The 60,948-nt window shown below is 31.7% G+C and overlaps 4 protein-coding genes and 1 long non-coding RNA gene across 5 annotated transcripts; 2 read left to right on the plus strand and 3 right to left on the minus strand.

The window, feature by feature from the left end:
- Window positions 1-35,038: 35,038 nt before the first annotated feature.
- Window positions 35,039-41,116, minus strand: LOC131802126 (pyridoxal phosphate homeostasis protein). The gene is made up of 6 exons (XM_059121523.1): window positions 40,993-41,116; window positions 40,751-40,860; window positions 40,475-40,687; window positions 35,897-36,044; window positions 35,581-35,822; window positions 35,039-35,441 (listed from the first exon to the last, which is right to left on the minus strand). Exons 2-6 carry the CDS (start codon window positions 40,841-40,843, stop codon window positions 35,367-35,369), a joined length of 771 nt encoding a protein of 256 aa, XP_058977506.1. The 5' UTR covers window positions 40,844-40,860; window positions 40,993-41,116; the 3' UTR covers window positions 35,039-35,366.
- A 2,556-nt stretch (window positions 41,117-43,672) lies between these two features.
- On the plus strand, window positions 43,673-44,447 carry LOC131804061 (uncharacterized). The gene is made up of 2 exons (XR_009342886.1): window positions 43,673-43,925; window positions 43,989-44,447. It is a non-coding gene; the product is annotated as an uncharacterized LOC131804061 (long non-coding RNA).
- A 6,146-nt stretch (window positions 44,448-50,593) lies between these two features.
- Window positions 50,594-51,361, minus strand: LOC131804070 (protein TsetseEP-like). Its single transcript, XM_059126395.1, has 2 exons — window positions 50,935-51,361; window positions 50,594-50,851 (listed from the first exon to the last, which is right to left on the minus strand). Exons 1-2 carry the CDS (start codon window positions 51,316-51,318, stop codon window positions 50,657-50,659), a joined length of 579 nt encoding a protein of 192 aa, XP_058982378.1. The 5' UTR covers window positions 51,319-51,361; the 3' UTR covers window positions 50,594-50,656.
- A 4,158-nt stretch (window positions 51,362-55,519) lies between these two features.
- Window positions 55,520-56,459, plus strand: LOC101888061 (uncharacterized). Its single transcript, XM_005179651.4, has 2 exons — window positions 55,520-55,967; window positions 56,061-56,459. The coding sequence occupies exons 1-2, from the start codon at window positions 55,596-55,598 to the stop codon at window positions 56,367-56,369; spliced, it is 681 nt and encodes a 226-aa protein (XP_005179708.2). The 5' UTR covers window positions 55,520-55,595; the 3' UTR covers window positions 56,370-56,459.
- Window positions 56,460-58,504: 2,045 nt separating this feature from the next.
- On the minus strand, window positions 58,505-59,734 carry LOC101890305 (uncharacterized). Its single transcript, XM_005179664.4, has 2 exons — window positions 59,329-59,734; window positions 58,505-59,266 (listed from the first exon to the last, which is right to left on the minus strand). Exons 1-2 carry the CDS (start codon window positions 59,674-59,676, stop codon window positions 58,775-58,777), a joined length of 840 nt encoding a protein of 279 aa, XP_005179721.2. The 5' UTR covers window positions 59,677-59,734; the 3' UTR covers window positions 58,505-58,774.
- Between the last annotated feature and the right edge of the window lie 1,214 nt (window positions 59,735-60,948).

Genomic DNA, 60,948 nt, shown 5'->3' on the forward strand with positions numbered 1-60,948 from the left:
AACCACCATAGTCCGAGCCTGGCATGTCGCAATATTTATATCACATTTATTTAGGTTCGATACGTAATGGACAATATAGGCCTATTCCTTCGGAACCTACTCCATAGAGGATCAACAATTTGAATAATCATAACAGAAGTCAAAATAAATTTAAATAATCGAACATTCACGCATTTATTTATCAAATGTTCATTTAAATAAGATATTTTTAAATCTGTGTTGTACATTGTATTGGACAAGAAAATATTTCATTATTTCGCCTATGACGCATTTTCGAAGGTTTATTTTTTTAATGAGGCTTCTTTTTTTATCATTGAAAATTACATGGCAGTCATGGCAGACGTTTCCCATACAAAACCAATTCTTTCACTACATATATATTTATAAGTGTACATTTATAGGTGTGCATGTTTTTATACCCTACACCACAAGGTGGTCAGGGTATTATGTCTTTGTGCATTTGTTTGTAACAGGCAGAAGGAAACGAGATAGACCCATAGTTCCTTTTGATGATCTGCATGGAATCACATTCTGAGTCGATTTATGCATGTCCGTCCGTCCATCTGTCCGTCCTATTGAAATTGGAAATAATCGGTCAAAATTTAGATATAGCTCCCATATATATCTTCGTCCGATTTGCCTTTTATTGCGCACCAAACGTGTAATATCGGCTTGAATTGTATGGAATTTTGCATATACACCCAAATTAGGCCTGAATATGAATATGTATGTCGAATTTGATCGAAATCGGTTCAGATATAGCTATAGCTCCCATATATATTGATCATCCGATTTGTTATATTTGTCCACCACCGCCGTAATATGCACTCTGCAACAACAATATTTGGGGAAATATATCAAATATAGCTCAGAAATACATTTGCTAAATTTTATCGAGATCGGTTCAGATTTGGATATAGCTCCATTATATAACTTCGTCCGATTTACTTTTATTGTGCACCAAACGTCTAATATTTGTCCAAATGGTATTGAATTTGGCACTTACGACCGAATTGATTCTAGAAGCTAGTATGCTAAATTTGATGGAAATCGGTTCAGATATAGCTATAGCTCCCATATATATTGTTCATCCGATTTGTTATTTTTGTCCACCGCCGCCGTAATGTGCACTCCGTAACAACGATATTCAGGGAAATATATCAAATACAGCTCAGAAATATCTTTGCCAAATTTTATCGAGATCGGTTCAGATTTGGATATAGCTCCCATATATATCTTTATCCAAATGGGCAATACAATTCCGAATTTTAAAGATACAAAGGCTTCGGCATATTTAGTCCTTTGAACTTTAAGTTATAATTATAATCATAGCGTGTATGATTGAATTCTCCCATAAAAACTTTTAATTGTTATGTGTAGCTCTACTAAATTAGCAAAGTGGTGTAGGGTATCATAAAGTCGGCCCCGCCCGACTTTAAGACTTTCTTTACTGGTTATTTATTTGAATTATGAATCTTGAAAACATATTTATTTTTTTCAATTATTTTGGTTTGTTCGTCTTGACGGTGTTAATTTTATTAATAAAACATTCTAATCAACAGATACCAATCGATGAGACACTATAGAATATTTTTTTTCTTACAGAGCATTGCAAATATTTCGAATGTTTCTAGTAGTTGTTGTTTGTATTGCAATGATTATTAATCGTATTTCGTTGGCATCGGGCCAAATTACAAAACATCGATGATTCTGTGCTAACACAGCAACGTCTTTTAAAATATTTATGTGAGGATATAATGAAAAGATGTGGTTTCATTTTGAACAACAAATATTTTTCATTTCAACCTAAGAAATTAACTGATGCAAATTGAAATAATTTTCGTCAAATGAATTTTAGAACAAAAAAAAAAAAAAAAAAAAACAAAAAAATGATAAATTATGCGACATCAGATGATTTATTTCGTCTATGAAGAAGTTATATGCGAAGGAACAAAATATGTTACTATAAGAGCATTAAAACTTCTATTGTGCACACATCAGTTATTCACTATTATATTCTATGGAAAGTTAAACATGTTACTAAATTAAAAATGTGTTTTATAAAATTGTATTTATTTTTTTTTTTTTAAATATACTCTTCGTTTCCAAGCAAAACCTAATATTCAAAAATTATAATTTTTATCAATTATAGTAAACAAATTATTATACCCTTAGCCATATGGCTAAAGAGGGTATATATCACTTGATACGGCCAAAACGTGGCTTATCGAAATAACGGTTTTAGATACTAGGTCTCATTGGACCAAATCCGTTTCAGAACATTTGGAGTAGATCTAGCGATGTCCGTCCGTCTGTTTGTCTTTCTGGTTGGGACGCACGATAACTCTCGAAGTACATTGTAATATTATTGTTAAACTTAGATCGAGTTCGGATATGGGCAATCTCAGTCCACATTTTCTGGTACTTCCCCCACAAAATGTCAACATTTTCAAAGAAAATAATTTACTGCACAGAAAGAAAAAAGGATAATCCGATTTTGCTCCAACTTTGCAAATCCCAATATTTGGTCAGATGCCAAAATGGACAATATCGGTCCACTCCATCCAGAACGTCGCCCACAAGGGGTCAACATTTTTGAATAATTATAACTCTTATAAAATGTGATGAAAGTGTCCGATTGTCTTCAAATTACACACATCACAATATTTTTATTAACCCAAGGTCTGTTGCGAAGAAAGAATATATCGGTCCTCTGCTTATGGTAACCCCCCTACACAAAGGGTCAACATTTTTAATATCCATGAAACTCATAAAAAGGGAAGTTAACATCATATTCCATTGAGACTTGGTATATCTCAATATTTCCATCAACACAAGATCTGTTATAAAGATGGTAGAGATCGGACCATTTCTTATGGTACACTCCCTCCCCCCCTCACATAGGCTTTAAAACTTTGAAAAACAAACCGCTCAAAGAGAGCGAAATAAGCATTTAACTAAGAAGATGATATATATCTGCGAACCTCTTATTGTACCTCACCCACGGGTCACAATTTTCAATACTTTTACTTGTCATAAATAGACAATATCGGTCCATTCCTCTGGAGCCTATTTCATAGAGGTCAACAATTTAAATAATCATAACAGAAATCAAAATATATTTAAAAATTCGAACATTGACTGAGGGTATACATCTGTCGGCAAAATCGAAAACTATGGAGAGTATATTAATTATGTCATTCCGTATATATACTCTCGATCAGCGTAAAATTCTAAGCCGATTTAGATATGTCTGTCTACAGGGGTAGATAAAAAACTGCAACAAAGTTAAACGCCATAATTTTTACATTTTTTTTTAATTTTATTGAATGAAATCAAAAAATATCGGAAATAGCATCAAATTTTAGAATAAGTTTAGATTTGTTCGAATTGGTCACTTTTGGCACGAATTATGGCCTTCATACGGCCAATGAAACCGTCACACGCTTCTCGAATGTTGCTCTGCGGTATTTTGGCCCATTTCCGGCGAAGCGTTTGCTTGAGGTGATCGACACTTTGGTATTTTTTAGTGCCAACCTTGCTTTCCAAAATACTCCACAATAGTCCAAAGGATTGGTATCCGGAGATTTTGGTTACCATTGTGGGCTGGAAATGCCACGGTCAATTAATACGACCGGAGAGCGACCAACGGCTGTTATGGCGGCCCACACCATCACCATGGCACATTTTCAGCTGACTCCTTTGGCAAGTAAGCACGATCATTCTGTTGGTTTACAAACTCCTGGACAACGAATGTTTTCTCATCGGAGAAAACACAATTCGGCAGTTCACCACTTTCGGTCAAGCGAAGCAGCTCTTTAACTTTTTATACTCTACACCACAAGGTTGTCAGGGTATTATGTTTTTGTGCATTTCTTTGTAACAGGCAAAAGGAAACGAGATAGACCCATAGTTCCTTTTGATGATCTGCATAGAATCACATTCTGAGTCGATTTATGCATGTCCGTCCGTCCGTCCGTCTGTCCATGTATTTTTGTAAACAAAGTACAGTTCGCATTTATTGCCCTATCCAGATGAAATTTTGCACGAATCATTTGTTTGGCCCAAGGACGAACGCTATTGAAATTGAAGATAATCGGTCAAAATTTATATATAGCTCCCATATATATCTTCGTCCGATTTGCCTATTATTGTGCACCAAACGTGTAATATCAGCCCGAATAGTTTGGAATTTTACACATACCACATAACCAAAATAGGCCTGAAAATAATACCACATAACCAAAATAGGCCTGAAAATAAGTATGCCAAATTTGATCGAAATCGGTTCAGATATAGCTATAGCTCCCATATATATTGTTCAACCGATTTGTTATTTTTGTCCTTCGCAGCCGTAATATGCACTCTGTAACAACAGTATTTGGGGAAATATATCAAATACAGGTCAGAAAGACATTTGATAAATTTTATCGAGGTCGGTTCAGATTTGGATATAGCTCCCATATATTACTTCGTCCGATTTACCTTTAATTGTGCACCAAACGCATAATATTTGTCCAAATGGGATGGAATTTGGCACTTATGACCGAATTGAGTCTAGAAGGCAGTATGCCAAATTTGTTGAAGATCGGTTCAGATATAGCTATAGCTCCCATATATACTGTTCATCCGATTTATTGTATTTGTTACCCACAGCCGTAATATGCACTCCGTAACAACGATATTCAGGGAAATATATGAAATACAGCTCAGAAATATCTTTGCCAAATTTTATCAAGATCGGTTCCGATTTGGATATAGCTCCCATATATATCTTTATCCGATTTCAAATTAATTGTGCACCAAATGAGCAATACAAGTCCGAATTTAAAAGATACAAATGCTTCGGCATATTTAGTCCATTGAACTTTAAATTATAATTATAATCATAGCGTGTATGATTGAATTCTCCCATAAAAACTTTTAATTGTTTTGCGGAGCTCTACTAAAGCGCGACCCCGCCCGACTTTAAGACTTTCTTTACTGGTTTGAGTCTATTTTCATCCTGTTGCGGTGTAAGTTCTTGCACTTTTGGAATTTCAATGCCCTTACCCCGAGTTCATTTTTCAATATTTGCCTAATTGAATATTGCTATATGTGCAGCTCACGAGCCATTTTTCGGCCACTGCGATGCGGGTTCCGATCAAGTCGCTTCTTTACTTTTCTAACCAGTTCTGCTGATGTTGCTGTTTTCTTCCGTCCATTTCCTTGAAGTCAGGCTACGCCACTATCACGGCGAGCGATGGTAAGAGACACAAAAGATTTATTCACATTTAAATGTGGATTGCTCTAACGATAGCCACTTGTGGTTTTCCAGTCAAATATAAAGAAATCACACTATCTCACCAAAATGTTCACCCATCTCACCCTGTACATATTTAAAAATATGCAAATCTGTATCCATGTTTACTAATTGTAGTTCGGCTTCTGTATATTGTACAAAATCATAATCATCGTCGTCAAATAATTGTCTTTACTTTGGGTCGTTCAAATAGGTTTCTAATAATTGACCGTTTTCTAATGTTACATCGAAAAAATTCTTTCAAATTTTAAGAAATATCTCTTGAATGTACTATAAAAAGTTTTTCCTAGGACTGATGCATGCCATAGCTTTTATATATTGTTTGTTTTTTCCATTGACAATATTTTATTTTTTTTTTACCATTTTCACGACTTATTCCGAACAACAATCTTATTGCGGCATTTGTTTACCTATATTACCAATGCCCAGTATATCGTCAGGCATGACCAAATTTCAATCTATCTTCTATATATGTATGTTTGTTTTTACCAAATCTATTTTCAATTTTATTGTTATATCCGCTTAGTACACTGCTGCTATATTTCTTAAAAGAAAACATTCCTTGTTTTTTTATACATTTCAGGGAAAAGATACAAAATACTTTATGGCATTTACCATCATTGAAGTCAAATGAAACATCACACACACATGAAATGAGAAACAGAGAAATTAGTTGAGAGAAATTGAATTTTTTCAAGAAATGATTTTAAAGGTACGTTTGGCATAGTGCCAGAATTTTCGCTTAATATGACCTCGTCGAAAATGTTTTGTTTGTTAAACGAACGAATGGGCGAACGGGCGAATGAAAAATAAAATAAATTTCAAAATTAGAAAATATCTGTGAGCTTCCTAATACAATTTGGTTAGGCATGCAGTCAGTTGTTGTTAGCCAAGACCCAGTGAATTTTTAAAAGAAAAAATAAAACACTATTTTTGAAAAACAAAGAATAGAGAACAATTAATTTGATCTTATAATCTGATATTTTAAATTACGCATTGCATGCAGACCGCATTTATTTCTTATCGAAGGGATAAATACCAGCACAAATGTTCAAAAAGAAAACAAATTTTGTCAATATATAACCCTGCAGCATTACGAAAACAATTTCTTGGCAGTCAATTTAAAAGTGATGTTGGAAGTGACTTTGGAACTCAAAGTTTATGATCCAAATTTATTTTTTTTTAGAATTAGAACGATTCGAATGATCTCCTCGGAAAATATGAATAATATTTGGGTAGAGTCGAGAAACAATTTTACATTTTATGCAATTTAATCATAACAGTTAAAATTTGTTTTCTTTTTCGTTTGAAAAAGATAGCATATTAAGTACTCCCTTCAATTTTTGGGCCTTGAACTAATATAAACCATTTTTATTATTTTTATACTCTCTCACTTCAATTGATACAATCAGATTGTGGTTCACAAAAAAGTATTAAACGCAAGGTCTCTTTGGAAGAGGCCGAAAAATGGCACGTGAGCTGATCATATTGCAATATTCCATTCGGCAAATATTGAAAAATGAGCTCGGGGTAAAGCCATTAAATTTCAAAAAAGTGCAAGAACTTACGCCGCAACAGATAGAAAATAGACTCAAAAGAGCTGAAGAGTTGTGTCTCTTGTCCGAAAGTGGTGAGCTCATTTCCGACATACGTTGTCCAGCAGTTTGTAAACAAACAAAATGATAGTGTTTACTTGCCAAAGGGGTCAGCTGAAAATGTGCACCTTCAGCTGGCCTCCAGAACTCAAACGCCGGCCATGGTGATGGTGTGGGCCGCCATAACAGCCGATAGTCGCCCTCCGCTCGTATTAATCGACCGTGACATCGAAATAAATGCCAAATATTATCACGAAGATATTCTGGAGGGTGTATTTAAGCCTTGGGCACGCAAACATTTTGGCTGCAGACCTTGGACATTCCAACAGGACTCAGCACTCACCACCCAAGAATGGTTACAAAATGAGGTTCCTCGCTTCATTTCCAGCGCACAATCGCCACCAAAATCTGCGGATACCAATCCCTTGGACTATTGTTTCTGGAGTATTTTGGAAAGCAAGGTTGGCACTAAAAAATCCCAAAGTGTCGCTTCGCCGGGAATGGACCAAAATACCACAGAGCAAGATTCGGGCAGGGTGTGACAATTTCCTTGGTCGTTTGAAGGCCATAGTTTGAGCCAAAGGTGACCAATTCGACCAAATCTAAACTTATTATTAAATTTGATACTATTTCTATTTGATGCTATGGCGTTTGACTTTATTGCAGTTTTTCTTTATCTCACCCTGTATTTCTACCAAATATATATTATTTGAATATGGGACATGTCGGTCCGTTTTCAGGTGGCTCTCCTACAATAGGTCAAAAATACTATTAAAAACCCGAAATAGGGGTTTGCAATTAACATTTTTAAATTTTGACGGATTTTCGTATTCAGCTAGCTGAATTCCAAAATTTTTTCGAAAACTCAAAATTTAACATGCTGAATTGAAATAGAATGTACTGAGTATGAGGAGTTTGCAATTAACATATTTAAATCTTGACAAATTTTCGCATTCAGCTAGCTGAACTACAAAATTTTTTTTTTTCGAAAACTCAAAATTTAATTTTCTGAATTGAAATAGAATGTACAGAGTATGAGGGGTTTGTAATTAACATTTTTAAATTTTGACAAATTTTCGTATTCAGCTAGCTGAATTCAAAATTTTTTTCGAAAACTCAAAATTTACCTTTCTGAATTGAAATAGAATGTACTGAGCAATAGGGTTTTGCAATTAACATTTTTAAATTTTGACAAAATTTCTTATTAAACTAGCTGAATTCCAAAATTTTTTCGAAAACTCAAAATTTAACTTGCTGAATTGAAATAGAATGTACTGAGTATAAGGGGTATGCAATTAACATTTTTAAATTTTGACAAATTTTCGTATTCAGCTAGCTGAATTCCAAAATTTTCTCGAAAACTCAAAATTTAACTTGCTGAATTGAAATAGAATGTACTGAGTATGAGGGGTTTGTAATTAACATTTTTAAATTTTGACAAATTTTCGTATTCATCTAGCTGAATTCAAAATTTTTTTCGAAAACTCAAAATTTTACTTTTCAATTCAACTAGAATTTTCTGAGTAAATTTTGACAAATTATCGTATTCAGCTAGCTGAATTCCAAAATTTTTTCGAAAATTCAAAATTTAACTTGCTGAATTGAAATAGAATGTGCTGACTATGAGGGGTTTGTAATTAACATATTTTAATTATGACAAATTTTCGTATTCAACTAGCTGAATTCCAAAATTTTCCCGAAAACTCAAAATTTAACTTGCTGAATTGAAATAGAATGTACTGAGAATGAGGGGTTTGTAATTAACATTTTTAAATTTTGACAAATTTTCGTATTCACCTAGCTGAATTCCAAAATTTTTTCGAAAACTCAAAATTTAACTTGCTGAATTGAAATAGAATGTACTGAGTAATGGGGTTTTGCAATTAACATTTTTAAATTTTGACAGATTTTCGTATTAAGCTAGCTGAATTCCAAAAATTTTTCGAAAACTCAAAATTTAACTTGCTGTATTGAAATAGAATGTACTGAATATGAGGGGTTTGCAATTAACATATTTAAATTTTGACAAATTTGAGTATTCAGCTAGCTGGATTCAAAATATTTTTCGAAAACTCAAAATTTTACTTTTGAATTCAAATATAATTTTCTGAGTATTAGGGGTTTGCAATTAACATATTTAAATTTTGACAAATTTTCGTATTCAGCTAGCTGAATTCCAAAATTTTTTCGAAAACTCAAAATTTAACTTTCTGAATTGAAATAGAATGTACTGAGTATAAGGGGTTTGCAATTAACATTTTTAATTTTTGACACATTTTCGTATTCAGCTAGCTGAACTCCAAAATTTTTTCGAAAACTCAAAATTTAACTTGCTGAATTGAAATAGAATGTACTGAGTTGAGGGGTTTGCAAATAATATATTTTAATTTTGACAAATTTTCGTATTCAACTAGCTGAATTCCAAAATTTTTTCGAAAACTCAAAATTTAACTTGCTGAATTGAAATAGAATGTGCTGAGTATGAGGGGTTTGTAATTAACATATTTTAATTATGACAAATTTTCGTATTCAACTAGCTGAATTCCAAAATTTTCCCGAAAACTCAAAATTTAACTTGCTGAATTGAAATAGAATGTACTGAGTACAAGGGGGTTGCAGTTAACATTTTTAAATTTTGACAAATTTTCGTATTCACCTAGCTGAATTCCAAAATTTTTTCGAAAACTCAAAATTTAACTTTCTGAATTGAAACAGAATGTACTGAGTATTAGGGGTTTGCAATTGACATTTTTAAATTTTGACAAATTTTCGTATTCAGCTAGCTGAATTCCAAAATTTTTTCGAAAACTCAAAATTTAACTTGCTGTATTGAAATAGAATGTGCTGAGTACGAGGAGTTTGCAATTAATATTTTTAAATTTTGACAGATTTTCGTATTCAGCTAGCTGAATTCCAAAATTTTTTCGAAAACTCAAAATTTACCTTGCTGAATTGAAATAGAATGTACTGAGTATGAGGAGTTTGCAAATAACATATATAAATCTTGACAAATTTTCGTATTCAGCTAGCTGAACTACAAATTTTTTTCGAAAACTCAAAATTTAACTTGCTGAATTGAAATAGAATGTACTGAGTAATAGGGGTTTGTAATTAACATTTTTAAATCCAGTTAAATTTTAGTATTAAGCTAGCTGAATTCCAAAATTTTTTCGAAAACTCAAAATTTAACTTGCTGAATTGAAATAGAATGTACTAAGTATGAGGGGTTTGCAATTAACATTTTTAAATTTAGAAAAATTTTCGTATTCAGCTAGCTGAATTCCAAAATTTTTTCGAAAACTCAAAATTTAACTTGCTGAATTGAAATAGAATGTACTGAGTATAAGAGGTTTGTAATTAACATTTTTAAATTGTGACAAATTTTCGTCTTCAGCTAGCCGAATTCCAATTTTTTTTCGAAAACTCAAAATTTAACTTGCTGAATTGAAATAGAATGTGCTGAGTAATAGGGGTTTGTAATTAACATTTTTAAATTTTGACAAATTTTCGTCTTCAGCTAGCTGAATTCCAAATTTTTTTCGAAAACTCAAAATTTAACTTGCTGAATTGAAATAGAATGTTCTGAGTATTAGGGGTCTGCAATTTATATTTTTAAATTTGACAATTTTTGGTATTCAGCTAGCTGAACTCCAAAATTATTTTGAAAACTCAAAATTTAACTTGCAGAATTGAAATAGAATGTACTGAGTAATAGGGGTTTTTAATTAACATATTTTAATTTTGACAAATTTTCGTACTCAGCTAGCTGAGCTCCAAATTTTTTTCGAAAACACAAAATTTAAATGGCTGAATTGAAATAGAATGTACTGAGTAATAGGGGTGTGTAATTAACATTTTTAAATTTTAACAATTTTTCGTATTCAGCTAACTGAATTCCAAAATTTTTTCGAAAACTTAAAATTTAACTTGCTGAATTGAAATAGAATGTACTGAGTAATAGGGGTTTGTAATTAACATTTTCAAATTTTGACAATTTTTCGTATTCAGCCATCTGAATTCCAAATTTTTTTCGAAAACTCAAAATTTAACTTGCTGAATTGAAATAGAATGTACTGAGTAATAGGAGTTTGTAATTAACATTTTTAAATTTTGACAAATTTTCGTATTCAGCTAGCTGAACTCCAAATTTTTTTCGAAAACTCAAAATTTAACTTGCTGAATTGAAATAGAATGTACTGAGTATAAGGGGTTTGTAATTAACATTTTTAAATTTTGACAAATTTTCGTCTTCAGCTAGCTGAACTCCAAAATTATTTTGAAAACTCAAAATTTAACTTGCTGAATTGAAATAGAATGTACTGAGTATAAGGGGTTTGTAATTAACATTTTTAAATTGTGACAAATTTTCGTCTTCAGCTAGCTGAATTCCAATTTTTTTTTCGAAAACTCAAAATTTAACTTGCTGAATTGAAATAAAATGTACTGAGTAATAGTGGTTTGTAATTAACATTTTTAAATTTTGACAAATTTTCGTATTCAGCTAGCTGAATTCCAAAATTTTTTCGAAAACTTAAAATTTAACTTGCTGAATTGAAATAGAACGTGCTGAGTAATAGGGGTTTGTAATTAACATTTTTAAATTTTGACAATTTTTCGTATTCAGCTAGCTGAATTCCAAAATTTTTTCGAAAACTTAAAATTTAACTTGCTGAATTGAAATAGAATGTACTGAGTATAAGGGGTTTGCAATTAACATTTTTAAATTTTGACAAATTTTCGTCTTCAGCTAGCTGAATTCCAAAATTTTTTCGAAAACTTAAAATTTAACTTGCTGAATTGAAATAGAATGTACTGAGTATAAGGGGTTTGCAATTAATATTTTTAAATTTTGACAAATTTTCGTCTTCAGCTAGCTGAATTCCAAAATTTTTTCGAAAACTCAAAATTTAACTTGCTGAATTGAAATAGAATGTACTGAGTATAAGGGGTTTGTAATTAACATTTTTAAATTTTGACAAATTTTCGTCTTCAGCTAGCTGAATTCCAAAATTTTTTCGAAAACTTAAAATTTAACTTGCTGAATTGAAATAAAATATACTGAGTATAAGGGGTTTGCAATTAACATTTTTAAATTTTGACAAATTTTCGTCTTCAGCCAGCTGAATTCCAATTTTTTTCGAAAACTCAAAATTTAAATTGCTAAATTGAAATAGAGTGTACTGAGTATAAGGGGTTTGTAATTAACATTTTTAAATTTTGACAAATTTTCGTATTCAGCTAGCTGAATTCCAAAATTTTTTCGAAAACTTAAAATTTAACTTGCTGAATTGAAATAGAACGTGCTGAGTAATAGGGGTTTGTAATTAACATTTTCAAATTTTGACAATTTTTCGTATTCAGCTAGCTGAATTCCAAAATTTTTTCGAAAACTTAAAATTTAACTTTCTGAATTGAAATAGAACGTGCTGAGTAATAGGGGTTTGTAATTAACATTTTTAAATTTTGACAATTTTTCGTATTCAGCTTGCTGAATTCCAAAATTTTTTCGAAAACTCAAAATTTAACTGCTGAATTGAAATAGAATGTACTGAGTATAAGGGGTTTGCAATTAACATTTTTAAATTTTGACAAATTTTCGTCTTCAGCTAGTTGAATTCCAAAATTTTTTCGAAAACTCAAAATTTAACTTGCTGAATTGAAATAGAATGTACTGAGTATAAGGGGTTTGCAATTAACATTTTTAAATTTTGACAAATTTTCGTATTCAGCTAGCTGAATTCCAAAATTTTTTCGAAAACTCAAAGTTTAACTTGCTGAATTGAAATAGAATGTATTGAGTATAAGGGGTTTGTAATTAACATTTTTAAATTTTGACAAATTTTCGTCTTCAGCTAGTTGAATTCCAAAATTTTTTCGAAAACTCAAAATTAAACTTGCCGAATTGAAATAGAATGTACTGAGTATAAGGGGTTTGCAATTAACATTTTTAAATTTTGACAAATTTTCGTATTCAGCTAGCTGAATTCCAAAATTTTTCGAAAACTCAAAGTTTAACTTGCTGAATTGAAATAGAATGTATTGAGTATAAGGGGTTTGTAATTAACATTTTTAAATTTTGACAAATTTTCGTCTTCAGCTAGCTGAATTCCAAAATTATTTTGAAAACTCAAAATTTGACTTGCTGAATTGAAATAGAATGTACTGAGTATAAGGGGTTTGTACTTAACATTTTTAAATTTTGACAAATTTTCGTATTCAGCTAGCTGAATTTCAAAATTTTTTCGAAAACTTAAAATTTAACTTGCTGAATTGAAATAGAACGTGCTTAGTAATAGGGGTTTGCAATTAACATGTTTAAATTTTGACAAATTTTCGTATTCAGCTAGCTGAACTCCAAAATTATTTTGAAAACTCAAAATTTAACTTGCTGAATTGAAATAGAATGTACTGAGTAATAGGGGTTTGTAATTAACATTTTTAAATTTTGACAAATTTTCGTCTTCAGCTCGCTGAATTTCAAAATTTTTTCGAAATCTCAAAATTTAACTTTCTGAATTGAAATAGAATGTACTGAGTATAAGGGGTTTGTAATTAACATTTTTAAATTTTAACAAATTTTCGTCTTCAGATAGCTGAATTCCAAAATTTTTTCGAAAACTCAAAATTTAACTTGCTGAATTGAAATAGAATGTACTGAGTAATAGGGGTTTGCAATTAACATATTTAAATTTTGACAAATTTTCGTATTCAGCTAGCTGAATTCCAAAATTATTTTGAAAACTCAAAATTTAACTTGCTGAATTGAAATAGAATGTACTGAGTATAAGGGGTTTGTACTTAACATTTTTAAATTTTGACAAATTTTCGTATTCAGCCAGCTGAATTTCAAATTTTTTTCGAAAACTTAAAATTTAACTTGCTGAATTGAAATAGAACGTGCTGAGTAATAGGGGTTTGTAATTAACATTTTTAAATTTTGACAAAATTTTCGTATTCAGCTAGCTGAACTCAAAAATTATTGAGAAAACTCAAAATTTAACTTGCTGAATTGAAATAGAATGTACTGAGTATAAGGGGTTTGTAATTAACATTTTTAAATTTTGACAAATTTTCGTATTCAGCTAGCTGAATTCCAAAATTTTTTCGAAAACTTAAAATTTAACTTGCTGAATTGAAATAGAATGTACTGAGTATAAGGGGTTTGCAATTAACATTTTTAAATTTTGACAAATTTTCGTCTTCAGCTCGCTGAATTCCAAAATTTTTTCGAAAACTCAAAATTTAACTTGCTGAATTGAAATAGAATGTACTGAGTATAAGGGGTTTGTAATTAACATTTTTAAATTTTAACAAATTTTCGTCTTCAGCTAGCTGAATTCCAAAATGTTTTCGAAAACTCAAAATTTAACTTGCTGAATTGAAATAGAATGTACTGAGTAATAGGGGTTTGCAATTAACATATTTAAATTTTGACAAATTTTCGTATTCAGCTAGCTGAATTCCAAAATTATTTTGAAAACTCAAAATTTAACTTGCTGAATTGAAATAGAATGTACTGAGTATAAGGGGTTTGTACTTAACATTTTTAAATTTTGACAAATTTTCGTACTCAGCTAGCTGAATTTCAAAATTTTTCGAAAACTTAAAATTTAACTTGCTGAATTGAAATAGAACGTGCTGAGTAATAGGGGTTTGTAATTAACATTTTTAAATTTTGACAATTTTTCGTATTCAGCTAGCTGAACTCCAAAATTTTTTCGAAAACTCAAAATTTATCTTGCTGAATTGAAATAGAATGTACTGGGTATGAGGGGTTTGCAATTAACATTTTTAAATTTTGACAAAATTTTCGTATTCAGCTAGCTGAACTCAAAAATTATTGAGAAAACTCAAAATTTAACTTGCTGAATTGAAATAGAATGTACTGAGTATAAGGGGTTTGTAATTAACATTTTTAAATTTTAACAAATTTTCGTCTTCAGCTAGCTGAATTCCAAATTTTTTCGAAAACTCAAAATTTAACTTGCTGAATTGAAATAGAATGTACTGAGTAATAGGGGTTTGCAATTAACATATTTAAATTTTGACAAATTTTCGTATTCAGCTAGCTGAATTCCAAAATTATTTTGAAAACTCAAAATTTGACTTGCTGAATTGAAAAATAATGTACTGAGTATAAGGGGTTTGTACTTAACATTTTTAAATTTTGACAAATTTTCGTATTCAGCTAGCTGAATTTCAAAATTTTTTCGAAAACTTAAAATTTAACTTGCTGAATTGAAATAGAACGTGCTTAGTAATAGGGGTTTGCAATTAACATATTTAAATTTTGACAAATTTTCGTATTCAGCTAGCTGAACTCCAAAATTATTTTGAAAACTCAAAATTTAACTTGCTGAATTGAAATAGAATGTACTGAGTAATAGGGGTTTGCAATTAACATTTTTAAATTTTGACAAATTTTCGTATTCAGCTAGCTGAATTCCAAAATTTTTTCGAAAACTCAAAATTTAACTTGCTGAATTGAAATAGAATGTACTGAGTATAAGGGGTTTGCAATTAACATTTTTAAATTTTGACAAATTTTCGTCTTCAGCTAGCTGAATTCCAAAATTTTTTCGAAAACTCAAAATTTAACTTGCTGAATTGAAATAGAATGTACTGAGTATAAGGGGTTTGTAATTAACATTTTTAAATTTTGACAAATTTTCGTCTTCAGCTAGCTGAATTCCAAAATTTTTTCGAAAACTCAAAATTAAACTTGCTGAATTGAAATAGAATGTACTGAGTATAAGGGGTTTGTAATTAACATTTTTAAATTTTGACAAATTTTCGTCTTCAGCTAGCTGAATTCCAAAATTTTTTCGAAAACTCAAAGTTTAACTTGCTGAATTGAAATAGAATGTACTGAGTATAAGGGGTTTGTAATTAACATTTTTAAATTTTGACAAATTTTCGTCTTCAGCTAGCTGAATTCCAAAATCTTTTCGAAAACTCAAAATTTAACTTGCTGAATTGAAATAGAATGTAATTAACATTTTTAAATTTTGACAATTTTTCGTATTCAGCTAGCTGAACTCCAAAATTTTTTCGAAAACTCAAAATTTATCTTGCTGAATTGAAATAGAATGTACTGGGTAATAGGGGTTTGCAATTAACATTTTTAAATTTTGACAAAATTTTCGTATTCAGCTAGCTGAACTCAAAAATTATTGAGAAAACTCAAAATTTAACTTGCTGAATTGAAATAGAATGTACTGAGTATAAGGGGTTTGTAATTAACATTTTTAAATTTTGACAAATTTTCGTATTCAGCTAGCTAAATTCCAAAATTTTTTCGAAAACTCAAAATTTAACTTGCTGAATTGAAATAGAATGTACTGAATATGAGGGGTTTGCAATCAACATTTTTAAATTTTGACAAATTTTCGAATTCAGCCAGCTGAATTCCAAAATTTTTTCGAAAACTCAAAGTTTAACTTGCTGAATTGAAATAGAATGTACTGAGTATGAGGGGTTTGCAATTAACATTTTTAAATTTTGACAAATTTTCGTATTCAGCTAGCTGAATTCCAAAATTTTTTCGAAAACTCAAAATTTAACTTGCTGAATTGAAATAGAATGTACTGAGTATGAGGGATTTGCAATTAACATTTTTAAATTTTGACAAATTTTCGTATTCAGCCAGCTGAACTCCAAAATGTTTTCGAAAACTCAAAATTTAACTTGCTGAATTGAAATAGAATGTACTGAGTAATAGGGTTTTGCAATTAACATTCTTAAATTTTGACAAATTTTCGTATGAAGCTAGCTAAATTCCAAAATTTTTTCGAAAACTCAAAATTTAACTTGCTGAATTGAAATAGAATGTACTGAATATGAGGGGTTTGCAATTAACATTTTTAAATTTTGACAAATTTTCGAATTCAGCCAACTGAATTCCAAAATTTTTTCGAAAACTCAAAATTTAACTTGCTGAATTGAAATAGAATGTACTGAGTAATAGGGTTTTGCAATTAACATTTTTAAATTTTGACAAATTTTCGTATTAAGCTAGCTAAATTCCAAAATTTTTTCGAAAACTCAAAATTTAACTTGCTGAATTGAAATAGAATGTACTGAATATGAGGGGTTTGCAATCAACATTTTTAAATTTTGACAAATTTTCGAATTCAGCCAGCTGAATTCCAAAATTTTTTCGAAAACTCAAAATTTAACTTGCTGAATTGAAATAGAATGTACTGAGTAATAGGGTTTTGCAATTAACATTTTTAAATTTTGACAAATTTTCGTATTAAGCTAGCTAAATTCCAAAATTTTTTCGAAAACTCAAAATTTAACTTGCTGAATTGAAATAGAATGTACTGAATATGAGGGGTTTGCAATCAACATTTTTAAATTTTGACAAATTTTCGAATTCAGCCAACTGAATTCCAAAATTTTTTCGAAAACTCAAAATTTAACTTGCTGAATTGAAATAGAATGTACTGTGTAATAGGGGTTTGCAATTAACATTTTTAAATTTTGACAAATTTTCGTATTCAGCTAGCTGAATTCCAAACTTTTTTCGAAAACTCAAAATTTAACTTGCTGAATTGAAATAGAATGTACTGAGTATGAGGGGTTTGCAATTAACATTTTTAAATTTTGACAAATTTTCGTATTCAGCTAGCTGAATTCCAAAATTTTTTCGAAAGCTCAAAATTTAACTTGCTGAATTGAAATAGAACATACTGAATATGAGGGGTTTGCAATTAACATTTTTAAATTTTGACAAATTTTCGTATTAAGCTAGCTAAATTCCAAAATTTTTTCGAAAACTCAAAATTTAACTTGCTGAATTGAAAATGAATGTACTGAATATGAGGGGTTTGCAATCAACATTTTTAAATTTTGACAAATTTTCGTATTCCGCTAGCTGAATTCCAAAATTTTTTCGAAAACTCAAAATTTAACTTGCTGAATTGAAATAGAATGTACTGAGTATGAGGGGTTTGCAATTAACATTTTTAAATTTTGACAAATTTTCGTATTAAGCTAGCTAAATTCCAAAATTTTTTCGAAAACTCAAAATTTAACTTGCTGAATTGAAAATGAATGTACTGAATATGAGGGGTTTGCAATCAACATTTTTAAATTTTGACAAATTTTCGTATTCAGCCAGCTGAGTTCCAAATTTTTTTCGAAAACTCAAAATTTAACTTGCTGAATTGAAATAGAATGTACTGAGTATGAGGGGTTCGCAATTAACATTTTTAAATTTTAACAAATTTTCGTATTCAGCCAGCTGAGTTCCAAATTTTTTTCGAAAACTCAAAATTTAACTTGCTGAATTGAAATAGAATGTACTGAATATGAGGGGTTTGCAATCAACATTTTTAAATTTTGACAAATTTTCGAATTCAGCCAGCTGAATTCCAAAATTTTTTCGAAAACTCAAAGTTTAACTTGCTGAATTGAAATAGAATGTACTGAGTATGAGGGGTTTGCAATTAACATTTTTAAATTTTGACAAATTTTCGTATTCAGCTAGCTGAATTCCAAAATTTTTTCGAAAACTCAAAATTTAACTTGCTGAATTGAAATAGAATGTACTGAGTATGAGGGATTTGCAATTAACATTTTTAAATTTTGACAAATTTTCGTATTCAGCTAGCTGAATTCCAAACTTTTTTCGAAAGCTCAAAATTTAATTTGTTGAATTGAAATAGAACGTACTGAATATGAGGGGCTTGCAATTAATATATTTTAATTTTGACAAATTTTCGTATTCAGCCAGCTGAACTCCAAAATGTTTTCGAAAACTCAAAATTTAACTTGCTGAATTGAAATAGAATGTACTGAGTAATAGGGTTTTGCAATTAACATTCTTAAATTTTGACAAATTTTCGTATAAAGCTAGCTGAATTCCAAATTTTTTTCGAAAACTCAAAATTTAACTTACTGAATTGAAATGGAATGTACTGAATATGAGGGGTTTGCAATCAACATTTTTAAATTTTGACAAATTTTCGTATTCAGCCAGCTGAATTCCAAAATTTTTTCGAAAACTCAAAATTTAACTTGCTGAATTGAAATAGAATGTACTGAGTATGAGGGGTTTGCTATTAACATTTTTAATTTTGACAAATTTTCGTATTCAGCTAGCTGAATTCCAAAATTTTTTCGAAAGCTCAAAATTTAACTTGTTGAATTGAAATAGAACGTACTGAATATGAGGGGCTTGCAATTAATATATTTTAATTTTGACAAATTTTCGTATTCAGCCAGCTGAACTCCAAAATGTTTTCGAAAACTCAAAATTTAACTTGCTGAATTGAAATAGAATGTACTGAGTAATAGGGTTTTGCAATTAACATTTTTAAATTTTGACAAATTTTCGTATTCAGCCAGCTGAATTCCAAAATTTTTTCGAAAACTCAAAATTTAACTTGCTGAATGGAAATAGAATGTACTGAATATGAGGGGTTTGCAATCAACATTTTTAAATTTTGACAAATTTTCGAATTCAGCCAGCTGAATTCCAAAATTTTTTCCAAAACTCAAAATTTAACTTGTTGAATTGAAATAGAACGTACTGAATATGAGGGGCTTGCAATTAATATATTTTAATTTTGACAAATTTTCGTATTCAGCCAGCTGAACTCCAAAATGTTTTAGAAAACTCAAAATTTAACTTGCTGAATTGAAATAGAATGTACTGAGTAATAGGGTTTTGCAATTAACATTCTTAAATTTTGACAAATTTTCGTATGAAGCTAGCTAAATTCCAAAATTTTTTCGAAAACTCAAAATTTAACTTGCTGAATTGAAATAGAATGTACTGAATATGAGGGGTTTGCAATCAACATTTTTAAATTTTGACAAATTTTCGAATTCAGCCAACTGAATTCCAAAATTTTTTCGAAAACTCAAAATTTAACTTGCTGAATTGAAATAGAATGTACTGAGTAATAGGGTTTTGCAATTAACATTTTTAAATTTTGACAAATTTTCGTATTCCGCTAGCTGAATTCCAAAATTTTTTCGAAAACTCAAAATTTAACTTGTTGAATTGAAATAGAATGTACTGAGTATGAGGGGTTTGCAATTAACATTTTTAAATTTTGACAAATTTTCGTATTAAGCTAGCCAAATTCCAAAATTTTTTCGAAAACTCAAAATTTAACTTGCTGAATTGAAAATGTATGTACTGAATATGAGGGGTTTGCAATCAATATTTTTAAATTTTGACAAATTTTCGTTTCAGCCAGCTGAATTCCAAAATTTTTTCGAAAACTCAAAATTTAACTTGCTGAATTGAAATAGAATGTACTGAATATGAGGGGCTTGCAATTAATATATTTTAATTTTGACAAATTTTCGTATTGAGCTAGCTGAATTCCAAAATGTTTTCGAAAACTCAACATTTAACTTGCTGAATTGAAATAGAATGTACTGAGTAATAGGGTTTTGCAATTAACATTTTTAAATTTTGACAAATTTTCGTATTAAGCTAGCTAAATTCCAAAATTTTTTCGAAAACTCAAAATTTAACTTGCTGAATTGAAATGGAATGTACTGAATATGAGGGGCTTGCAATTAATATATTTTAATTTTGACAAATTTTCGTATTCAGCTAGCTGAATTCCAAAATTTTTTCGAAAACTTTAAATTTAACTTGCTGAATTGAAATAGAATGTACTGAATATGAGGGGTTTGCAATTAACATTTTTAAATTTTGAAAAATTTTCGTTTTCAGCTAGCTGAATTCCAAACTTTTTTCGAAAACTCAAAATTTAACTTACTGAATTGAAATAGAATGTGCTGAGTAATAGGGGGTTGCAGTTAACATTTTTAAATTTTGACAAATTTTCGTATTCCGCTAGCTGAATTCCAAATTTTTTTCGAAAACTCAAAATTTAACTTGCTGAATTGAAATACAATGTACTGAGTATGAGGGGTTAGCAATTAACATTTTTAAATTTTGACAAATTTTCGTATTAAGCTAGCTAAATTCCAAAATTTTTTCGAAAACTCAAAATTTAACTTGCTGAATTGAAAATGAATGTACTGAATATGAGGGGTTTGCAATCAACATTTTTAAATTTTGACAAATTTTCGTATTCAGCCAGCTGAATTCCAAAATTTTTTCGAAAACTCAAAATTTAACTTGCTGAATTGAAATAGAATGTACTGAGTATGAGGGGTTTGCAATTAACATTTTTAAATTTTGACAAATTTTCGTATTCAACTAGCTGAATTCCAAAATTTTCTCGAAAACTCAAAATTTAACTTGCTGAATTGAAATAGAATGTATTGAATATGAGGGGTTTGCAATCAACATTTTTAAATTTTGACAAATTTTCGTTTTCAGCTAGCTGAATTCCAAAATGTTTTCGAAAACTCAACATTTAACTTGCTGAATTGAAATACAATGTACTGAGTAATAGGGTTTTGCAATTAACATTTTTAAATTTTGACAAATTTTCGTATTAAGCTAGCTAAATTCCAAATTTTTTTCGAAAACTCAAAATTTAACTTGCTGAATTGAAATGGAATGTACTGAATATGAGGGGCTTGCAATTAATATATTTTAATTTTGACAAATTTTCGTATTCAGCTAGCTGAATTCCAAACTTTTTTCGAAAACTCAAAATTTAACTTGCTGAATTGAAATAGAATGTACTGAGTATGAGGGGTTTGCAATTAACATTTTTAAATTTTGACAAATTTTCGTATTCAACTAGCTGAATTCCAAAATTTTCTCGAAAACTTTAAATTTAGCTTGCTGAATTGAAATAGAATGTACTGAATATGAGGGGTTTGCAATTAACATTTTTAAATTTTGAAAAATTTTCGTTTTCAGCTAGCTGAATTCCAAACTTTTTTCGAAAACTCAAAATTTAACTTACTGAATTGAAATAGAATGTGCTGAGTAATAGGGGGTTGCAGTTAACATTTTTAAATTTTGACAAATTTTCGTATTCCGCTAGCTGAATTCCAAAATTTTTTCGAAAACTCAAAATTTAACTTGCTGAATTGAAATAGAATGTACTGAGTATGAGGGGTTTGCAATTAACATTTTTAAATTTTGACAAATTTTCGTATTAAGCTAGCTAAATTCCAAAATTTTTTCGAAAACTCAAAATTTAACTTGCTGAATTGAAAATGAATGTACTGAATATGAGGGGTTTGCAATCAACATTTTTAAATTTTGACAAATTTTCGTATTCAGCCAGCTGAATTCCAAAATTTTTTCGAAAACTCAAAATTTAACTTGCTGAATTGAAATAGAATGTACTGAGTATGAGGGGTTTGCAATTAACATTTTTAAATTTTGACAAATTTTCGTATTCAACTAGCTGAATTCCAAAATTTTCTCGAAAACTCAAAATTTAACTTGCTGAATTGAAATAGAATGTACTGAATATGAGGGGTTTGCAATTAACATTTTTAAATTTTGAAAAATTTTCGTTTTCAGCTAGCTGAATTCCAAACTTTTTTCGAAAACTCAAAATTTAACTTACTGAATTGAAATAGAATGTGCTGAGTAATAGGGGGTTGCAGTTAACATTTTTAAATTTTGACAAATTTTCGTATTCCGCTAGCTGAATCCAAAATTTTTTCGAAAACTCAAAATTTAACTTGCTGAATTGAAATAGAATGTACTGAGTATGAGGGGTTTGCAATTAACATTTTTAAATTTTGACAAATTTTCGTATTAAGCTAGCTAAATTCCAAAATTTTTTCGAAAACTCAAAATTTAACTTGCTGAATTGAAAATGAATGTACTGAATATGAGGGGTTTGCAATCAACATTTTTAAATTTTGACAAATTTTCGTATTCAGCCAGCTGAATTCCAAAATTTTTTCGAAAACTCAAAATTTAACTTGCTGAATTGAAATAGAATGTACTGAGTATGAGGGGTTTGCAATTAACATTTTTAAATTTTGACAAATTTTCGTATTCAACTAGCTGAATTCCAAAATTTTCTCGAAAACTCAAAATTTAACTTGCTGAATTGAAATAGAATGTATTGAATATGAGGGGTTTGCAATCAACATTTTTAAATTTTGACAAATTTTCGTTTTCAGCTAGCTGAATTCCAAAATGTTTTCGAAAACTCAACATTTAACTTGCTGAATTGAAATACAATGTACTGAGTAATAGGGTTTTGGAATTAACATTTTTAAATTTTGACAAATTTTCGTATTAAGCTAGCTAAATTCCAAATTTTTTTCGAAAACTCAAAATTTAACTTGCTGAATTGAAATGGAATGTACTGAATATGAGGGGCTTGCAATTAATATATTTTAATTTTGACAAATTTTCGTATTCAGCTAGCTGAATTCCAAACTTTTTTCGAAAACTCAAAATTTAACTTGCTGAATTGAAATAGAATGTACTGAGTATGAGGGGTTTGCAATTAACATTTTTAAATTTTGACAAATTTTCGTATTCAACTAGCTGAATTCCAAAATTTTCTCGAAAACTTTAAATTTAGCTTGCTGAATTGAAATAGAATGTACTGAATATGAGGGGTTTGCAATTAACATTTTTAAATTTTGAAAAATTTTCGTTTTCAGCTAGCTGAATTCCAAACTTTTTTCGAAAACTCAAAATTTAACTTACTGAATTGAAATAGAATGTGCTGAGTAATAGGGGGTTGCAGTTAACATTTTTAAATTTTGACAAATTTTCGTATTCCGCTAGCTGAATTCCAAAATTTTTTCGAAAACTCAAAATTTAACTTGTTGAATTGAAATAGAATGTACTGAGTATGAGGGGTTTGCAATTAACATTTTTAAATTTTGACAAATTTTCGTATTAAGCTAGCTAAATTCCAAAATTTTTTCGAAAACTCAAAATTTAACTTGCTGAATTGAAAATGAATGTACTGAATATGAGGGGTTTGCAATCAACATTTTTAAATTTTGACAAATTTTCGTATTCAGCCAGCTGAATTCCAAAATTTTTTCGAAAACTCAAAATTTAACTTGCTGAATTGAAATAGAATGTACTGAGTATGATGGGTTTGCAATTAACATTTTTAAATTTTGACAAATTTTCGTATTAAACTATCTAACTTCCAAAATTTTCTCGAAAACTTTAAATTTAACTTGCTGAATTGAAATAGAATGTGCTGAGTAATAGGGGTTTGTAGTTAACATTTTTAAATTTTGACAAATTTTCGTATTCAGCTAGCTGAATTCCAAAATTTTCTCGAAAACTTTAAATTTAACTTGCTGAATTGAAATAGAATGTACTGAATATGAGGGGTTTGCAATCAACATTTTTAAATTTTGACAAATTTCCGTATTCAGCTAGCTGAATTCAAAAATTTTTTCGAAAACTCAAAATTTAACTTGCTGAATTGAAATAGAATGTACTGAGTAATAGGGGTTTGCAATTAACATTTTTAAATTTTGACAAATTTTCGTATTAAACTAGCTAAATTCCAAAATTTTTTTCGAAAGCTCAAAATTTAACTTGCTGAATTGAAATAGAATGTACTGAATATGAGGGGCTTGCAATTAATATATTTTAATTTTGACAAATTTTCGTATTAAGCAAGCTGAATTCCAAATTTTTTTCGAAAGCTCAAAATTTAACTTGCTGAATTGAAATAGAATGTACTGAGTAATAGGGTTTTGCAATTAACATTTCTAAATTTTTACAAATTTTCGTATTCAGCTAGCTGAATTCCAAAATTTTTTCGAAAACTCAAAATTTAACTTGCTGAATTGAAATAGAATGTACTGAGTAATAGGGTTTTGCAATTAACATTTTTAAATTTTGACAAATTTTCGTATTCCGCTAGCTGAATTCCAAAATTTTTTCGAAAACTCAAAATTTAACTTGTTGAATTGAAATAGAATGTACTGAGTATGAGGGGTTTGCAATTAACATTTTTAAATTTTGACAAATTTTCGTATTAAGCTAGCCAAATTCCAAAATTTTTTCGAAAACTCAAAATTTAACTTGCTGAATTGAAAATGTATGTACTGAATATGAGGGGTTTGCAATCAATATTTTTAAATTTTGACAAATTTTCGTTTCAGCCAGCTGAATTCCAAAATTTTTTCGAAAACTCAAAATTTAACTTGCTGAATTGAAATAGAATGTACTGAATATGAGGGGCTTGCAATTAATATATTTTAATTTTGACAAATTTTCGTATTGAGCTAGCTGAATTCCAAAATGTTTTCGAAAACTCAACATTTAACTTGCTGAATTGAAATAGAATGTACTGAGTAATAGGGTTTTTGCAATTAACATTTTTAAATTTTGACAAATTTTCGTATTAAGCTAGCTAAATTCCAAAATTTTTTCGAAAACTCAAAATTTAACTTGCTGAATTGAAATGGAATGTACTGAATATGAGGGGCTTGCAATTAATATATTTTAATTTTGACAAATTTTCGTATTCAGCTAGCTGAATTCCAAAATTTTTTCGAAAACTTTAAATTTAACTTGCTGAATTGAAATAGAATGTACTGAATATGAGGGGTTTGCAATTAACATTTTTAAATTTTGAAAAATTTTCGTTTTCAGCTAGCTGAATTCCAAACTTTTTTCGAAAACTCAAAATTTAACTTACTGAATTGAAATAGAATGTGCTGAGTAATAGGGGGTTGCAGTTAACATTTTTAAATTTTGACAAATTTTCGTATTCCGCTAGCTGAATTCCAAATTTTTTTCGAAAACTCAAAATTTAACTTGCTGAATTGAAATACAATGTACTGAGTATGAGGGGTTAGCAATTAACATTTTTAAATTTTGACAAATTTTCGTATTAAGCTAGCTAAATTCCAAAATTTTTTCGAAAACTCAAAATTTAACTTGCTGAATTGAAAATGAATGTACTGAATATGAGGGGTTTGCAATCAACATTTTTAAATTTTGACAAATTTTCGTATTCAGCCAGCTGAATTCCAAAATTTTTTCGAAAACTCAAAATTTAACTTGCTGAATTGAAATAGAATGTACTGAGTATGAGGGGTTTGCAATTAACATTTTTAAATTTTGACAAATTTTCGTATTCAACTAGCTGAATTCCAAAATTTTCTCGAAAACTCAAAATTTAACTTGCTGAATTGAAATAGAATGTATTGAATATGAGGGGTTTGCAATCAACATTTTTAAATTTTGACAAATTTTCGTTTTCAGCTAGCTGAATTCCAAAATGTTTTCGAAAACTCAACATTTAACTTGCTGAATTGAAATACAATGTACTGAGTAATAGGGTTTTGCAATTAACATTTTTAAATTTTGACAAATTTTCGTATTAAGCTAGCTAAATTCCAAATTTTTTTCGAAAACTCAAAATTTAACTTGCTGAATTGAAATGGAATGTACTGAATATGAGGGGCTTGCAATTAATATATTTTAATTTTGACAAATTTTCGTATTCAGCTAGCTGAATTCCAAACTTTTTTCGAAAACTCAAAATTTAACTTGCTGAATTGAAATAGAATGTACTGAGTATGAGGGGTTTGCAATTAACATTTTTAAATTTTGACAAATTTTCGTATTCAACTAGCTGAATTCCAAAATTTTCTCGAAAACTTTAAATTTAGCTTGCTGAATTGAAATAGAATGTACTGAATATGAGGGGTTTGCAATTAACATTTTTAAATTTTGAAAAATTTTCGTTTTCAGCTAGCTGAATTCCAAACTTTTTTCGAAAACTCAAAATTTAACTTACTGAATTGAAATAGAATGTGCTGAGTAATAGGGGGTTGCAGTTAACATTTTTAAATTTTGACAAATTTTCGTATTCCGCTAGCTGAATTCCAAAATTTTTTCGAAAACTCAAAATTTAACTTGCTGAATTGAAATAGAATGTACTGAGTATGAGGGGTTTGCAATTAACATTTTTAAATTTTGACAAATTTTCGTATTAAGCTAGCTAAATTCCAAAATTTTTTCGAAAACTCAAAATTTAACTTGCTGAATTGAAAATGAATGTACTGAATATGAGGGGTTTGCAATCAACATTTTTAAATTTTGACAAATTTTCGTATTCAGCCAGCTGAATTCCAAAATTTTTTCGAAAACTCAAAATTTAACTTGCTGAATTGAAATAGAATGTACTGAGTATGAGGGGTTTGCAATTAACATTTTTAAATTTTGACAAATTTTCGTATTCAACTAGCTGAATTCCAAAATTTTCTCGAAAACTCAAAATTTAACTTGCTGAATTGAAATAGAATGTACTGAATATGAGGGGTTTGCAATTAACATTTTTAAATTTTGAAAAATTTTCGTTTTCAGCTAGCTGAATTCCAAACTTTTTTCGAAAACTCAAAATTTAACTTACTGAATTGAAATAGAATGTGCTGAGTAATAGGGGGTTGCAGTTAACATTTTTAAATTTTGACAAATTTTCGTATTCCGCTAGCTGAATCCAAAATTTTTTCGAAAACTCAAAATTTAACTTGCTGAATTGAAATAGAATGTACTGAGTATGAGGGGTTTGCAATTAACATTTTTAAATTTTGACAAATTTTCGTATTAAGCTAGCTAAATTCCAAAATTTTTTCGAAAACTCAAAATTTAACTTGCTGAATTGAAAATGAATGTACTGAATATGAGGGGTTTGCAATCAACATTTTTAAATTTTGACAAATTTTCGTATTCAGCCAGCTGAATTCCAAAATTTTTTCGAAAACTCAAAATTTAACTTGCTGAATTGAAATAGAATGTACTGAGTATGAGGGGTTTGCAATTAACATTTTTAAATTTTGACAAATTTTCGTATTCAACTAGCTGAATTCCAAAATTTTCTCGAAAACTCAAAATTTAACTTGCTGAATTGAAATAGAATGTATTGAATATGAGGGGTTTGCAATCAACATTTTTAAATTTTGACAAATTTTCGTTTTCAGCTAGCTGAATTCCAAAATGTTTTCGAAAACTCAACATTTAACTTGCTGAATTGAAATACAATGTACTGAGTAATAGGGTTTTGGAATTAACATTTTTAAATTTTGACAAATTTTCGTATTAAGCTAGCTAAATTCCAAATTTTTTTCGAAAACTCAAAATTTAACTTGCTGAATTGAAATGGAATGTACTGAATATGAGGGGCTTGCAATTAATATATTTTAATTTTGACAAATTTTCGTATTCAGCTAGCTGAATTCCAAACTTTTTTCGAAAACTCAAAATTTAACTTGCTGAATTGAAATAGAATGTACTGAGTATGAGGGGTTTGCAATTAACATTTTTAAATTTTGACAAATTTTCGTATTCAACTAGCTGAATTCCAAAATTTTCTCGAAAACTTTAAATTTAGCTTGCTGAATTGAAATAGAATGTACTGAATATGAGGGGTTTGCAATTAACATTTTTAAATTTTGAAAAATTTTCGTTTTCAGCTAGCTGAATTCCAAACTTTTTTCGAAAACTCAAAATTTAACTTACTGAATTGAAATAGAATGTGCTGAGTAATAGGGGGTTGCAGTTAACATTTTTAAATTTTGACAAATTTTCGTATTCCGCTAGCTGAATTCCAAAATTTTTTCGAAAACTCAAAATTTAACTTGTTGAATTGAAATAGAATGTACTGAGTATGAGGGGTTTGCAATTAACATTTTTAAATTTTGACAAATTTTCGTATTAAGCTAGCTAAATTCCAAAATTTTTTCGAAAACTCAAAATTTAACTTGCTGAATTGAAAATGAATGTACTGAATATGAGGGGTTTGCAATCAACATTTTTAAATTTTGACAAATTTTCGTATTCAGCCAGCTGAATTCCAAAATTTTTTCGAAAACTCAAAATTTAACTTGCTGAATTGAAATAGAATGTACTGAGTATGATGGGTTTGCAATTAACATTTTTAAATTTTGACAAATTTTCGTATTAAACTATCTAACTTCCAAAATTTTCTCGAAAACTTTAAATTTAACTTGCTGAATTGAAATAGAATGTGCTGAGTAATAGGGGTTTGTAGTTAACATTTTTAAATTTTGACAAATTTTCGTATTCAGCTAGCTGAATTCCAAAATTTTCTCGAAAACTTTAAATTTAACTTGCTGAATTGAAATAGAATGTACTGAATATGAGGGGTTTGCAATCAACATTTTTAAATTTTGACAAATTTCCGTATTCAGCTAGCTGAATTCAAAAATTTTTTCGAAAACTCAAAATTTAACTTGCTGAATTGAAATAGAATGTACTGAGTAATAGGGGTTTGCAATTAACATTTTTAAATTTTGACAAATTTTCGTATTAAACTAGCTAAATTCCAAAATTTTTTTCGAAAGCTCAAAATTTAACTTGCTGAATTGAAATAGAATGTACTGAATATGAGGGGCTTGCAATTAATATATTTTAATTTTGACAAATTTTCGTATTAAGCAAGCTGAATTCCAAATTTTTTCGAAAGCTCAAAATTTAACTTGCTGAATTGAAATAGAATGTACTGAGTAATAGGGTTTTGCAATTAACATTTCTAAATTTTTACAAATTTTCGTATTCAGCTAGCTGAATTCCAAATTTTTTTCGAAAACCCAAAATTTAACTTGCTGAATTGAAATAGAATGTACTGAGTATGAGGGGCTTGCAATTAACATATTTAAATTTTTATAAATTTCCGTATTCAACTATCTGAATTCCAAAATTTTTTCGAAAACTTAAAATTAAACTTGCTGAATTGAAATAGAATGTACTGAGTATGAGGGGTTTGCAATTAACATTTTTAAATTTTGACAAATTTTCGTATTCAGCCAGCTGAACTCCAAAATTTTTTCGAAAACTCAAAATTTAACTTGCTGAATTGAAATAGAATGTACTGAGTAATAGGGTTTTGCAATTAACATTTCTAAATTTTTACAAATTTTCGTATTCAGCTAGCTGAATTCCAAACTTTTTTCGAAAACTCAAATTTTAACTTGCTGAATTGAAAATGAATGTACTGAGTATGAGGGGTTTTGTAATTAACATTTTTAAATTTTGACAAATTTTCGTATTAAGCTAGCTAAATTCCAAAATTTTTTCGAAAACTCAAAATTTAACTGGCTGAATTGAAATAGAATGTACTGAGTAATAGGGTTTTGCAATTAACATTTTTAAATTTTGTCAAATTTTCGTATTCAGCTAGCTGAATTCCAAACTTTTTTCGAAAACTCAAAATTTAACTTGCTGAATTGAAATAGAATGTACTGAGTAATAGGGTTTTGCAATTAACATTTTTAAATTTTGACAAATTTTCGTATTCAGCCAGCTGAACTCCAAAATTATTTTGAAAACTCAAAATTTAACTTGCTGAATTGAAATAGAATGTACTGGGTATAAGGGGTTTGTAATTAACATTTTTAAATTTTGACAAATTTTCGTATTAAACTAGCTAAATTCCAAAATTTTTTTCGAAAGCTCAAAATTTAACTTGCTGAATTGAAATAGAATGTACTGAATATGAGGGGCTTGCAATTAATATATTTTAATTTTGACAAATTTTCGTATTAAGCAAGCTGAATTCCAAATTTTTTTCGAAAGCTCAAAATTTAACTTGCTGAATTGAAATAGAATGTACTGAGTAATAGGGTTTTGCAATTAACATTTCTAAATTTTTACAAATTTTCGTATTCAGCTAGCTGAATTCCAAATTTTTTTCGAAAACCCAAAATTTAACTTGCTGAATTGAAATAGAATGTACTGAGTATGAGGGGCTTGCAATTAACATATTTAAATTTTTATAAATTTCCGTATTCAACTATCTGAATTCCAAAATTTTTTCGAAAACTTAAAATTAAACTTGCTGAATTGAAATAGAATGTACTGAGTATGAGGGGTTTGCAATTAACATTTTTAAATTTTGACAAATTTTCGTATTAAACTAGCTAAATTCCAAAATTTTTTTCGAAAGCTCAAAATTTAACTTGCTGAATTGAAATAGAATGTACTGAGTAATAGGGGTTTGCAATTAACATTTTTAAATTTTGACAAATTTTCGTATTAAACTAGCTAAATTCCAAAATTTTTTTCGAAAGCTCAAAATTTAACTTGCTGAATTGAAATAGAATGTACTGAATATGAGGGTTTGCAATTAATATATTTTAATTTTGACAAATTTTCGTATTCAGCTAGCTGAATTCCAAATTTTTTTCGAAAACCCAAAATTTAACTTGCTGAATTGAAATAGAATGTACTGAGTATGAGGGGCTTGCAATTAACATATTTAAATTTTTATAAATTTCCGTATTCAACTATCTGAATTCCAAAATTTTTTCGAAAACTTAAAATTAAACTTGCTGAATTGAAATACAATGTACTGAGTATGAGGGGTTTGCAATTAACATTTTTAAATTTTGACAAATTTTCGTATTCAGCCAGCTGAACTCCAAAATTTTTTCGAAAACTCAAAATTTAACTTGCTGAATTGAAATAGAATGTACTGAGTAATAGGGTTTTGCAATTAACATTTCTAAATTTTTACAAATTTTCGTATTCAGCTAGCTGAATTCCAAACTTTTTTCGAAAACTCAAATTTTAACTTGCTGAATTGAAAATGAATGTACTGAGTATGAGGGGTTTGTAATTAACATTTTTAAATTTTGACAAATTTTCGTATTAAGCTAGCTAAATTCCAAAATTTTTTCGAAAACTCAAAATTTAACTGGCTGAATTGAAATAGAATGTACTGAGTAATAGGGTTTTGCAATTAACATTTTTAAATTTTGACAAATTTTCGTATTCAGCCAGCTGAACTCCAAAATTATTTTGAAAACTCAAAATTTAACTTGCTGAATTGAAATAGAATGTACTGGGTATAAGGGGTTTGTAATTAACATTTTTAAATTTTGACAAATTTTCGTATTCAGCTAGCTGAATTCCAAAATTTTTTCGAAAACTCAAAATTTAACTTGCTGAATTGAAATAGAACGTGTTGAGTAATAGGGGTTTGTAATTAACATTTTTAAATGTTGACAATTTTTCGTATTAAGCTAGCTGAACTCCAAAATTTTTTCGAAAACTCAAAATTTATCTTGCTGAATTGAAATAGAATGTACTGGGTAATAGGGGTTTGCAATTAACATTTTTAAATTTTGACAAATTTTCGTATTCAGCTAGCTGAATTCCAAAATTTTTTTCGAAAACTCAAAATTTACCTTGCTGAATTGAAATAGAATGTACTGAGTGTAAGTGGTTTGCAATTAACATTTTTAAATTTTGACAAATTTTCGTCTTCAGCTAGCTGAATTCCAAAATTTTTTCGAAAACTCAAAATTTAACTTGCTGAATTGAAATAGAATGTACTGAGTATAAGGGGTTTGCAATTAACATTTTTAAATTTTGACAATTTTTCGTATTCAGCTAGCTGAATTCCAAAATTTTTTCGAAAACTCAAAATTTAACTTGCTGAATTGAAATAGAATGTACTGAGTACAAGTGGTTTGCAATTAACATTTTTAAATTTTTGACAAATTTTCGTCTTCATTTTTCTATGAAAATTTGGTCCATATATATATATATATATATATATATATATATATATATATATATATATATATATATATATATATATATATATATATATATATATATATATATATATATATATATATATATATATATATATATATATATATATGGACCAAATTTTCATAGAAAAATGAAGACGAAAATATCCTACATCGTGGTAACATAATGGTACGTGGTAATATAATTTTCAAAGAAAACTATTTATTTTTTAGAAAGAAAAAGGACCATCCATGCTTCAATAAGAAAGGTTGCTCAAATTCAAAGAAACTAGGAAAAATGCAACTCTGTACCGGAGTCTTATAGTGTCAAATGAACCTTAAACATGCAACAATTGGTTTTGTTTATTTTACATTTTTTTGCAAAACTACTATATTGGGAAAACCCCATACTGGAGTTTCACCACAAAACTGAATCCAAGATAGAGAGTCAATATTGTATTATTGCAAAATTATACATTTTGTTATCGTGTTACAGTTATCGTGGAAATTTTGCATTTCTGTTGGCCCCTAATACTAAGCACAATTTTCTCCTATTCGGCAAGTTTTCGAAAATATTTTGCTATTACATTTTTTTTTTAATTTTAATTGCAAAATTTTGGAATTCAGATTGCTGAATACAACAATTTGTATAAATTTTAAAATGTTAATTGCAAACCCCTAATACTCAGTACATTCTATTTCAATTCAGCAAGTTAAATTTTGAGTTTTCAAAACAATTTTGGAACTCAGCTAGCTGAAAACGAAAATTTGTCAAAATTTAAAAATGTTAATTGCAAACCCCTATTACTCAGTACATTCTATTTCAATTCAGCAAGTTAAATTTTGAGTTTTCAAAACAATTTTGGAACACAGCTAGCTGAAAACGAAAATTTATCAAAATTTAAAAATGTTAATTGCAAACCCCTAATACTTAGTACATTCTATTTCAATTCAGCAAGTTAAATTTTGAGTTTTCGAAAAATTTTGGAATTCAGCTAGCTGAATACGAAATGTAGTCAAAATTTCAAAATGTTAATTGCAAAACCCTTAATACTCAGTACATTCTATTTCAATTCAGCAAGTTAAATTTTGAGTTTTCGAAAAAATTTTGGAATTCAGCTAGCTGAATACGAAAATTTGTCAAAATTTAAAAATGTTAACTGCAAACCTGGGTTATCATGAGACAAATTTGGACCTATCAAATTATACATATCCCCTTCAATCAAAATTTTTTACAGAAAAAATGTCTGCCTTAAATGAGTTTTATTTTTATATTTATTAGGCGACTGATATTTCTCAGTCCAATCTATCAGGCCCAAGGCGCTAAGAATTATTTCTTTAATTTGCTTTCAAAGAACACATATTTCAAAGAACAACATATTTTTCTATGAAAAATTGGTCCACTCCATGAGGAACCGCTCTGGGGAAGGTACCAGCAGAAGTATATCTGCTGGTACCTTTCCCAGAGCGGGGAAATATTCACATCTGAATATTTCTATCAACACATTTTTTCTGGTACCTTCCCCACAAAGGGTCAAACTTTTGAATAACTAAAAAGTTTACAAAATCCGAAATAAACATCAGATTCTCCTTATATTTTACACATCCCCTTATTTCCACTAACAAAAGATTTGTTGTGCAGATAGGATATATCGGCCTCGCCCACAAACGCGGAAAATTTTGAATATCCATGAAGCTCATAAAACGTGAAATTAATATCCAATTCCATTCAAGACCTGGTATATCTCAATATTTTCATCAACACAAGATCTGTTATAAATATGGTAGTGATCGGACCATTTACTTTTGCTACCTGCACATAGGGTTCAAGATTATTAAAAAAAACGATCAAAAAAGCGAAATAAGCATTCATGTAATATGAAGGAAGTTACCAATATAGTCCAAACCTGACACGTCGTAATATTTATATCATATTTAGAACAGTGTTGGCTTGTTTGTTCGGGATACCATAGTATTTTGTTGTTGCAAAGTGGTAAACATTACCATCGTTCTCCACTAATAAACAAACGTTGTTTTTTATAAAAACAAGGATATAAATCTGTCGGCAAAACCGACAGATACTTTTTAACTTGTTATAAAAAAATATTTTACTAGAACAGATTATTACTACTACTTTTTATTGTTTGTTGTAATAAAATCGCAGTCCTGAATCGCAGACTTTTTACGATTTTTTAAACATTTAAAAACTTATACCTTTGCCTCATGTTTCATATAAACAATGAACAAATCTATACTTTCCCACAGTTAAGTGACTCAGTCCCATTGCACGGAAATTTTCGCCTAAATTTCTAAGTATGACGCTTTTGCCAAATAAAAGACATTTTTGACTAACTTTCTATTGTAAATTTAAACGGATGGAAATACAAACAAATTAATTTAAAAAAATCCCCTTTTTTATTAAATGTATCATAAACAATTTGAATAAAATTCTATACACATTTTTTGCCGATTTTCCTTCAGTTTTTCATAATAGAATGCATTTTATATAGGAATTTATTTTTGTTTTTGTAACTAAAGATCAATCAATTGGTTACAAGCAAACATACACATATGCTAATATGTTGCTTAACGTTGTCTATGTAGTACTATGAAGTATGTACAGATATTTGTGTGCTCGAATTTTTCCCGTTTCCCACATACTGCGTCATTTAGAAAACGAATTGCCGAGTATTGTCCTAAATTTAAGTTAAATGAAAACTAAACAAAATTCTTTGGCATTCACATGCATATAACACATACATGTATACGGCTATTAGATTTTTTATATCTGTATACGAATATGTACATATATTGGTTTTAGGTCTATTTCAAAATTAAAAAAAAAACAACAACAGCATATAAACTTAACAAATAAAAATTTTGAACAATTAAATATTGTTCTTGTTTTTGTGTTTTTTTATATTCCAATTCCATACAACTTTAGGTGTATGCATGAATGTTTGTGTGTATATTTAAAGCATTTAGAACCAGTGTGTGTAGGTATGTGTGCTTGGAATACGAAACATATTTTTCATTTCCCTGCCGATTTGGCTGACTTAGGCACTCGGCTTTTTAGCCCGATAACCAAAAATAGAACTTCCCACACGAACAATTGTGCTGCCCATTTCAATCTGGAAGATGAAGAAAAGATGAAAAAAATTATAACCAAACAACGCATAGCTGATTAGAAATCATCACCTTATTGTTTACATTTTCTAATATACACAAAAAAAAAAGAAGAACAGAAATAGATTTTTTGTAATGACTTACCGCCTTTTCGAAATCATCCGACATGCCCATAGAAACTTGAACATCTTTTTCATTCAATTGATTTTCTTCACAAATTTGCTTATGAACTTGCATCAGGGATATAAAATCGGGATTGGGACCCTTGGAATAATCATGACCAAACGCACCTATTGTCATAATGCCATTTAGATTGAGTTCTTTAAGATTTTCTTTGATGTATTTGTAAAGTTTTGGTGCATCGCTTGGTGCTACGCCGTTCTTGGCTATTTATGGATAATATAAAGAATTAGAAGTTATTTGATAGTTCTTTTTGTATAAAAGTCTTATGAAATCCTACCTTCTTCACCACTTGTATTGATTTGTATGAGCACATTAAGCGGTTGTTTGTTTTCCTTTTCGAATTTCTGCCATGCTGAGTTTAAATTATTGGCCAATTTTTCACTGTCCACCGTTTGAACCATGTGCATGTTGGGCAATTTTATAATCTGAAAAATACATTTTTTTTATAATAGGTATACCTTTGAAATAATAAGAACTCGTATAATCAACTCAAACTAAATATCTATATTGTTTAATAAAATTGGCGAATAAACCTAATTGGATTGGACACACAAATTGTGGTTAAATACTATTTTGTAGCATTTTGGAAATGATCCCCAAATATTTAGTATAAAATCGAGCAAAAACACAAATTTTCCTGATTGTGAAGTTATTCTACGGGTAGCAAATATAGACTTGCATGGGGTTATAGTTTAGGAAGTTCTTAATAACGTTTCTGACTTTTCATTGACAGTGATATCGTGGACATGTATGGTCAAATACATATGGATACATAACATATTTTACTTTTCAAATATTATTTTTAATTCCCTTAAGAAGGCCAAAGGTGTCAATAAGTCATGAACTTTTGCATGGTCTCGTTTGTCCGGTCAAAACCAAAAATAAATGACTAAAACATTATTACAGAACAAAATGGAGCATATTTATACATATGCATGTAATCTTTTTCTAGAAGCGTAGTATTCTGGAAAATATGGATTTAGACCTATGGAGATTGTGGGGTCAAAAACGGCTAACTATGGTTTGCTCTATACCACACTATGGCGAATATTGCTTGAAAACCTGATTTTTTATAGGTTGGTGTGAGATTCAATACAACTTTAGATATAGCTCCTATTTATCTCTTCCTTCGAGTTCAATTTTATTGTGTGTAATATTAACTCAAATAGGATAGATTTCTGCACATACGGCCGAATTCACCCTAGAAGCAATTACAGGGTGAGATGAAGAAACTGCAACCAAATTGTGACTGCTGTCATTTATTAGCCACTCGTCCGACAGTTATTAAAATTATTCCAGTGACAGCTCTTTATATTGTTTACAAGCGTAAAAAAGCATTTTGGTGAGAATTTTCCAAAAAAAAAGAGTTATTTGTGATGGTAATCAAGCGTGATAATGTGATTTCTATATATTTTGCTGGAAAACCACAAGTTGCTATCGTTAGAGCACTCCAGCATTTAAATGTGAATAAATCTTTTGTGTCTCGTACCATCGCTCGTTACCGTGATACTGGTAGCGTAGCCTGACGTCAAGGACGGAAGAAAACAGCAACATCAGCAGAAATGGTTCGAAAAGTAAAGAAGCGACTTAATTGAAACCCGCGTCATAGTGGCCGAAAAATGGCTCGTGAGCTGATCATATCGCAATATTCCATTCGGCAAATATTGAAAAATGAGCTGGGGGTACAGCCATTGAAATTCCAAAAAGTACAAGAAATTACACCGCAACAGAAAGAAAATGAATCAAAAGAGCTAAAGAGTTGCCTCTCTTGGCCGAAAGAGGTGAACTCATCTCCGACATTCGTTGTCCAGCAGTTAAGCAAAGAAAATTATAGAACTCAAACGCCGGCCATGGTGAGGGTGTGGGTCGCCATATGGTCGCTCTCCGCTCGTATTAATCGACCTTGATACCCCAAATCGGCATCAGAATAAATGCCGAATATTATGGCGAAAATATTCTGGCCGCAGACCTTGGACATTCCAAAAGGACTCAACACCATCGCACTCAGCACGCGCCACCGAAGAATGGTTACAAAATGAGTTTCCTCGCTTCTTTTCCAGCGCAGAATGGCCACCAAATCTCCGGATACCGATTTCGTTGGACTGTTGAGTCTGGAGTATTTTGGAAAGAAAGGTTGACACTAAAAAATACCAAAGCAAGCGCTTCGCCGAGAATGAGCCAAAATACCGCAGAGCAACATTCGGGCAGCGTTTGGCAGTTTCATAGGCCGTTTGAAGGCCATAATTCGTGGCCAGTTCGAACAAGTCTAAACTCATTCTAAAATTTGATGCCATTTCCGACATTTTTTGCTTTCAATTAATAATTTCTCACCCTGTATACGAGGCCATATGAAAACCTGGGACTATAAAGATGGTAGTCATTACGAACTGGAAACCCAAATTTCCAACAGTTCCATAAAACACTGTTGCTAAATTCATCAACATTTCGAGTTTTGGGAGGTTCAGTTCTAAGGGGACTATCAACAGTTACCTGTCGGTGAAAGTCGTACTTATTGCGAACTGTAAAATCATTGATGAAGCCAATATCGGGAGTAACGTTGTACGGTAACAATACGAAAAGGTGGACCTGCATAAGCAATTAAAAACCACAGAAAGGGTAGAAAAAGGTGTGCGAAAACCTCAAAAGAATCGTGGACCTTTATGTCACAGTTGTCAATTCAATGAACCCAAACTTTGTCTATTTACTTAATTCCGTTCGGAAGGCAGAGACGGACTTACATTTGAACGAAAATGGCTAAATCAACATAGAATGTTATGCTTATTATAAATATATATACTTTCTGGGTTATAAAATATGGTTGGATAATAATTGTTATGAATTGTATGGTGGAGGGTATATAAACACCTTATGTAGATTTTTTTGTTACATAAATATTAATCAAATTTTAATTTCATTTCAGGTGTGACACAAGTACAAGGAAACTATAGGCAAAGACCTAAAATGGTAAAGACTAGACAATATGCATTTTGAGCAAATGGTTTGTGTCTACAATACATAGAGTAACAGCTCATGACAGAGACATGTTAATATAAAACCTACAATTACAGAAACGGATAACAAATAAAAATTTGAAAAATCCGAAATATTGGTTTTAAAATTCTATTCCATGGACCTTTCCGAAAATTTGCACATTTCCTTAGCGGTTTAAATTAGTTAACATTGGTAACTATGTTGTTATGATATCGTAACAACAGAGGTATTTTCCCAGGGTTACCATATCTTGACTCTGTCTTGTCCTACCTTTACACTTCTATGTCTTTGCTATAGGTAAACAAAATACAATTTAAATACATCATTCTGTCTTATCTACAACTCATATAAAATCATAAAATTCGTTCACTCAAAATAATAATCACATTTAGGGTAGTTGTTATTACAATAATCACAGAATTTAGTTATTCAGATGTGGAAGCATCAAATCTTTCTTGGCAACAAGCGATAACAGCGCAAAATTCTTTTTAAACCTATTCGTATTACCAAAACTACAAAAAATGACGTTGTGTTGCGCAAAAAATATCTATAGGGCAATTATAAACAGTAGGGAAAGGTCAAAAGTCGGGCGGGGCCGACTATATGATACCCTACACCACTATGTGAATTTAGTAGAGCTCCCGTAATAAAAAAAGTTTATATTGAGAATTTATGTGAAGTAGATCATACCAACTTTGATACAAATATCATTGCCGTAAAGTACACGACATGACTTCGATTATATTTATTGAAGCAACCTGAGTTTCACTAAATGATAAAATTCTGTTGAATATGAAAAGATCTATTCAATTTGGGTTGATATTACATATATGGTGAGCAATAACCGTAAAATCGGATGAAGATACATATATATAGAAGCTATAAAAAAAATCTGAAGCGATCTCAATAGAATTTGGCAGATGTATTTGCGAGCAGTATCTGATGCTCGGTGTCAAATATCATATTACGAGTATGAGGGACTACAATTCCAAATCGGATGAGCCATATATATGAGAGCTATAGCTATACAATCCATAGTTTTTCTTAACATTATAATTTTCGTAGGTAGCCGGCCTTCGGTCCAGGCTTGAGACCCCAAATCGGATAAGCCATATATATGGGAGCTATACCTATACGATCCATAGTTTTTCTAAACATTATAATTTTCGTAGGTAGCCGGCCTTCGGTCAAGGCTTGAGTTTTTTTTTCTGGTGTATGCCCAACACCGGCTACGGGATCCATAGTTTTTCTAAACATTGTAATTTTTGTAAGTAGCCAGCTTTCAGCCAGATCTTGAAGTTTTATCCGCGGGGATATGTCTCACACCGGCTACGCGATCCACAGTTTCTCTAAACCTTATAACTATTGGAAGTAACCGGAATTCGACTTTAAATTCAATATCTTCGGAACTACAAAGCTATAAAGGTTAGATACATTTTAGTGGAGAAAATCTCAATTTCATGATTTGCAATACTACAAGAGATGTCAATACATATGGCACCATTTTGGAAAGGCCTGAGTGTAGGCTACAATGTAGTATGCAGTTTTTAATACCTCATAATTGGCCCATTTTCGATATTTTATGGGTTTTTCAAAAAGTTTCGGTACAAAAAATATCAATTTCCTTGTATTACTAGGGATCCGATTGAAACCAACCACTTGTTAGATAGGTTGTTGTTGTTGTAGCAGCTCATACATCTGTGCTCGTTCGGTTTCCATTTTCTGTCTCCATTCGGATTTCATCCAAACATTATCAGAAAGGTTATCTATTATAGATAAATGTGAATGGCTCGATTGCTGTTCCAAACCCATGCAAACCCTCAATATAAAGTGTTTTTTTTTTCAACTACTAAAATGCACTTGCCTTGTTGATTTTATTGGTCTGAAGATGGCCAATGAAATGCCATTTAATATCAGGACATTGGGCCAAAATATCTGGATGTTGACTTTTCTCCACCAATTCTTGAACATAGTTTTCACCGAAATGACGTTGACCCACCGAATATGCATCGATGATCATTTCAACAGGTTTTGTTTTGCTAACAGCGACCAAAAGGGGCTTATCGCCCTTTAGTTCCTACAAAAAAGTGAAACTGTGAACAACAACAAATGTGTGAATTCCAATTGATTTACGACTAACCTTAGGTCTCTGTTCATAGGCTGCATCCACCCACTTCAAAATCTGTTGTATGCCAGCTTTAACGTCTACGTCCGTCATGATGCGTTTTATCATTGATGTGCAAAAATCTTCTGCGTGTGGGCATGACCGAGCAATGCAATGGATATTTATAAAAACGTAAATAAATATAAATGAATGTTCGTGTGTGTGCCGTTAGCGGACAGACGTCCGTAGTCTTATCTATAGAATTTTTGAATATTTACCAGACAAAATAAAATACAATGTAACAATGTTTACTACTTCGAGTGCAGTCCGTCGTTCCGGAATGGACTGGTTCAAATGAACTATTCATACAATGGAAATATCGGGATTAGATACATGTTTAGTTTCTTTTGCGTAAGGTACGGTCACACTGGGCAAATATTTGATCGAAATTTGTTTTCCCATATTTGACTGAACAAATGTGATATTCATACAGAGTTGATTCGATGTTCACATTACAGTCAAATATTGGACAGATTTTGTTTGTTCAAACAGTTTGTCATGTTTGACACATGTTCACATTCGTAAAATATATTTTCCCAATAAATTGTTTGATCAAACTGTGAGGAAACATAAATTTATTTGGCCGAGAGAAAATTTATTTGACAGAGAGAGTGAAAGAGAGACATAAAGAAAATGGAGTTCCGGGTATAATTTATTTGGAGAAGGGAAGCAAATGACCAGCTGTTGTGGAATAAATTTCTTGTCAGAACATTTTTTTTTTGAATTTTTGTATGTTTGTATCACGGTAGAAGAATACTGGTAGTCGAATCGACATAGCTGCTGGGACAATGAACTGACAAAAATATAATGAATGAAATATTATTGAAATTTGTAAAAATTGTTGAAAAATACATATCATTACGTAAAAGAAAACATAGAAAAATCTTCTTATTTTTGTCAAAACATTTCAAAATGTTTGACATATCAATGTTTCAAGCGTTGATGCATCTACCTATATCCTATTCCTGAACCTGCAAGAATCTACTAGTTTGTCAATTTTCTTCGATATAATAAAGGGAAAATCGGTAATAGTAGTAAAAACTTTTACATCTTGCAGTTCTGGAACAGACCATATATTAAATTTTTACTAAACATTCAAATTCAGTTAATTCAAAAATATCAAATAAACAAAACCACCTATTGTATTCGTTTGCTTTTCTATTCATTAAACATCATGTTACAAATGCTACTGTTCTTAAAGCAAAATGCTGCCCAATGTTTTAAACTGATATTTTTCCTTGTTTGACCTTACAAAACATTTGCACCGTCAAATAAATGTTTGACCAAAAAAGAGGAAAATAATTGATCATAGGTGTTCACATTATGGACACACTGGTCAAATTTTTGTTTTCTGGCAAATAATTTTGTTTTCCCAAAATCGGCTGTTTTTGTATTTACCGTCAAATAATATTGGGTGGTCAGATTGTGGCAAAGAAATATTTGACATTTTTCGTCAAATATTTGCTCAATGTGACCTTACCTTTAGTTCATATCATGGTAAAAGAATACTTGTAGATGCATCAACGCTTGGGAGCATTGATATGTCAAAAAATTGTAAATGTCTTTTCAAATGTAATTAGATTTTTATATGTTTTCTTACACGACGTTATTCGGAATTTATTATAATACATGTTTTTCAACAATTTTTACAAATTTAAATGATTTTTCATTCTAAATTTTTAATTCCAAAATATGGCAGTTCATTGTCTCAGCAGCTGTGTCGATGCGTCTACCTATATTCTTCTACCATGGTTCATATATATATTTTAGTTACACTTCATTCCACTTGAAGAAATTTAGCTATTGATAGGCCTGGGCCTTAATTTTAGTTCTATGAAAGTCTTATGCCAGACAATGTTTTCCCATTTTCATCGACGTCTACACACAATTTTTTTCATATGAAAATTGTTGATATATTCTTTGTTGTTTGTTGAAAAGGAATCAAAGGAATGACGTGAAGCCATCTTGATTTGAGAGTTACGAAATTAAGCACAAAGAATAATTTCAGATTACAGAAGGTTATGTACATAGTTTCACCCCCTTCATACCTCTTGCCAATAAACTCATTTTCACACTAGTGAAAATTTTCATAGTCTAGCATAAGACAAAATGTGAAATAAAAAACTTTTGTAAAGGAAAGAAATGTCACATGAAAATTTTACAGGGGAAATATTTTTCATTTCATATTTTCCTAGAATAAGAATCCAGCCCCTGATCATGGTAGAATTTCAAAAAAAAAAAGCTGTTAAAAATAATGTTATGATTTTAAAAATACCGAATGTACCCCTTATATTAGGGTCTATACGACGACGTGGACAAGCATAGGCAACTTATGTATTTTTCAACAATTTTTACTAATTTCAATAATTTTTCATTAATTATTATGTCTTAAATTTTTAAGACATATCAATGCTCCCAAGCGTTGATGCATCTACCTGTATTCTTCTGCCATGGTACGTATTGCACCAAACCCATCTTATCTTATTAGCAGCGATCCCATATCAACATTTCAACCCTATCCGTTCACGCAAACTCTACCATTTAGAATATATCTAACACTTGCTACACATTTCCAAAACCATCTCCTCATATCAGTCCAAACTTTATTCTTGTACATAATACCAAATATAACCAAATGAAGTGCTTTTCAATACTTCCAGTACACTTATAGTTCAAATTTCCAACGACAATCATAATTCAAAATTTATTAACTCTATTTTGGATTAAAAAATAATTCAATACGCTATTATGCAACAGCGTTTATTGTGTTGGCGGTGGTGGCCAATACTGTACTAATACTAACATGCTATTCTCCACCAGATGTCGCCAACAACTTTTACATTTTTTCAATGGATTTGCCAATATCAGCAAAAAAACTGTCAAAACTGAAATGTTTATCAAATTCATATTCATAATAAATATTTAGTTTTTCAATAAAAATTGTTGTAAATAATATAAAACACAACCTTTACAAAATTATGGACCATTTAAAATGTATATCGTAAAAGAATTCCTTTTGTTTCTTCATGATAGCTTTTGTGCGCTGACTATCTTTCTAATAAACCAAATTTTATTGGTATTTCAAGAAGTTGTAAAATTTTCCCTGATACTATTTATGGTATATTCGATTGGAATGGCGATTTTTGATTTCGTAAGTTTGTTCGCTATATTTTCTACTTTTAAGTAAAAAAAAAAACGATGTGCCTTGCTTCAGTGGGATGCTGTGCTCCATGGAAGATTACCATCTTCAGGTGATATATTTCCACAAATTTCCCGTCCAATACCAATGAATTATGAAAGCGATTATGAATTGGATCAAATTTTACGTAATCCGCCACCGAGCCGAAACAGTTTAATCGCTCAATTGGAAAGAGACGTTGAAGAGGCAAACACAAAGATGAAAGAACTTTTACCATCCGACATTGAATTTGAGCAGTTCATTAATGCTGAATTACGAAATTCTCAAATGTCCTTGGATATACAACCTAGATCGTCATATTTTGAAAATTTACCCAACGCTGTGAGGAATAAAGGAAACGGACAATTAGATAATGAAACAAGCGCAGATGATGGAAATAATCAAATAAAATAATATTGTTTCGACAAAGAGTCTTCACTACAAAAATCATATTAAAATTTGCGACTAGAAATTCCAAGATAACATCCAGTAAAATAGTTTTTATACCCTACAACACTATGTGTTGGGGGTATTATAAGTTTGATTGGGCCAAAAATTATGTAACACCACGAAATATTGGTTTCCCATATAGGAAAGTATATATGGATCATCCTAGCTCGCCGAGCTGAGTCGATCTAGCTATGTATGTCCGTCCGTCCGTCTGTCCGTCTGTCCGTCTGTCCGTCTGTCCATGTTAATTTGTAATCACTCTACAGGTCGCAATTATGGCCCGATCTTCACGAAATTTGGAATGGAGGTCGGGGTTGGGCCAGAATAGAACCCTATTTCTTTTTGAGATGATCGCCAAATGTTTAGGGGTTGAAATGGACCAAATACTGGAAAAATGTCGGTTTTTGCAGTAGCTATACAGGTCGCAATTATGGACCAATCGACGCGGAATTTCGCATGTAGCTAGAGTTTAGGACGGGGAAGAAGCCTACCAATTTGGGTGGTCATCGGATAATATTTAGCGGGAAAAGTAGACCATATATTTTGTGTTGAAAAAATTCAAAAATTTTCATTAAACCGCGAATATTTTAAATCCCGGCGAAATCCCAAAGCCATGACAAGGTTACTTCTGACCTTTACATTGATGTTAACATCCAACAAATCGGATATATAGCAAAATATGTGCGATACATATGTCTATCAAAGAAGATATGCTTGGAAAATCTCTTATATGTCGAGAACGGCTGAACAGATTTCGACAGTTCACATTAATTCAGAATGGCCTCTTGGCTGGAAAGAAAAAACGTCTAAAAAATCGCATAAAAATATCTCTCTAAAGATGAAAATATTGATTTTCTAAAATTTTCTCATATTTTTCAATTTTGTCATATTTTTGGCATATTTTCATTTTGAATTAAACATTTGGTAATATTTCTACAGCTAACAAAACTAAGTAGTTATGACATCAGAATATCATATACAGATCGCATTTATGGCCCGATCCTTACGAAATTTTGCATGGGGATAAGATGAGGGTCAGAATAGAAGCCTACTCTTTTTGGAGATGATCGCCATATATTTAGGGGTTGAAATGGACCAAAAAACTGCAAAATTGTCGGCTGGTCGTAATTATCGCCCGATCATCACGCACATTTGAAAGGGGGTTACCGGACATTGCAAAAGCCAAGCAGTTTTGGATGGCCATCCAAAAATATTCAATGTGTGAAATAGTTTGCCAACTTTTGTAGACGAAATACGAAAATGTCGATTCCAGTGACTTTTTGGAGAATTCACAAATACAGGAAAGACGCACTTCTGACTATTTCGTTAACGCTGATTTCGTTGAAGAATATAGTCAAATGTCTGTATCTCATATAGATGCGTTTCAGTCAAAAACCAATAATAAATGTTAATCTTTTGCCACTTCTAGAAGATTATAGGTCTTTGAGAAATATTGGTTCCAGATCTAGGAAGACCATTTAAGTGCAACATCTACCAATAAATTGGAAATGAACAAATTAGTTTAAGTTGCTACTATTCGAAAATTAGAGAACGAAACCTGATGGTTTTCTTTTATAATTTGTCACAATATCTTGTGGAATTCTTTCGAGTATCTCGCCTATATAAACTGTATCGTTTATTATAGTGTTGTAGGGTATTCAACGGTCGGCCCCGCTCGACTGTAGCCTTTGCTTACTTGTTTTTTATAAAATCGACATGTGTAACTTCGATAGTGCACAACAAGTCTTCCTTAAAAAATGGACGATAAAAGCTTTGAAAGTTACTTACGAAAATTCTTTAAAAAATCCACGTTTAGTATTGGGAAGGTCCTTTAGATGTTTTTTAAATTTATGATTTTTGTTTAGTCCTTTCGAAAAATTCTTTAAAAAATTCAAGTTTATAGTTAGTATAGGATAAAAATACACTGCAGAAGTTTTTTAGAAAAATTCATTGAAAAATCCACCTTTATTGTCGAGAATGTCCTTTATCGGATTGGCGATAAATATACAGGGTGAGATAAAAAGACTGCAACAAAGTCAAAGGCGATAAATTTTTTTAAATGAAAGCTAAAAATGTCGGAAATAACATGAAATTTTAGACCAAGTTTAGATTTGTTCGAATTGGTCAACTTTGGCACGAATTATGGTCCTCAAATGGCCAATGAAACTGTCACACGCTGCCCGAATTTTGCTCTGCGGTATTTTGGCCCATTCCCGGCGAAGCGCTTGCTTGAGGTGATCGACACTTTGGTATTACTTAGTGCCAACCTTGCCTTCCATAATACTTCAGACACAATAGCCCAACCGATTGGTATCCGGAGATTTTGGTGGTCATTGTGAGCTGGAAATGAAGATAGAAACCTCATTTTGTAATCATTCTTGGGTGGCGCGTGCTGAGTCCTGTTGGAATGTCCAAGGTCTGCGGCCAAAATGTTTGCGTACCCAAGGCTTTAATACACCCTCTAGAACATTTTCGCTATAATATTCGGCATTTATTCTGATGCCACGATCGATTAGCGGGCGGAGAGCGACCATCTGCTGTCATAGCGGCCCACACCATCAACATGGCCGGCGCTTAAGTTCAGGTGGCCTACCGAAGGTACACATTTACCTATGCTACCAATATCACCGTAACGAGCGATGGTACGAGACACAAAAGATTTATTCGCATTTAAATGCTGGAGTGGCCTAACGATAGCCACTTTTGGTTTTCCAACCCCTAAATATTTTGCGGTCATCTCGAAAAACAATAGGATTTTATTCTGAACCAAATTCCACCACCATTTTCAATTTCGTCATGATCGGTCCATAACTGCGATTACAAATTAACATGGACAGACGGACGACGCACATACATTGGTAGATTGACTCAGCTCAGCGAGATAGGAAGATCCATATATGGGATCAATATTTTGAGGTGTTACAAAATTTTTGGCCCAGTCATACTTATAACACAGTGTTGTAGGGTATAAAAAAGTACACAACAATTTATAAAATAATCATTTTTATAGATGGGAAGTTCTTTAGAAAAATTGTTAAAAAACAAATTTTTAGCTGGGAGGTTACCACCCTTTTCTTTATGAGAATTTGACACCGCTTATCGCTTTAGCTTGAAGCCGTGACCTCCGTACCTTTTTCCCAAATTGAAATTGTTTTATTATTTCCAGACAATTTTATTTGTATTGCCTATGTCAATGAATTGGTTTCAATTTTATCAACCCCTTATTGAAAATCAGTAGTTACTCGAGAACTACGGAAGTACTTCTACTTGTGAGTGTTTAAGGTAGCCAGGTGATAATAGCTTGTACTTTAGCAGTCTGATGTTACTACTATCATATCTGTTGACGATTTTCTTAATTATTTTATTAGACACGATTAGTTAGCTATTTCTAATTGCGTTCAATGACGTTTTTAAATACTTTTGTTTTCGGTATTTTTCCCTAAAAATATGAGTCACTTTAATTAAGTTATATTTTTGTGGCAAATTTAACGATAATCTTAAGTTAAAATTAAATTGTATTAAATTGATAAAACCTCGTATTATTTTTAATCAGTTTCCGTTAGACATTTTGGTGTGAGATATTGCACAAATTTAAACGACGACGTCATAGTTTCTAGGCCTTGACGGTGAATTCCCGTTTTCTGCCTATTATCAATAATTACAATTTTTGTTTTGCTATTTCCTAGGATTTTTTTACGAGCGCCGCTTCATTCAAACAAAACATACTATTTTTTTACAAAACCATTTATTTAAAAAATCCAAATCATTCTGCATGTTTGCAGTTGGGATTGTCGGTTAGAAAACTTATTAAAAAAACCAAGATTGCAATTGGGATAGTCTATTGGAGAAGTTCTTAAAAAATATAGTAAAAATAGTCTCTTAGAAAAATCCTTGAAAAAATACACGTTTCTAATTCGGATAGTCCCTTAGAAAATTCTGTAACAATCACTATTTCTAGTTGGCATAGTCCTTTAAAAAATTCTTTAATAAATCCATGTTAATACCTTTGGTTGTCTTTTATAAAAATTGCTTAAAAATCAACGTTAACAGAACTTTAAATCCTCCCCACCATTTGGAACGAATTTGGCAATTTTCAAAAAATAAAATCCGTTAAAAACTCTTTTAAAATCTCAAAAATACCAAATGGAGCCGTCATATTAGGGTCTAAACGACGACGTGGACATGCATAGGCAATTTTTGTCATAAGCCATTACAATATTCAAATGCGAAACTTGAAAAAAATCGGTGAATAATGTAGCTAAAATCATTAATATAGGGGCTATACAATAGTATTCATTACGGACTTCGAATACCAAATTTGAAATAATTCCGGTGAATAATGTCACCGAATTTCAGGAGGTGCCGTTATATGTGGGCTATACGAAGACGTGGACCTCCACAGACATTTTTTTGTCATAGACTGTATTATCCATTGTGAACTTCAAATACCAAATTTGAAACAATTCCGGTGAATAATGCCGTTAAAATCAACAAAGTACGGAATATCGGTAGGTGCCGTTATATAGGGGCTAAACGATGACGTGGACCTGCGCAGACAATTTTCTGTCTTAGGCTGTAGATTCTGGTGAATAATGTGGCTAAAATCTTCAAAACACCGAATATCGGGAGGTACCGTTATATTGGGGCTATACGAAAACGTGGACCTGCATAGAAAAATTTCTATCATTACGAACTTCAAATTTGAAACAATTCCGGTGAATAATGTCGCTAAAATCATCATAATACCGAAAATGGGGAGGTACCATTATATGGGGACTGTACAAAAACGGTCCACTTTCAATACCAAAAGTACTGTGGACATACAATATACATTTGAGTAAAATTCTATCAACCTACCTTATTTTAATCGGCAGCTAGGGTGATTTCCACAGACGGACGGACATCGCTAAATCGACATAGAATTTTATGCTGATCAAGAATATATATACTTTATGGGGTCTAAATGTATATTTCAAGGTGTTACAAACGGAATGACGAACTTAATATACCCTCCATACTATGGCGGAGGATATAAAAATCTATAGTTGGGATTGCTCCTTGGAAAATTCTTGAAAAAATGTTTATAGTTAGCATCTCCTTTCGGAAAATTTCTTAAAAAATACACTTTATAGTCAGGATAGTCCCTTGGAAAAATAATTCCAGGTTTATAGCTTTGGTTGCTCTTTTTAATAATTCTTTAACAAAACCAAGTTCATAGTTGTGGTTGCTCCTTAAAAAAATTAATTTTATTGAATTCAAACAAAAAAATGTCGGAAATAGCATCAAATTTGCTCCTTAAAAAAAATTAATTTTATTGAATTCAAACAAAAAAATGTCGGAAATAGCATCAAATTTTAGAATAAGTTTAGATTTGTACGAATTGGTCACCCTTGGAACGAATTATGTCCTTCAAACGGCCAATGAAACCGTCACACGCTGCCCGAATGTTGTCAACCTTACTTTCCAAAATACTCACGACACAATAGTCCAACGGATTGGTATCCGGAGATTTTGGTGGTCATTGCGCGCTGGAAATGAAGCGAGGAACCTTATTTTGTAACCATTCTTGGGTGGCGCGTGCTGAGTGCGATGGTGCGGGGTCCCGTTGGAAAGTCCAAGGTCTGCGGCCAAAATGTTTGCGTGTCCAAGGCTTTAATACACCAGTCGATTCCACGATCGATTAATACGAGCGGAGAGCGACTATTGGCTGTTATGGCGGGCCATACCATCACCATGGCCGGCGCTTGAGTTTTGGTGGCCAAGGTAAGGTGCACATTTTCAGTTGACCTCTTTGGCAAGTAAACACGATCATATTGTTTGTTTACAAACTGATGGACAACGAATGTTTTCTCATCGGAGAAAACCAAATTCGGCAGTTCAATACATTAGGTCAATCGAAGCAACTTTTTAGTTCTTTTGAGTCTATTTTCTTTCTGTTGCGGTGTAAGTTTTTGCACTTTTTGAAATTTCAATGGCTTTACCCCGAGCTTATTTTTCAACATTTGCGAATGAAATATTGCGATATGTTGAGCTCACGAGCCATTTTTCATTCTTATCATTCCTCTATTGGAAATCTCCACGACAGTGTGACTGATTAAAAGTTAATATATTGAATTATTAGTTTTTTAGTAATTTCCAACCTATTTTCATTTAAAGGGATTCTTTCCCATAACCAATTGAATAATAACATATTTGCTACTATTTCTTATTGTTATTATTTTCTTAAGACTTTATTTAGATATTCACATCGCTTTTTAAGCCGATAAACCAGCCAGACATTTATCCAACTCAGCATAGGTCTTGGCAGTTTCCTCCACATAGGTGGCCTTACAGGTGTCGGTGCAAACAGTTTCATCATACTGAATGGTTTGATAACGCAGTTGGATGTATTGGGACTTGCTCTTCGAAGTAGTTTGGATCGTATAGGAATTGACAGCGGCTTGTTCGGACTATGTAGAGGCAAAAAGAAAACAAAAATTATTTTGGAAGACTTTTCTTTTTAGGAATTTCTCAAGAGTATGCCACAACTTACCGCATTGAAGTAACATTCGAAAAAGTCAGCTGAAGCCACAACTGTGGAACACTTCGAGTACAGCTGACACACATCCTCTGCCAAGGCTTCAACATTACTGCGATCTTTGGCAACTTCCGATTCGACACGTTGCTTTGAATTGGCCGTAGCATTCAAACACGATCCATAGGCCTGTTCATATTCATCTGTGAGCTGATTTAGCTTCGGCAAATATTCCTCGAAACAAACGATGTTGCGTGGTGAATTTCTCGCCGTTGCCTCCAATAGAAAGCTAGATAATCTACGTTCTGCAAATAGTTGGACATTGTTAGTCGTCGGCAGACTGGCCGCATGGCAGGCGTTTGATATGCCAATCAACAAAGCGAGCACAAATAGGTTCGACATTTTATTTGACAGGTTCTACTGGCGAATGTGACAAGTGAAATTTTTCTACCATCCATTTTATATGATTGACGTTTATGTTATCTATCTCTGTTTGATATGGAAGCATTTCTAAGCGTAACGCAATAGAGATAAAACAAGCAAATGTTATCGAGTTTCAACTGAATACGCATTTTATATCCTCCTATAAGCATTAATTGATTCAATAACGATTCTAAACAAAACTTAATTAATAATTTATGGGTGGAGAACAGTTATTAAAAAATCGAATGTAGTTTATGAAGAATAATTAATAATCCATATACAAGGTGAGATGAAAAAACTACAACCAGCATCGGAATTCAATTGATGGAATTCAAGCGTGATAGTGAGATTTTTATATTTGGCTGGAAAACCACAAGTAGCTATCGTTAGGCCACTCCAGAATTTAAATGTGAGTAAATCTTTTGTGTCTCGTACCATCGCTCGTTACGGTGATATTGGTAGCGTAGCCCGACGTCATAAAAGTGGACGGAAGAAAACAGCAATATCAGCAGTAATGGTTCGCCGAAGAATGGCTCTTGAGCTGAACATATCACAATATTCCATTCGGCAAATATTGAAAAATGTGCTCGGGGTGAAGCCATTGAAATTCCAAAAAGTGCAAGAACTTACACCGCAACAGAAAGAAAATAGACTCAAAAGAGCTAAAGAGTTGCTTCACTTGGCCGAAAGTAGTGAACTGCCGAATTTGGTTTTCTCCGATGAGAAAACATTCGTTGCCCAACAGTTTGTAAACAAACTAAATGATCGTGTTTACTTGCCAAAGAGGTCAGTTGAAAATGTGCAAATTCGGTCGGTCACCAGAACTCAAGCGCTGGCCATGGTGATGGTGTGGGCCGCCATAACAGCCGTGCTCGCTCTACGCTCGTATTAATCGACAGAGGCATCAGAATAAATGACGAATATTATCGAGAAAATATTCTGGAGGGCCTTGGCCTTGGACGCGAACATTTTGACCGCAGACCTTGGAAATTCCGACTAAGCATCATCGCACTCAGCACGCGCCTCACAAAATGAGGTTCCTCGCTTAATTTCCAGCGCACAATGGCCACCAAAATCTCCGAATACCAATCCGTTGGATTGGTGTATTTTGGAAAGCAAGGTTGGCACTAAAAATACCAAAGTGTCGATCACCTCAAGCAAGCGCTTTGCCAGGAATGGGCCAAAATACCGCAGAGAACATTCGGGCAGCGTGTGACGGTTTCATTGGCGTTTGAAGGCCATAATTTGTGCCAAAGGTGACCAATTCGAAGAAATCTAAACTTATTCTAAAATGTGATGCTATTTCCGATATTTTTTGGTTTCATTCAATAAAATTTAAAAAAAAAATGTAAAAATTATGGCGTTTGACTTTGTTTTTTATCTCACCTTGCAAGTATGGGTCCACGTTTTTGGCTATTTCCGGGGTCTTTGTCACAGTTTTCAATTGATATCTCCTGATTTTACCTATTTTGAGGGTGTCGACCACATTTTCCAATCGATTTGGTTAAAAACGTGTAGTTAGACTACTTTGGTATTAGAGAACCATCTTACAGAAAATTTTTAATATATGTACATATTTTTTTATAGTCTGCACATAACAATAGCTTTATAGTCTCCATAAAACATAGACGTTATGTGGACTCTTACGCACAATTTGAGGTGTTGTGCTAATGAGCGTCAAAGGGTGATTAACTTTGACTATTCTCAAGCCAATCTTCCCCAAATTATGACGTGGATAAAACTAAATTGTACTCATCAAATGGCACGATTTTCTAAACAATGCAAATTCCAAATTACAGCTCATTTGAATGGAACATGTAGGTTATAAACCTCTCTCTCAAATTACAGCCTATGACTGAAAAATAGGATCAGGTTTTTTAAAACACTTTAAATCGACCGTTACGTGAAATTATTGTCGTGGGTATTTATTTTTATTTAGTTAACTCATTATTTATCAGATCTGTGAACTATTATGTTTAAAAAAATAAGCATAAAAGACCATGGCCCCAGGCTGGCGACGCGTACTGGGCCAGCTAGTATTATATATTTAAGAGATGAGGGAAATTCTATTGTATGAAAAGACCTCCTGGTGTTCCACAAGAAAAACAACTGATTCTCCATGAAAAGGCCTTCTATGAGAGGACCAATTAGGCTTCTGTGAGAAGACCAGCTAGTCTTCTATTAGAAGATAAAGAAATTTGGTGAATTCGAACTATAAAATTAATTTTTTAAAAAAATGTTTAACGTCGATTTTTTCAAAAAATGTTTCTAAGGGAAGATCCCAACGATAAACGTGGATTTTTAAAAAAAAAATTCCATGGGATTATCCCAACTATTAAAATTGATTTTTCAAAGAATTTTGCAAGGGACTATCCTAACGATGAACGCGGATTTTCAAAATAATTTTTCTAAAGGAATATCCCGTCAGTAGATGTGTTTTTTTAAGATAATTTTTGCAAAGGACTATCCCATCTATAATCGTGGATTTTTTAAAGAATTTTTCTATGGAATATTCCATCAGTAGATGTGGATTTTTTAAAATAATTTTTCTAAAGGAATATCCCGTCAGTAGATGTGTTTTTTTAAGATAATTTTTGCAAAGGACTATCCCATCTATAATCGTGGATTTTTTAAAGAATTTTTCTATGGAATATTCCATCAGTAGATGTGGATTTTTTAAAATAATTTTTCGAAAGGACTATCCCATCCACAACTGTGGATTTTCTATAGAATTTGTCTATCCCAACAATAGGATATGATTTTATGAAAAACCAGCTCCGCCCGACTTTATGAGACCTTACACCACCTTGCATCCTTGTTTTTATGGGAGAATTAAATCATACAAGATATGATTATAACTAGCTATTATAACTAGCTATTATATCCCATATATTGGCAAAGATATTCCTGAGCTGTATTTGATATATTTCCCTGAATATCGTTGTTATGGAGTGCATATTACGGATGAGAAAAAATAAATATAACAAATCGGATTAACAATATATATGGGAGCTATATCTGAACCGATTTTCACCAAAATTGACATACTAGCTTCTAGACTTAATTCGGTCCTATGTGCCAAATTTCATCCCATATTACACAGTTGGTGCACAATAAAAGGCAAATCGGACGAAGTTATATATGAGAGCTATATCTAAATTTTGGGCGATTATCTCCAATTTCAATAGGGTTCGTCTTTGGCCCAAACAAATGGTTTGTGCAAAATTTCATCTGGATCGGGCAATAAATGCGACCTGCACTTTGTATACAAAAATACATGGACAGGCGGACGGACGGACATACATAAATAGAATCAGAATGTGATTCTATGCAGGTCATCAAAAGGAACTATGGCCGACCTCGTTTCCTTTTGCATGTTACAAACAAATGTACAAACACATAATACCCTGACTACCTTGTGGTGTAGGGCATAACAATTCTAAAGCGCTATTCCAACTATTAAAGTGGATTTTTGAAGAATGTAAAAAATGTAACAAACAGACAACGCTATAAAGGAGGTTTTTTGTAAACGACTAACTCTTCTCAAAATATGGTCTCCTATGAGGAAACCTTGTGATCTTCTATAAAAATACCCCCACTGTGTATATATTTTGTATTCATTGAAAATCGGTACTCTTCACTATAAATAATTGACATTCAACAGCAACATTCTAATTCTTAGTACTCAAAAAATAGAGGTCTTTATTGGTATTCATATAATTTGTATTTTTGCAATAAAACTTCTGATTAAAATGCCATTAACCTAGACAACAAAAACATTTTAAGAAGGGGATTTTCTTTTTTTTCATTCACTTCCTAAGCACTGCCCACATTTTCATGCCAAAGGGGAGTAGGATAGGAAATGAAGGAATACATAAAACAATACAATATACTAATATGATGCGTTATTTTTGTTTTGACCATTCGATGTATTAATCGATAAAGGAATGGCAATATTATCTGGATCTATCGGCTAAGACATCGTAAATATACTTCTTTGAAAAAAAGATAGGGATTATTGTGGTGCTCAGAGTCTTATACAAGGTTTGCGATACTATTCCAACTTTGTGAATTGGTTTCTTCCGAAAGCAACAACAAAAAAAAGAAACGAAGATAAGAAAATATGCCAATACATTGCTGAACTATCGTATCGTTTCATATAAAACGAAAGTTATTTGATTCGAAAAAATCAGTTGCACGACTACCATTCTAACGAAACGAAATATTTTCGAAACCTTAAAAAAAAAAAACGGAAAATGTGGATATTAAGTGTATTGACTGTGGCGATTGCCTCCAATGGGGCTCTTTCCATGAATATTGCGCCATTGGTCGAAAGAAATTTGGCCAATACCATTCTGAAATCGAGCCGTTCCATGGAGACAAATTCGCCACGCAATGTCCAATGTTTTTCGGTTTATTTACCACAAATTAACGAGGCCACCAACAAATACGAAGCTGCCTATACCCAGTGTTTGGATACAGCCAGCAATGCCACAAAGGCCGTTGAGGATGAAGTTGCTGGCGATCGTGCCACAGTCACTCAGCAAGCTGGAGGAATTTGTGCCCTCTACCAGTCATGTTCCCAAAAGGAATCTTCCCTTGATTTCTTTGAGTGCTACAACGAATCGGTAAGTCCGGAAAGAGAGAGAGAGAGCAGTCCAAAAATGCGAGGAATGAAATTTCTAATTTTTCCGTATTTTCTCTCCAACCAACAACCATAGGCTGGTTCCGCCGTCACCACCTCTTATGACATTCAAACCTTGTCCAAAAATAGATGGCAATATGTCAACAGTAGATATCAGGTAATTGCTTACCAACAACAGAACTGTACCGACACCTGTGCCGATGCCTATGTCAAGGAGACAACTGCACTCTATGCTGCTTTGGACGCCTGTTTGGCTGGTGGTGGTTTTGTAACACCCTCAACCACATCCGCACCAGCACCCGAAACAACAACTGAATTTACTACCGAATATACTGGACTTCAAACAACATCCCCCGGAATTCCAACTCCACCTCCTGGATTTTAAATATTTCGTAATCCTTTAAAACAAAGAAGAAGTACTTTTTCGGCAATTGTTTATTGTTAAATAAAGTAATGGAAATGATTAGAGCATAAATATTTATTTTTTAAGAGAACAAATTGACAATAATTGTATACCGCAAGAAATCTCAATTCAACAACGATAACCATGAAAGTAATTGTGAATTTTTAAGGGTTACTAAAAACGTGTGTTATAGAAGGGGATTATTAAAAATATTTTTTTCAAAGGATTTTTAAAATATTTTTTAAAGAGAAATCAAAGATAAAACATATAAGTTATTATTAAAAATATTTTCTAACGACTATTTAAGTTTGAAATGTGGATTTTTAAAGATCAAGCAGCATGGATTTTTGAAAATATTTTTAAACGTATTTTTTCTTGGAACATCTAAGTTGTAAACTTTTAAGAAGATTACACTGTGGACCGTAAAATTGGTTACGGAGAAAATCTAACAGGTTATGAAAGTAGAGTTAAAAAAATAAAACACGTTTATCGACGTTGTGAAAAGAAACTAAAATTGAGGGGATAGAATCCCCCCTCTTCCACATTTTTTTAAATTTTCGGATTAAGACTCCTCGTAATTTGTGCATTTTAGGCATATAGTATCATCGGCGAAATTCCAGATATAAATACGAAGAATATTTCTGTCGGGATAGTAGAAAGTCAAAATATTCTACAAAAATTATTTGTCATAAAATTCTACTATAGGTCCTGGAAAACGTCAAAAAGTATAAATCCTACCTAAACGCGTGAAATTCATATATAGTAAATATACATTTTATACCCTCCACAATACATAGTATGGAGGGTATACTAAGTTCGCAATTCGGTTTGTAACTCATCGAAATAATTTTAGACCCAACAAAGTATTTATATTCTTGATCAGCGTAAAATTCTAAGGCGAGGGCAGGGCTAGTCCGTCTGTCCGAAAACGAAATAAGTTAGACAGCTAAAATTTTGCACAGATCTGTCTTTTGTCTGCAAGCAGCTCAAGTTCGAAGATGGGCCATATAACGGTACCGCCCGATATTCGGTATTTTGATGATTTTAGCCACATTTTTCAATTGAATTGTCTGAAATTCCGCACAAGAAGTTCCTTGTAAGTACTTTACCCCCCGAAAGAGAATTGTCTATATAGGTTCACGATGTCGTATATCCCCATATTACGGCACATTCCCGACGTCAAGGAAGTGGACGGAAGAAAAGAGCAACATCAGCGGAAATGGTTCGAAAAGTAAAGAAGCGACTTGATCGAGAATCGAATGCCGAATATTATCGCGATAATATTCTGGAGGGTGTATTAAAGCCTTGGGCACGCAAACATTTTGGCCGCAGACCCTGGACATTCCAACAGGACTCAGCACTATCTTAAGAATATCGAAAAAGCTGTTATATTGGGGGTCTATACGAAGACGTGGACCTGCGTAGGCCACTTTTGCCATAAACTATTACAACATTCAAATACGAAACTTGAAAAAAAAGAATCCGGTGAATAATGTAGCTAAAATCATCAAAATACCGAATATAGAGAAGTACTGATATATGGGGCCTATGCGAATGTCTGAACCTGTATGGACAATTTTCTGTTATAGACTGTAGTTTATATTACGAACTCTAAATACGAAATTTGAAACAACTCCGGTGAATAATATCGCTAAAATCATCAAAATACCGAATATTGGGATGTACCGTTATATGGAGGCTATACGAAGACGTGGGCCTACGTACGACAATTTTATGTCATAGGCTATAGTATCCATTACGAATTCTAGGTACGAAATTTGAAACAACTCCGTTTAAAAATGTCCTTAAAATCGTCAAAATATTGTATATCGGTTGTATGGGGTTATACGATATCGTGGACCCCTATGAACAATTCTCTTCCAAAGGGTAAAGTACTCAGAAAGAACTCCTTGTGTGGATTTTCACACAATTCCTCTGGAAAAATGTGGCTTAATTCATCAAAATACCGAATATCGGGGGGTACCGCTGTATGGGGGCTATTCGATATAGCCCATCTTCGAACTTGACGTGACTGTAGACAAATGACTGATATTTGCAAAATTTTAACTTCATATCTTTATTCGTTTTGACTGTAGCGTGATTTCAACAGACGGACGGACAGGACTAAATCGTCTCAGAATTTTACGCTGATCCAGAATATATACACTTTGTTGGGTCTAAAATTATTATTTCGATGAGTTACAAACGGAATGACGAACTTAATATACCCTCAATGCTATGTATGGTGGAGGGTATAAAAATGTAAAAATTATGGCGTTTGCCTTTGTTGCAGTTTTTTTACCTCACCCTGTAATAGAGAGGTTTTTAGACTATAAATGTGGAATTTTTAATTAAATTTAATATATAATCCAAATACTGTTCAATTTTTATTGAATCAAAAAGCTTCCAACATTTGGTGGTGTTGGAAATGGGGATTCAGTACTCTTCGGTGTTGTAGGAGTTGGATGTGTGGGAGCTGCCGGAGTTGTAACTATTTCTGGTTCGATGGGTGTAATGTTGTTTGGAGGAGTGATGATAGGTTGTAATGTCGGTGGTGTAGGAGGTGGTGGTGGAGGAGTCGCAGTGGACGATGTTGTCTCCATGGAATAGGTTTCGGTTGTACTTGTTACTTCTTCCGTTGTCGTTTTAGTAGTTAAGTCCTCAGTTGATGGCAATTCAGATGTCGTATAAACCTCACCAGAGAGGCAGGCCTGCAGTTCGGCATATAGGCCAGTAGTTTCTTGAACATAGACGTTTGAACATGCATCTGTGCAATTATTTTGATTGTACATTATAATTTCATAGTTCAGTTTTAGGTGCTGTACATTTTTGTATGACAGAATTTCCATGGCATCAGTGGTTGTTTGAACTTCCCGAGACTGTAAAATCGAATAAGGAATTTGAGGGAAATTTAATGAGATCCAAAATTTGGCATACTTACAACATTTGCATAACAATCAAAGAAGTCTTCGAGGAACTCTCCCTCCCTGCCACAATTCCCATACAGATTGCAAATTTGTTCGGCATCATTATCCAATTGTTCACGATCCGAAAGCACACCATCGTCCAAAGCTTGACGCTCGGCATTTGCTTCATTAAGACATTGTAAATAGGCCAATTCGTAGGTATTGGCAACCTCATTTATTTTTGGTAAATACCAAGCAAAACAATCTACACTTGACCCATCTGAAAATTGTGTCGTTTTTATAATAGTATTTACCAAATTCGTCCGACCAAAACACAATGACTTTAAAAAAATAATGCCGATTAGAAAAAGTGTTTTCAACATTTTGCCGCGAACCGTAACTGGCTGGATAATTAGTGTCGATCCATTCAAGGGTTGTGTTTTCTTTCATATTTTCACCCATTCCCACTGCCGCTATGATAAACGCAATTCCCAATAGTGTCATCGATTAAAATATGTTGTTATTATTCGGACATTGATGGGTCTTATCGCAAAGCATTTGATTTGAATGTCATAAATTAGGGCAATCTTTAAAGCAAATCGCGTGGTAGCCTATTGCAGATGGCAGACATTATCTGGCACTTGTTTTTGACGAAAATTATAAAGAATTTCTAAAAATAATGGGAGAATAATACAAATATGAACCAGTTATAAATTTTGTTCATAAATCCCATATAATTTGACTGTTTAAAACTAACGTTGAATAATAAAAAAATCCAATATAAACGTCGATTATCTACGTTTATTTTTTCAAGGAATATAAGAATATTTGTCTAAGCCTCTTTTAAGCTTTAAATGTGGTTTTACAGGGTGAGATGAAAAAACCACAACCAACTTCAGACTGCTGTCTTTTCTAAGCCACTCATGTTTACAAGTATAAAAAAGCATTTTGGTGAGCATTTCCGGAGGAAAAGTTATTCAAGCGTGATAGTGTGATTTATTTATATTTGGCTGGAAAACAACAAGTGACTATCGTTAGAGCACTCCAGCATTTAAATGTGAATATATCTTTCATGTCTCGTACCATCGCTCGTTATCGTGATACTGGTAGTTTAACCCACGTCAAGGAATGGGCGAAAGAAAACAGCAACATCAGCATGGTTCGAAAAGTAAAGCGATTTGATCGAAACCCGCGTCGCAGTGTCTGAAAAAAGGTTTCGTGATATGAACATATCGTAATATTTAATTCGGCAAATATGAAAAAATGAGCTCGGGATAAAGCCATTGAAATACCAAAAAGTGCAAGAACTTACACCGCAACGGAAAGAAAATAGACTCAAAAGAGCTAAAGAGTTGCTTCGCTTGGCCGAAAGTGGTGAACTGTCGAATTTGGTTTTATCCGAAGAGAAAACATTCGTTGACCAGTAGTTTGTAAATAAACAAAATGATCGTGTTTACTTGGCCAACAGAACTCAAGCGCCGGCCATGGTGATTGTGTGGGCTGCCATAAGAGCCGAAGGTCGCTTTCCGCTCATATTAATCTTCCGTGGCATCAGAATAAATGTCAAATTTTATCGCGAAAATATTCTGGAGGTTGTATTAAAGCCTTGGGCACGCAAACATTTGGCCGCAGACCATCAGGACTCAGCACCAGAA

The sequence above is a fragment of the Musca domestica genome, unplaced genomic scaffold, assembly GCF_030504385.1.
Source record: "Musca domestica strain aabys unplaced genomic scaffold, Musca_domestica.polishedcontigs.V.1.1 1, whole genome shotgun sequence".
Classification (NCBI taxonomy): domain Eukaryota; kingdom Metazoa; phylum Arthropoda; class Insecta; order Diptera; family Muscidae; genus Musca; species Musca domestica.

Coding starts and splice junctions, on each gene's coding strand:
- LOC131802126 (XM_059121523.1), bottom strand. CDS start 40,843: ATGATAAAACGCATCATGACGGACGTAGACGTTAAAGCTGGCATACAA. Junction 40,688..40,750: donor CCTATGAACAGAGACCTAAG/GTTAGTCGTAAA, acceptor ACTTTTTTGTAG/GAACTAAAGGGCGATAAGCC. Junction 35,442..35,580: donor CGGATGATTTCGAAAAGGCG/GTAAGTCATTAC, acceptor TTCATCTTCCAG/ATTGAAATGGGCAGCACAAT.
- LOC131804070 (XM_059126395.1), bottom strand. CDS start 51,318: ATGTCGAACCTATTTGTGCTCGCTTTGTTGATTGGCATATCAAACGCC. Junction 50,852..50,934: donor TCGAATGTTACTTCAATGCG/GTAAGTTGTGGC, acceptor GCCTCTACATAG/TCCGAACAAGCCGCTGTCAA.
- LOC101888061 (XM_005179651.4), top strand. CDS start 55,596: ATGTGGATATTAAGTGTATTGACTGTGGCGATTGCCTCCAATGGGGCT. Junction 55,968..56,060: donor TTGAGTGCTACAACGAATCG/GTAAGTCCGGAA, acceptor CAACAACCATAG/GCTGGTTCCGCCGTCACCAC.
- LOC101890305 (XM_005179664.4), bottom strand. CDS start 59,676: ATGTTGAAAACACTTTTTCTAATCGGCATTATTTTTTTAAAGTCATTG. Junction 59,267..59,328: donor TTGATTGTTATGCAAATGTT/GTAAGTATGCCA, acceptor TCGATTTTACAG/TCTCGGGAAGTTCAAACAAC.